Here is a 60,552-nt window from a genome sequence, read left to right on the forward strand (position 1 = left end):
GACAGGTCTGGCTGGAAGCATTAACAATTTATGTGGAAACCTGACCCCAGCTGGACCTTGCGCCTGCCATCTGGACTGTTCTGGCCTTGTGGCCTCTAGGGCCGGTGGGCAGATGTCCCTTCAGCAGTATCCTGGGAGCCCCAAGTCTGTGTTTCATAGGAGAGGGGTCCTCTCGTGGATTAGGGATCTAAAGTCAGGAACCAGCAGCTCAGAACACAGGACTGAGAGCCCCCCCCCTACTCTGAGTGTAAGAACCTTAGAGGCTTAAGGGCTTATGCCCCTTGTCATCTGGCATCCTTCTATTCCTCTCCCAGGGCAGAGATGCTCATACTTGATTTAGGACGACTGAAGCTTGGCTGTGATTCCCGAAGTGGCCAGTGGGGGACAGCCATCCGCTTGGCGGGAGCCTGAGCCTGAGGCTCTAGGGCAGCTTTGAAGGGCAGTGAAAGAACCCCCATTAACAAGGTCAGAGAGATGCAGCTGGGGGAGTGGGGAAGGGCTCTGGAATCTGACATCAGTGAGTAGAGGTTTCCTAGTTTCGGGGTGACTGAGGAGCTTTAGGGAGAACTGAAAGGAGGTTTGTGGGTTTCAAGTGGTGGGTAATGATGGCCATCACAATACAATCATTCTAGCTGGGGTAAAGATTTGGGGTGAGGCCATGGGAGAAAAGGCTAGACAGGCAGTTGGGACCAGATTCAGAATGATCTTTGATGCTGTGCTAAGGTGTTTTATCTTTAACCTGCAGGCGATAGGAGTCACTGTGGGTTCCTGAGTAACATAATGACATAATGCAAAATTTGGTCAGATGAATTGGCCACCACAGGCAGGCTGGGCAGGAGGGAAGGAGAGAGATTGAATGTAGGAAAACCAGAGAGGAGGTTCTTGCCATTTTCTCCTATTTTCTAGGCATTAGGTAATGAGATGGAGCAGCGAGGTGGCAGGGGTGGTGGGGGATATGGACAGGAAGGAATAAATTAGGGCTGGGAGGGGACTGGGTCGTGTGTAGATAGAGGAGAATGGAGAGGGGGAGGAGTTAGCTACAACTAGGCTGGGTGTCTGGCAGACAAGAGAAGGCGGAATGTGGGTCCGCTCACAGAAAGTGGGAGGTGAATGAGTTTTGTTTTCTTCAGGGCTGGGGAGTCTTGGAAAAGTCCCTTCCCTTCCCTGAGTAGGGGTTGGACTGGATGGCCTTGAAAGTCCCTCTTATTTCAGGGGGTGCCATAAATCTGAGTTGTTTGGAGACGTTGAGGGTCTGTGTGTGAGAACTCTCTGGAGGTGGTCTCTGTGCAGGGTCCCTTTGGAGTGGCTGTGCGTGCATGTCAGCATTTGGGGTGCATCTGTCTGTTTGTGGGCTCGTGGGTGTTGGTGTGCCTGCACGTGCTCTGTAGCTCCGCTTTGTGTGAGTGTGTGTGAGAGAGCGCGTGAGCGTGGGTGTGCACGTGATGGGCGTCTGTGGGTCTGTCTGGGCTGGTGGTGGTGGAGGTGGGGTGGTGGAAGGAGGCACTGCTGTGGGCTTCCTGAGGCTCACACACTCCTCTTGCTCTCACTGTTCAGAAATAGCATCTGGACCAAAGGCCCATGAATATTTCACAACGATAATTCTGTGACCTGGACAGCCTGCTTCTGATTTACCAGCATCCTCCCTCCCCTGCCCAGGCCCCAGCAGCCCCTCCCCCGTCAGAACTCATGCCTGCCTGGCCGGCTAGTCCCACTCATTAGCCTCTTCAAAGCCAGCCTGACACAGGCCCATGGGCCCCCAGACTCTAAGCTCCCTGCTCTAGCTAGTTGCTCTCACAGTCCCCCACTCACCCACATCCTTGTCCCAAGTCACCTGCCTCAGACCTCAGATGTTGGCTCCTCTCCATTTCTGCCCCCTTTTTGGCATCCTCTCACTTGTCTGGTCGGAGTCACAGAATCTCAGTGCCCCTTCTCCTTGCACCCTGGAATCTAGGTCTCCTCTCTTTCCCTTGCCACCTCCAAAGTTAGATTCTTAATCCTAAATTTAAGCCATCAAAGTTCTTCCCAGTTGCTTCTGTCTGATGAGACTCAGCCCTAATCTCCATCCTAAGTCCTCCTTAGCCCAGGCTCTTCTCTTTCTCCAGTCTCTCCTCCACATACTGGAAAGATGAAGCTTCTGGTCATACCTCAAGCCAGCAAGGTACCCCAACTTGGGATTCTTATCCCTCTGATCACCTTGGTCTCCCCTCTAACTGCTTCTCTGACTTGGTCCGCTCCTGGTGACTTCTGCCTCACAGAAAAGAGATCATTTGTCTACAGGATTGCTGTGAACAGCTTTGCAGGCTGTTCACTGTACAAAGGCACTTGTGAGCTGTGCCCAGGGGGCAAATGTGAGCTGAAATCTAGTCTTAGACTCTGCTTGAGAAGGTGTTTGCTCCGGTTCCTCTGAGGAAGAGATGCCTTTTTCAGATTTGGCCAAAGCCATGTTTGGGCTGGCTGTGACCAAAAATGTCTGTTACTCCTCCTGCCACTCTTCTTACCTGAAGGGCCTTCGAGAGAGCCATTAGCCGGGTGGAGGCCTTCTCCAGGCTTAGCTCCTCAGGCGCCCACTTGTGTCTGCAGCTTCTGGACAGACGAGGAGGCGAGGTGCTGTCAGATGTCACCAGCCTGCCTGGGACTCCAGGGTCATGCCCCCTTCCCGCAGGCTCCGGCTTCTTGTCACAGGGGGAACGGCAGCCCACTTGCTCCAACCAGCAAGGAGTGCTCTGATGGCATGGCGTCACTCCCCTTGAGCCAACCCTCCTGGCACTGAAACCAGAGGCATCCAAACCCTCCTGCCACTTTTGAGGTCCTGAACCAACAAATCTTACAAAAGAAGATAAAATAATAGAATTTTTTAATAAATTTTTTTTTTCCCAAACAACTTCTGTTGATCTTCACCACACAGGGGCCACGGTGGAGAAGAAAGTTCTCTCCAGGCACCCTAAAAAGTGTCCAGGGTAGACTTAGGAGAAAAGCATTCCTCCAGTCGGGAGGTTGAGGGGGCGAGGATCAGCAGGGGCCTAGGGGCAGCCTGGCCCTGCCTGAGGCCTCCCTCCAAGGGGTTTCTGGGTGCGGCTCCCTCCCGGGGAGCTTCCCAAGGCTCTGCTGGTGGACGATGCTCTGCAGACAAAAGCCCCTCTCAAGTCCACTGTGGGCACTGGGAGAGGCGGTCAGCTGCTGCCCGGGGTGTGGCCCACCCCATCCTTGGGCTGGGAAAGAGTTAACGGCCGGATTTGCGGACAAGAGGGCTGAGCCACCAGAGGCGCCCTTCTGGGGCTGCCATAAGCCAGCCAGGAGGCAGGGAGAGGTGGCCTAGTCCAAGGGACGGAAAAGAAGGCCGCAAGGCCAGGGGCGGGGTTGGGCCAGAGCTGCACCTCGCGGGGAGGAGGCCGCGGGGAAGGGGGCACACTGGCCTCTTCAGTCTGAGCACCGCAGTCAGAGGTGGTGGGGCGCCAGGAGCAGGAGGCAGAGCAGAGGAGTGGGGAGCCCGGCGGACAGCGCAGGGCCGCGGGAGTCCGGGGGCGCCTGGCAGGCCGCGCCGGGGCACGTCTGCTCTCCCCGCTGGTCCTCTCCCCCGTAGCCCCCCCAGTAGTCGTCCTCTGTGGGCGCGTCCCCGCCCTGGCGCCCCCGCGGGTCTTCGGCGGGCAGGTCTCGATAGAGGGTGGAGGGGTCGGCGGGGGGAGCCCCGGCCTCGGCCACCCCGTACAGGTGGTTGGAGGAGCTGTTGCCGCGGGCGCGGCTGCCCGGCCGGGTGGGCGCCGCCGGCGGACACGCCTGGAAGTCGGCCTCGCGGAGGGCGCGCAGGTCTCGGCCCTGGCGCTCAGGCGGGGTGGCGCAGGTCACGTCGGAGCTGGACACGCGCGCGCGCTGGAACCAGGCCCAGAGCGGCCGCGCGCGGCAGTCGCACGCCCAGGGGTTGGCGTTGAGCCGCAGGAACTCGAGCGCGGGCAGGTCGGCGAGCGCCTCGCCAGGCAGGGAGGCCAGGCTGTTGTTGAACAGGTAGAGGATGGTGAGGCGGCTCAGGCCGCGGAAGGCCGCGCGGTGCACGCCCTGCAGCCGGTTCCCGTGCAGCAGCAGCCGGTCCAGGCTGCCCAGGCCGCGGAACACGTGCTCCGTGAGCAGCCGCAGGCGGTTCCCGTGGAGGAAGAGGTGGCTCAGGTTGGCCAGGTCCGCGAACAGGTCATCCTGGGGGCGGGGGGTGGGGTGGGAGGAGGGGGAAAGAGAAGAGAATGGCCCTGAGAGGCAGGTGGGGATTTCTCCCCGGGCCTGGGGGAGGGAAGGATCTGCGAGCGTCGTGGTAGAATAGAAAGGGTTTGACCTTTTCATTTAGAGCCCTGGGTTGGAATCCTGCCTCCTCCAACTATTTAGAGGTTAATGTGGGAAAAGCAGTACAGCTGAGATCAGCAGTTCTTAGACTTGAGGGTGCATCAGAATCCCCTGCAGATCCCTGAGCACTGGCCCCAGAGTTTCTGAGTCAGCAGGTCTGGCGCGGGGCCTGTGAATCTGCTGGTGCTGAGGATGCTTCTGGTCAGAGGACCACCCTTGGAGGAGACCCTCTGGTTTGGTTAAACATGCAGACTGGGGAGCCAGACTTCCTGATCTAGCCATTGACTTGTGCCACTTAGGGCAAGTCACAGTGTCTCTGTGACTCAGTTTCTTCATTTATAAAATTTGGAGATTAAATGAAGCAATATGGATTAAGATGCTTCGAACAAAATTTCCATGTTAGGCATTGGATGAGTTAGTCACTATTGTTAACTTGGCCAAGCCAGTAACCTCGCTAAGCCTGTTTCCTCATTTGTAAAATGGGGATGAGTACCTCCTCCTGGGTTTGTTCTGAGGATTAAGGAATACAATCCATATAAAGATCACACGGGTGAAGTGCTGGGCATGGTGCGTGGCACATTGGGATTCAGTCCAGTGATGAAGCCCACAGGCTCAGGAATCCAGGCTGCAGTCAAGTTCAAACCCAGCTTGCCCTCTTCCCAGCTGTATTACTTTGAGCAAGTTAAGTAGCCTCATTGAGCCTCAGTTTCCTGAGTATGTGTAACTCAGAAACCCCCCCCTCAGCAGACTGGGCCGGGGGTTCATGAGATCATGCTGTAAGGATTCAGTACTCCATGGGCATATGAATGAATGTTGGTTATGATGACAGCCATGGGTCGGTTTGAATTAGGTCCCATCATTTTCTTCCAACAGAGGAGCTTCTTGGGGCCCAAAAGTTCTGCCACTAGACTGGAATATTAAGGGGACCAAGTGTCAGCTCCATCCCCTAGACCAAGAGCAGCAGGGGAGGGGAAGGAAGCCTATTGTCTGATGCCCTGCATAACTGCCCCCTTACAGGGGCTGTCCCAGTGCCCAGGGCTGAGGCAGCCCTGAATCAGGCCATGTTAGGGCTGGAAAGACCTCGGACTGTGGTTCAGAATTAACAGGGGTGGGGTGGGGTAGGAGGGTGGGTATGCTCCACAGTGGGAGGGGCAGGGGGCTTGACTGCATTGTAACCAGCTCAGGATTGGTGATTAGTGCTTCCAGGTCCACCAGCCCAGCCTACTTTTTACAAGGGCGCTGAGACCCAGAGAGACTAAGGGCTTGTCAGAGAGAGGACCAGTCCTGAGGTCCTCCCCTCTGTGCAGGACATCACTGTGGTCAGCCTGCCCAGGAGGGTCTTGGAGACATGAGCATCCTCTGTGCCAGCTCACCCTAGGGACCTGCTTCCTGGCTGTGGCTCCCCCACCCATTCCTGTCAGGGGAGGTGATCTCCCACCCACCCAGGAGCCTGGTCACAGGCTCTCAGGTGGGGGGAGGGCGTTGACTCCCAACCCACACCCACAGCCTCCACCTTCCTGTGCTCCTGCGTGTTCTCGCCCCCTCCCATCTGGCTTCCGCCCTCTCTGCTACAGGAACTGAGCCTGCCAAGAACCCTCCTCTTGGCCACATTGAGATCCATCCCCTCAACCTTCTTGGCTGCCTCTGACACCAGCACTGTCCGCCCCCTGCTGCCTCAGCCCCAGGCCCAGCTCAGGGCTCTAGTGGGCTTTCTGTACCTCTGTGGCCCAGCTTGGCCCAACTGGGCCTCATGCCCTTGTCTTTCTGTTGCTGGCCCACCCAGGCCGTGGACTCTGAATCCCTTGTACACAAACACCTAGTTAGGATTTTTTTTTTTATGGAGTGTCAGGAAGAGTAGGACACTCCCAGAGATACCCGGCCCAGAGGATCAATATGGGGTTTGGGGGCACAGAGGGAGCAGAGTAATCTGCAATTCAGGGACTTGAAGAGGTCAGGAAAGGTTCAGAGACCCTGGAGAATTCAGGCACCTTTGGCTGGCACTGCCCAGTTTTTGGGCTACAGAATTCCTTGACTCCACCTTCCTCTCCTTCCCTATTTTCTGCCTGCAGAAGTCCTGCCCCTCCCCTCTGAGCCTCAACCTGGGGGTCCATTCCCCCCACCCCCACCCAAGCTGTTGCCAAATCCTGCTGCCACTTCCTAGGCTGCAACTCTCAAATCCGGTCCTTCCTCTCTCCAGTTGAAACCGTTCTCTGTGCATTAATAAGCTCTTGACTATCACAGCCCTTGCCCTCCCCCCCCACCCTCCCCATCTCCCCCTCCCACTGGGCTGAGAGCTCTGCTAAAGTCATCCACTTCCATTTCAAAACCACATTTCCCTCACCTCCCCCTGGCCGGTTCACAGCTCTCTGCATCCATTTGGAATCTCATCGCTGCAGCCCTGCCCCCCTCCCCCCTCCCCCGACAGCATCCTGTTCTTAACCTTGTCTCCTTCCAGCCTTCCCCTCTCCAGTCTGGCACTAGCTGCTGGCTGTGTGACCTTGGGCAGCTCCAGGCACCTCTCTGAGCCTGTTTTTTCATCTGTGAAACAAGGGACTTGAGAGAGTTGATCATTAAGATCCATCCTCATCTGATATTTATGAATAAGTGAGTCCTGGAATGTGCCTCATTCATTCAACAAAGCTGTTTTGGGTGTCTCCTCTGTCCAGGCACTCGCAGTGCTCACAAATTTATGCCAGGTACCATTGTCATTGTTCATGTCACCGTTGTCAAGCAGCTGACTTACTGAGCCCTCACCATGTGCCAAACTCCATGCTGCAAAGATCCCATGTAGTAACTTAACCATCACAACCCTATGGGACAGATATTATTGTTCCCCTTTCAGAGATTAGAAGAAGGAGGCTCCGAGAGGGCAGGTGACTTGCCTGTGGTCCAGCAGCTATGTGTAGTGGGGTGTGGATGTGACGTCTAGAGACAGAGCTCCCTCTTGCGGAAGGCACTCTGGAGTCAGACCTGGGCTGTGCCCCTTAGCTGGGTGACCTTGGACTGGTGCCTTAATGTCACTGAGCCTCACTGTCCTCAGCTGTTAAAAGGGGGAAATGATGCTTCCTCTGAACCAGACATTGTGCTGAGTCCTTCTTAAGTAGCATCTCCTTTAATCCTCACAACAAACCCCCCAAGGTAAAGTTTGCTTTCTTCATTTTATGGATGGGTCCTTTGAGGCTCAGAGTAGTTAAGTAACTTGCCCAAAGCCACAGAGCAAGTCAGAAGTAGGCCTGCGATTCAGACTCAGATCTGCCCTAGTGCAATGAGTGCTCTTACACACCATGCAGGCTGTAGTGATTAAAAAGAATATGGTGTCTGTCATCTGGTTCCACTCCAGTAGGAAATATGCTCCAGAAGAGCAGGGACACTGTTTTTGTTTACTCCATAATTTCTGGCACCCAGAACACTGCCTGGCATGTAGTAGGTGCTTAATAAATATCCAATGATGAATGAACCCACTTGGCACAGAGCCTGGGATACAGCAGACAGTCTGTGAGAACCTCACTCCACCCATTTCCATTTCCACCTTCCTCATCCTGGAAGTGAGGCAAAAGGGAAGTCCTCCTGCTTCCTCCAAAGCTCCCTCGCGCGGCAGCCTGGGCTCCTTCTTGGGCCACACCTGCATTCTGTGGATCTCACCCCAGCCCGCATGTTTTTCTCACATGCCTGTGGCATCTCCCAGCCTAGTTCTGCCAGGCAGTTCCCAGGCAGAGGCTGGCTCTTTCTTCCTCCTCTATACAGGGCCAGGTGTGAAGATGCTGCCTTTCCATGGTGCCCTACACCATTCGTGCCAGGTGTGTGTGGAATGGAAGACCCTGGCACCCCCGGGTCACCTCTGCCCAGCCCTTTGCTGACCCCAGGTGCTGGCTGCTGTTCATGGCCTGAGAGCCAGTGGAGGGTCGGGTCATAATGACATGATTTATTCAGCACTGAATTATGCTTTACAGACATGAACTCACTTGCTTTTTACAACCGTTCTTTATAGAGGGTATTCTTTTTATTATTCCAGTTTTAAAGATGAGGAAACTGAGGTTCAGAGAGGGGAGGCAGCTTTTGCCTAAAGTTAAATAGGAAGAAAATACCAGGGCAGGGATTCAAACCCAGGCCCTCTAACCTCAGATTTCTCATTCTGAACAACTAACGAGTGTTGATAAGGAGGTCAGGGTCTCAGGAATACTGGCTGTGCTACTGGCGGTAATAATGATGACAATGATGATAGCAGCCTTTGGCAGCCCTGTGCTAAATTCTAATCCTTACAACACTTCTTAGATAAGTATTACTATTAAATACTATCATAATTACAATTTTATAGGTAAGGAATGGAGTTCAAGAGAGGTTAAGTAATTTGTCCAAAGTCATATAGGAGCCAGGATCTAAACTTTGGTCTGGCACACTCCAAAGTGTGTGTTTTCAAACATGAGCCCACACTGCTATATTTTCAAGTCCCGCCTCTCTGCACCCAGACAGACTCTGGTGTAGGGTTCTGAATGGTGAGAATGGCCTGAAATATCATCATACATGCAGCCTCAAGCCCCACCAGCTCGTCCTGGTTGTGTGGCCTCAGAACTCCCATTCTATGTCCCAACTGTCAGGCTCCACATGCTGGTGGGAACACGTAAGACCCCAGTCACATGGACAAAGGTTTAAGAGACTTTATGGTTAGAGGCCTTATATGTACCAAGTCTTTGAGACCCTTGGCCTTAGCTTCCTTATCTGGAAGGAGGTGCAAACAGTCTCCCGATAGGGTTGTAGAAATGAGATGAGGTCGCTGAATACACTTTGTAAACCACAGGGTCCTAGACAAATGTAGGAAGAAGAGGGAGTATTCAGGGACCTACCGATGGTCTCAGAGTGATCCTTGAAGTTGACCCAGGTCTCTAGGATGGAGTCCAAGATGGGCCACTTCACAGAGACCAATGTTAAATGAGGCTTGCTTCCTTTTTTAATCATATTTTAACAAGCATTTATATAGTGCTTAGCATGTGCCAAGCACTATTCTAAGTGCTTTACGAATTATTCATGGGATTAACGCTTATAAAATCCCTAGGAGATGGGTGCTCTTGCTATCCCCACTTTACAGATGGAAAACTAAGGCCCAGGAAGGTTAAAAAATGTCACACACTTGTAAATGGCAGAGTGGACGGATACCTGTGAAGTCCTTAGCACAGTGTGGGACACACATGGTCATGCCATGAGAATAGCCACGCCATCTTTTTCCAATGCACTGTGTATTTTTCTCCCTGTCTCTCTCCCCCACTAGAATGCTATCTCTGGGAAGCCAGGGCGTTTTGTCTGTTGGGTTCACTGCTATATTCTCAGCACCTAGCACCTGGTGGGTGATTGGTAAATGTTTGTAAAATTATTATTATTGTTGTTGCTACGATTATCAACAGCAACGCTGACCAGATTTCCAAATCAGCACCTTGGTGACCAGTTAGGCACCAGCCCCGGGGGAGGGAGGAGGAAGTGCCTTGCAGGTTGATGTGGGCACCAGGGTGTGGGCAGGGAGGATTTGGTTATCCTTGTCCCCTTCCAGCCAGAGGTGATGGAGCTGAGGGAGGATTTTCTCCCAGAGCGGTTTGGAGGGTGTGTGATTGCTTCCTGGGGAAATAGAATGGGAGGATTTGACTGTCAAACAGTCAGCATAACAACAACAATAAACAATATTTAGATCAATGACGATAACAATAAATAGCAATTACTGTTATTCCTTCCGTTTCCAGACCATCCATTTTCCAGCTACTTCATAGCTCTTTGCCCTTTTTTTTGCCCTCTTGCCTTGCACTGAGATGAAGGTTTGGGGGATGGGACTCTAGAAAGGGTAGGGCCTCCCCTTGTCCGGTTACCCAGCGTTACCCAGCGAGGTGGAGAGGGGCGGAACCCTCTTTGGGACAAGCAGCAGTGGCCCTGTGCTCTTGCTCCGCCTCCCTCCACGTGGGAGGGCGTGGGGGACGGTGCCGGGAGCAGCCACAGAGGCCTGGGCTGCGTGTCTGGGGAAAGGCAGAGTCCCCTGAAGGCAAACGAGGGGAAAGGAGAGACCACAGAAAGAGACACATACATACACCCAGACAGACATGGGGGAGTGTGTGCAGTGGGCGTGCGAAGGGAGACAGACAGAAGAGGCAGAAGAAGACAGATGGGGGAGGCAAGTTAGTGAGAGAGGCAGAGAGGACAGAAAGGGATAGACAGACAGACAGGCAGAGGCAGAGGGAGACAGACGGGGGGGTTGGGGAATTATGAGGGAGGCCGCGAGCCACCCAAACCTGTGGACACAGACAGACAGACAGACAGAGGAAATGGAATAAAGAAGAGCCCCTGGAGAACGAGAGAGTGACAGAAACTTAGAAAAGGGCCAGAGAGAGAGAGATGCCGAGACAGTCAGAGAGGTGTCTGCCTGTGTTTAGGGACAGAGAGGCCCAGGCGCAGGGAGTGTCAGGGCGTGGCCGGCTCACCTGGAGGTGGAGCAGGCTGTTCTCCTGGAGGTAGAGGTACTGCAGGCTGACCAGGCCGCGGAAGATGTGGCCGGGCAGGCTGCTGAGCTGGCAGCGGTACAGATGCAGCGACTGCAGCCGCTCCAGGCCCTGGAAGGTGTCGGGCTCCAGGGAGCGCAGATGCCGGTTGTCGCCGAGGTCCAGCTCCTCGAGGGCCTGCAGGTGGCGGAAAGTGCCTGGGTGGATGGTGGAGAGGTTGTTGGAGAAGAGCCACAGGGTGAGCAGGTTGGGCCCGAAGGTGCCAGGCCGCAGCGTACGGATGAGGTTATTCTGCAGGAAGAGTCTCTGTGTGCTGAGTGGCAGGGACAGCGGCACGGAGGAGAAGTTGTTGGCTTGGCAGCTCACGGTGGGTGGGGACGAGTAGCAGGTACAGAGCATGGGGCAGCTGGGGGCCGCCGGGGGCAGGGCCAGGAGCATCAGCAGCAGGCAGGCTGAGGCGGGACCTGCCGGGAGAGGAGGGAAAGCTGTGCTGGGGTCCTGGAGGCTGCAGCCAGGAGCCTGCTGGCCCACCCCTAGGCTGGGAGTCAGGGGCTCCTCCATCAGGGGTTCTGGGTGCAGCCGCAGAGTTGCAGGAAGCCCTGGGCTCTTCCACTATTTGAGGCTCTTGGTATTGGCAAAATAAAGAAATGTCAAGAGGACATGGTAGGAAGCGCTGTGATCATTCAAAATCTTTTGACAAGAGGTCATCTTTTTTCATTCCTGTTTTCACGGTGGAAAACAGGAATGAAAACAGTTTGACCATGTTAACTGTCAGGGCTTCTCAGCCTGGGTGTTGAGCTGGGCCAGCAGTTCTTTGTTATGGAGGGCAGTCCTATATAATGTCCTGTTTAGGGTGTTAAGCAGCATCCCTGTCCTCTACCCACTAGATGCCAGCAACACCTCCCCCTGGTTATGATACCCAAAATGTCTCCAGACATCGCCACTCTCCTGGGGAGTGAAATCGCCTCACTTGGGAACGGCTGGGAGTAAACTGAGGGGCCTTGCGAATCTAAGGCCCGTGAAGAATGACCCCTGGCCACCCTGGAGCCTGGCCTTGTCGAGCCCACTGGTGACCACAGCCCTCCTCCCTCACCTTCCTGAACCCTTCACCTGGGGAGAACCAGAGCCTCTCCGGGCTGGAAGGGCCCTTAGGGCCCAAGGGTCAGTGGGTTTCCAACTGGGGCCACCAGCCATCTGCACCAAAATCAGCTGGGGGTCCTGGAAAGAATGCAGCTTCCTTGGCTCTGCCCAGGCAGAATCACAATGCCTGGGGGATAGCCTGGGAACCTGCACTATACACTCAGGTTCTTCTCATTCAAAGTCTCTAAACATTTTCTTTTTTCAAGTTAACTTTTGCATGTTGGATAGGGTCCAGCCATCCTATGATACACAGGCAAAAGCAGGCCCAGGGGGGCCCAAGGGCCTGGGGGCTAAAGAGTCATGACTAGGCCCCATATCCCTGTGTCATATAGCAAGGGGTGCAGGGCCCCTCATTCATCCCTGTCCCCTGGCCTACTTGCCCTCACAGCAGCTGAAAAAGCTCTGGGCTGGAAATAGCTTGACCTCTACCCCTTTATCCTGATGTCCAGATGACTCTTGAGATTTTTGTCTGGCAGGTTTGCCTGGGGAGGAGAGTCAACGCTGGGCTGTCGTTTTCCTGGGCACCCATCAGCTGAGAACCCTCTACTTCAAGAAGTGTAGTAGGTCTGTGAAGGTGACTGTGGGAAGTGGGGGAAACTGGCCCTTGACCCGAAGGACCTGAGATCCTGGGGCTCTCTGGGCTTCAGAGACTCCAGGGAGAAATCAACAGATCCCTGACTTTAGGGGATGCTTCCAGTTCTAGAGTTTGCTGTGTGTGAATGCTTTTGTGCGTGTGTGTGTGATTTTGGGTGAGGGTGTAAGCTGGGTGTTCACTGTATGAAGTGCTGCGGAACCTGGTGTGTGCGCATGGCTGTCACAGGTCCAGAGTGTGGCGTGGACATCATGGATGCTCCCCCCCACAGGCGCAGGGCAGGGGACCCTGTGCCCGATGTGCATGGTGCTCCCACTCCTCAAGTTTGGGCACCGCGCCAACTGGGCCCCGACCCCTCCCCGTGCGAGAGCGTGCTGGCTGTCCTCCGCATGTGTGTGAGTGCGCCCCGTGCGTGTGTAGGCTGGGTGTGATGTAATACTCAGTGACACAGCGGCTGCTGTTCCGTTCCTTCGCACCACCTCCGCGTTTCTCGGCCCTTCTCACCCCTCCCCCGTGCGGCGTTTCACGATTACTTTCTCCTCCTGAGTTTTTCAGAGCCACGTGGGGTGGATGAGCATGTCTCTCACCCCTCATCCCAACTAGGCAGAAGTGGGGTGCAGGGGCATGGTAGGGGACCCAGCGTGGGTTTCATGAGGACTGAGGTTTGGGGCTTAGAACAGATTTCAGAGCTGGAAAATGTCTTCCAGATTTATCTGGTTCAAGCACGTGTTCTACTGAGGTGATACTGGGTCTCAGAGAGGGCAAGCAACTTGCCTGAGGTCATACAGCAAAGTGGCTGGCAAGGCAAGAACCAGAAAGGAGTTTCCTGGTGCCTGGCCAGGGCAATTCCCTTCCTGGCAGAGTCATCCTCTTTGCTTGCTTCCCCAAGGACTTGACACCAGAGGAAGTCAAATCCTTTTCTGAGCCCGTAATCCCACCCCTTATCCACAAGCTCACCAGAGTGTGAGCTCTGAAGGTCCAACCCTCTGGAGGATTGTGGAGCTCTTCCCCCGGCCTCCAGGGCTGACTTGTACCCTGGGCGAGATAGAAGAGCAAGCAACCCTGGAGAGCTCAGTCTGAGCCACACCCCTGGTGCCCCCATCTCTTCCAACCCCTAGAGGCTGAGCTTGGCAGGGGCTGGCAAGGGCCCTCTTTCATCTCTTACCCCCAACTGCCTGCCCCCCTACTTGCCCACTTTGGGGAGCTCCCCACTTTCCCCACACCCCCTCCCTCTTACGCACCCCAAGTCCAAGGTGGTGTTCGCTGAAGGCTGTTTGAGGAGGGGCCCAGAGCAGGGGCCCTCCATGACAGCTGCTGCTGCGTAACAGTGACTCTGTTGCCATTTCTGGCCCTCGCTGCTGCCGTGCAGAGCAGCTGTAACCCAAGGAGCCTCATCCATAATTCAGGCTGCGGCTCTCACTGGAGGAGAGGAGGAGGGGAAGGTGGGGGGCTCTGGGTTTCTCTGCCCCCAGGGCTGGCTGGAGAGCTCCTGGGCAGAGGCAGTGGGGGCTGGGAGCTGCGCCTTCCTCCTCCGCCCCCCATGCCTGACCTTCCTGCCTAGCATGCACCCTTTCCCTTCTCGCCCTGGTCTCCTCCCCACCTCTGGCCTCTGGTGGCTCCTCACCATCACTCCTTCCCGCCAGGCCGGGGTCTTCTCTTCCCCCAGGACCACAGCTTCACTCCTGGCTCCCATTTTGTGTATCCCTGGTGAAGGCTGGGCAAGATGCAGTGTCAGAGCTGGAAGGGGGAATCCCTCAGTGGCCATCGAGAACAAACCCCTTATTTCACAGGTAACTCCACTGAGGGCCAGAGAGGGGAAGGGACAATTTCTGAGTGAGCAGCCCAGCCTCCTGACCCGAATTTCTGCCAGTCTGCCTTCAGTATCTTTCTCAAAGCATTCCTTTCATTCCGGCTACTATCTAGGCTGAGGAAAGCCCTTTCTGACAGCCTCCCCTACCCTCTCTGCTCACCCATCCTCTCTTTCCTCTTCCTTTTTTTCTAAAGTCAGCAGGTGATGGTTAGCGTTGCACAGGGGTGTACAGCAGGATGGGAGAAAGGTTATTAAGCACCTACTGTGTGCCAGGTATTGTGTTTGTACATGTCTTTATGCATAGAATACAACAGAGCCCCCCTAAGATCAATATTATGGCTGCTAATTTGCAAAGGGGAAGGGAGGCGCACAAACATGAAATGAGTTGCAGCTAGTACAAGGTGGAACCAAGAAGGGACAAGCTCATGTCAGAAGGGACCCTCTGACTTTTCTTTGGGAGACCCCAGATCATCCACGGAAAGCACCCCTGAGGCGTGAGGGTTGCAGCCTTTGAGGTAAAAGGAGGATGGAAATTGCACCTAGGGGCTCAGGGCTGGGTCAGCCATGAGGCCAGGTTTATTTGGCTGTTCAGGGTCAAGGCAAGGAACCCAGGCTCTGCAACTTTCTCCTCCTGGGCTCCAGGTTAAGGCTGCTCAAGGGGACCGCCTATTTGGGAGCCCAGAGGGGATGGCCAATATCTGGAGGATGTGACCATAACTGACTGGGTACACAAGCAGAGAGAGGCCAGAATGTGGTACTGGTCCCAGAAGGCTGAGGTACCCAGGGCCAAAATGTATTCATTCACTGAGGGACCACTGTCAGGGACTCCACTACCACCCTGGGGTATCCAAGCTCAGAAACAAAGTTCTCACCTCAGGAGCCATCCCTTAATCCAGGGGCCTATGTGAAACAAGGATTTTGAAGAGGAGGGAGATGGACCTGAGGTAGGTGGCAGAAGCCAGGGTGCCTAACTCCCGGGGCAGAGTGGCCCCAGGGAAAGGTGCCCCTGGAAAGGGAATCATGGCCTTTGGCTCTGAAGGAGGCAAGGAGTCCCAGCGCAGAGGCAATAGCTCCACACCCAAAAGGCTGGGGAATGTCTGGGACCTGCTGGGCAGGTGCTAAGGGGGCAGGGGCTGAGGAGCAGAATGGAGGTGGTGGCGATGCCAGTGACGCAGGGGCCTGGGGTGGCACTGATGCAGGCGACCGAGGTTTAGAGCTTCTGCAAACAGCTTCTCACTCTGCCAGAATGTAACACCCCAAAATAAGCAGCCACCGTGGTGGCGGTGGCAGGATCCGACGACGGGGCCCGGAGATATAAATGGCAGCACGGAGCCAGCCAGGGTGCCCACCCTTGGAGGCTGCCATCCCACTGGAATGTCCTCCCCCTGCCCCGCCTCACTGCCGCCCCCACAGCCCTGAGCTCAGAGCAAGCCCCTCCCGCTCCAGGCTGGCCCACCGACCACTCCCTAAGAGAAGGGATGTGACAGGCAGGTTCCTTGGGGATGGAGGGCTTCCCACGTGGAAGTGGTTACCAGAAGCCTCTTTGTCTCATCCCAGGGCACCCCCACCCCCTTCCCTCTTTCTCATCTGTGTTCTTCTTCCTCCCCTTTTTTCCTTTCCAGCCTCCACCCCTATCCCGGTCATCCCCCAGCCCCTCTCCCACCCAGGGTTCTCTGTCCCCAGCCCTAGCGCTCGTCCGGGATCCTCGTCCGCAGTTCCTGACCCCCTTCTCTATCCGTCTTAGGTTTCGGGTTTGTGATCTTCATGCTCGCCTTTCCTTCCCGGTCCCCGGGGTCCCATTCTCTTTCCTGCTACCATCTCTCAGAGATTCAGGGTTCCTGTCTCTAGTGTTCTCCCCACCCTTCCCTGAATCTGGTCTCCCCTCCCCTTGTCTCCCCCTCTGTTCTCGCCTGGGTCCCCCTTCCCTCCAGGCTTCTACCGTCCTCGTCCTACCTTTATTCCTCCCCTTCCTTCCTCTCTCCCGCCCTCCCCTAACCACTTTCTCCTCCTTGGGCTGCCCCTTCCTCCCCCGTCCGTCTGACCCCGTTCCCCACTCCACCCCCAATCTCTGGTCCACACCCCAGGCATTCAATCCCCGGAACGATCCCCTTTCTAGCGCCCTCTCCTTGTCCTACGGGGGAGAACCATTTGGATTTCCCTCTGCGCCCCCTCTTCTCCGAGACAGCCCACTACCCACATCCCATCCTCCCAGGTGACTGCAAAGTGCTGAGGCACGGGGAGCGAGGAGTTGCTGAGTCGGCGCTTCCCCAGCCGGCCCGAGTCCTCAGCGTCCCCCCGAGCAGGTGGAGCCCGGGCCGGTCCACCTACCCCCTGCGTCCCCCTCTCGGTCACGAGCTCGCCGCGCATCTCGCAGGCTCCGAGCCGGGCGCACTCCTCCAGCCCGCAGCCTGGGGCGGGGGCGGGGCCCGGGGCTAAGATTTTCCCCTTCGCAGGCTAACCCCCCTCGCGCCGGGCGCCGCTCCCCAGGATGCCCTCCGCCCTCCGGCGGGCTGGGGTCCTTACCTTGCAGCAGGGGCCTGAGCCCGGGCAGCATCTTGTCTCGACGCTCGGGGGAGGGGGCGGCAGGGGGAGGCGCTCCCACTCGCTCCCTGAGCCCCCCAGACGGATGGCGGGGACTCCGCGGGGCCCCGGGAGTCCCCGGGATGGGTGGCCGGGCCGCGGCGCTCTACCCTGCGCCCCCCGGGCTGCGGGCCTCGGGAGCAGCCATCGGCCCCGACGGGACGGGGCGGGGCGCGACGCGACGGGGCGGGGAGGGCTGGAGCTAGCCGTCTACGACGCGTGCCGGCGCCCCCAGCAGCGCAGGCTGCACGCCGGTCCGTTAGTCCGTCCGACGGCGAGACCCGGCTGCTCGCCGAGGGAGACTGGGGACGGCGAAGAAGCTCTTCCCAACCACCCCCACTCCTTCCCGCACTCGCTGGCTCCTCCCTCGCTTCCCAGCTTGCCTACTTAACCCTTTCCTGGCCACTAGGAGGAGGTAGCGGCTCTCTAGCCCCCTCCATCTCGGCCCCCTTCCCTCCTGGTGGGCACCCGGAGGACTGTGTTCGATCGCCTTCTATTTCTCAGGAAATGCCTTCCCGAGGGGGTGTGGTAGTGTATGGGAGTCCCGTGGACGTGTCCGGTTCCCCCTCCCAACTTTCCCGGAGCAGATGGGTCCTCGGGTCACCTCCCCCTCCTCGCCGCGTCCGCGGTGTCAATGTCCAGGTCTCCAGTGTCTCTCCTGGGAGCGCTCCAAGATTGCACTTCCCCTTCCGTTCCCAGACCCTAAGCCCAGAGTGCGTGTGAATATGATAGCACATGCAAGAGTTTGGGTGTGCAAGAGCGAGTGCATATGAGCGTGCAGGCGCTCGCTTGTGCAGGTGTGACTGAGTGCCTGCACGCTACCTCTTATATAGGCCCAGGGAAGCGGGCGGCGAGTGAGTGTGCGAACTGGTGAGCCGCTGAGTGCCCGCCAGCGCGTGTGTCTGCACTGGAGGTGTGCGAGTTTGGCGCTAGCGCTTGGGAATGGGTGGCGAGGGTACATGTGCCTGGTTGTGTGTTTGTCCCTTAATGAATCTGCGAGAGGGTGCAAGTTTGGGTGCGCGTGCGAGTGTGCATTTTTATGTGCAGGTGTGATGCGTCCTAAAGGGGATATCTAACCCCCTAGGGGGCGGGGACGGAATAGGAGAGGACTCCGGTGGGGAGAAGACCATTCGCTTCACGCGAGCTTCTCCTACTTCCTTTTAAAGTGAGAGATGCCTTCTGATCTTGTTAGCGGTGCCTAGTGCCCCTCGTAGCCGCGTTCGGGGCGATACCAGCCAACCCGTGACTTAAGAGTCTCTTTACAGAGGCTCTCTTGACCCGGCGCCCGCATCTGGCCCTCCGCAGGCGTCCCTGAGCGGGGTAGGCGCGGGCCCTGCCGGGAGTCACTTTGGGGGTCCAGTGGCTCAGGCGGGTTTGGGGCTACTGGGGCGGCGAGGGCGGCTTGTGCGGCGGGTGCTGGACCATCTGCGCGCAGCCCCACCCAGCGGGAGGGAACACGGGAGCCCCGGGTGGCCGTTCCTGGGAGCCAAGCAGAGCCCACCCCCCACCTCCCCGCCTAGCTCTCTGCTCCTTTCTCTCTATCGGTGCCGGAGTCCAAAGCAGCACCTGGCATACAGTCGGCGTTTATAAATGCTGGTCTCATTTTCCCATTCATTCTCTGCTTCCTTCGTTCTCATTCGATTCTCTCACTTTCTCCCCCGACTCTTTCTCCTGTATTATGGTCTCCCTCGGTTCTCTCGCTCCTTGCGTTCCTGCCTGCTTCCCCTTCCCCTCCTTACTCTCTTCCTGTCATTTCCTCCCCGTATGCATCCGTCTCTTTCTGCACTCTCTTCTCTGTCTCCCTCATTGTCTCTCCGTGTCCCGGTCGCTTCCCGTCTGTCCTCGTGGCTCCCTGCCTCTCCGTCTCTCCATCTCTGTCTCTGTCTCCCGGTGCTCCCCGCCCGCTTGCACCTCGACACACGGGCGCCCCCTGCCGGCCTCACCCTCAGCCCTTCACGGGCTCCCAGGCACCTAACCCCTTCCGCCCCTCGCGTGTTCACCCGAGGTAGGAGCGGAAGGGGCGTCTCTGTGGCTCGCGTCCCCCTCCCATCCCAAGGCAGGAACAGGCTCCTGCGTTTCCCAGGACCCACCCTGCGCTGGGCCCGCGCCCGGAAGGAGGGCAGGGAGCGGGCGGTGGGGAGGGAGTGTTGGGGGTTGCAGGGTGGGATTTGGCGTCCTTCCCCGGAATGAGCCGCGGCACAATCTGTCGCTGGGTTTGTTTGCCGAGCTGCCTCCGGAGCGCGGTGGGGCCGGCTCCCCGGGAGCGAAATATCACAAGATGCGGAGACAGACGCTGAGGGGCGGGTGGGCGGCGCGCTGACTCAGGTGTGCTGTCATCGGTTCCCTGGGCCCTCACTCTTCGGGAGGAGTGGGGGGACCCAGGGTCCCCAACACGGGTGGGCACCCAAACCTTGGAGGGGAGCCCCCATCCCGGAGTGCACCGCAGGGAAGGGGGTGTCCCTGCTAGTAATCTTCCATGCCTCTCCTTCAGGCCTGGGAGCCCTAGAGGACACCCTCAACCTGAGGGTGCCTCAGACCTTCACAAACCCCTCTGCGCTTACCCCGCTATACAGGCGTCTGCTGAATCACCATGTTCCCTGACTAGACTGCCAGCCTTCTGAAGGCAGGAAACTCCTCTCGTGCATCTCCCAGTTCCCCGCAAGTGCTCAATGAACCCTTTTGGATGGATGGATGGTGGGCGGCTGGTGTCTTTCAAGTGCATTTGACCTTTCTTGTCAGGCATTCTGACCCCTTATGCCTCTCCCTGTGCACATTTTCTGTTCCCCCACACACTGATCCCCCATCCAGACAGTCAGGGAGTTGGAAACGGCTGCCTCTGGCGTCTGGAGACCAGAGTTCTCTCCATAACCTTAAGCAAGTTACTCTTCTTTCTGGGGCCTCAGTGTTCTAATCTGTAAACTGGGAATATACCACCACTGGTAAGGCTTCAGGAAATCTCAAGCCACTTGAGGTATGAGAAAGGGCGTACTAAAATAAAGTTCTCTGACCAGTGTCTGTGGTGGTAGCTGTGTAACAGAGGGCCAACAGAGGGCTGTGCCACAGGGCAGCTAGGTCCACCCCTGGCTGAACATTTGGCCAGGCTCTGGGGGGACTGAGTCTTCAGGACTTGCCACGGAGCTGGCCCGCCCTCCGGTGGCTGTAGGTGGATCTGCAGCTGCAAGGGATTCCAAGGATCTCTGGAAATGGGGATGACAGGGTGATTTTCCTAGAGAAGGGGGCAGATCTGTTGTGCGGAGAAGAGTGGCCTTTGGGAAAGAGGTCATATAGAAGAAGCAGGACATTGGCACAAACTAGATGAGTCTCAACTTCTCTATGGGTTTCCACAGCACCCCTACTCTCAGTGTGATGTCTGGGGCCCCTTTCTGTCTGGTGGACCCCATCTAGTGAGTCCAAGAACTTCCGTGGCTCTTTTCTCCATCATTTTGGCAAGTTAACTCTGTAGGACACTTGGCAGAGTATGGGGTGGGGAGCTGGCTCAGTGGTCAAGGGCACAGGCTTTGACAGGTTTATGCCCTGGCTCAGTTAGCTTGTTGGCCTTGAGCAAGGTGTTTAACTCTTCTAAGCCCCAGTTTTCTCATCCATAAAATGGGAGAGGGTGATTCTAGTTCCTCAGTCATAGGGTTGTTTGAGGAGTAAATGAGATACAGCAAGAGAGAACCTAACCAACCTGACGCTCTGCTCAACAAACACTAATAACATTATTATCAACTTTCCCTTTTATCCTAACAACAACCTGCAGAAATAGATGTTGCGGCCTAGCGGCAGAAGGCAAAGTTATGACCTGAGGTCTCCTAAGTACTGAGAGGCAGAGCTGGGTCTGGGGGTCAGTTCTTAGTAGCAACTTCTGGCCCTGTGTGCATGTCTGATGCCTTTGCTGGCTGGCCTCCACGTCCCACCTTCCCCTGACACTGATGAGGGCCACAGAGGGTGAGACGGGTAGTTGAGACCTGAATTAGGAGTCTTGAGTTCTACTGTGGACCCTGCTATCCAAATGGCTGTGCAACCTGGGGCAGAGCTCTCTCTTCCCTGGGCTTCAGGCTCCCCATCACTGGAAGGCCTGTCTTGGACCCGATGCTCTTGAAAGTTATTCTTCTCCCATTTTCTTCTACCTACCTTTCTGCCAGTGTGTGCACCCTTACCCAAAAGGTGGCTGAGGGGCACTGTTTGAATGGGAGGTGGTTGGAGCTTGGACATGTGGGTAGAATACTCCCATGCATGTACGTGCAGCCCCTTGTTTAGGTTAGAGCTGTGGTTGGAAAGAGAAGAGAAGTCTGCATTACCGTATAGAACTCCAAGGAGTAGGGTCATTCTAAATTTGAGTCCAGGTCTGCGTGAATCTTTCATTCTTTCATAAAACTCCATGCCAGTCTTGATCAAAAGTTTTAGTTTTGGTTCTCAGGAAATCTGTCAGTTAGAAATCTGGGTCTCCTTGTGTCTGCTGGAGTTCTCTTCCTGGCGGAGAGAGCCTCCCTTTCTCGCTACGCTGTGAACCTGCTGAGTGCAGGGTCTGTGTTTTCTTTGACTTTGTTTATTGTTTATTTTGTGCACCTAACAGAGCCTTGGGCCAGAGTAGGCCCTTAGCAAAGGCTGCTGACCTGTTGGACACATGGTGTAATCACAGTGCAAGGTGCTGCCAGTCATGGTGATGCCCAGCTGAGGGCACAAGTCTGGGGTGGAAGGTGGGTGTGGGCAAGTATTGAGAAACCCCGCCTGGGGCTGGCTGTTAGATGAGCTTCCTTAGACTCTGTTAGTCTGGGAACCCATATTATGGGGTGATAAACTCCAGTGGTTCCCCTTTCCCTGTTGTGCTAATTCTCCAAATATTCTCCAACCTCCTTGGAGACACTGGGTGAGGAATCGTGCTCATGGCATCCTTTACTGTGTGACCCTCTATGGGCAGCACTTTTTTCATTTATATAGTGAATGGACAGACAGAACAATCCCTTTCCCCTGGAATTCTGTGGGCTGAAGCCACTGAATTTGCATGGAAGAGTGAGTACATGTGTGAGGAGTATTGTGGGAGGCAAGGCAAAGAGCCACAAGCTCTACCATGGGGGACATGGACCCCCGCCCTATTCCCACCGCCGCTGTGCAGATCAGCCTCTGCTATGGGACTGAGCACAGAAGCCCACTGACAGATTTCCCTGTCTCTCAGCCCACTTTCCTCAATTAATCTCAAAACTAAGCTTCCCAAGGTATTGTTTTGATCGTGCGCCTTCCTGCTAAGAAGCCTCCAGTGGCCAAATCTGACTGGCAAATGATTAGTATCTATGGACTCCAAAGTGCTCGAATTGATAAGAAAAGCCTCAAGACTTTAACAGATAAACAGGTGAAGGATGTGGATGCCCAAGAGGATAAGCAGAGAGTCAACAAATACGTGGAGAAAGTTCAACCTATTAGTGATCAAAGAGATGGAAATGAAAGCAGTCTCAGGATAGTGTTTCCTACTTATTAAATTAGCAGAATTTACAAACACCATCACCCAGGGCTGGCAAGGTTGGATGAAGCCTGTATTCTTACATCTCTGGAAGCAGAGTGCAAAACTCTGGAAAACAATCTAGTAAAATGTAACAAGAGCCTCGAAAATATTTTACCCTTTGACCCATTAATCTCACTTCTGGGAACTGATCTTTAGAACATAATTCAATAGACAAAAAAAGCTCCAGGCAGGCCACTGGTATTATCTTCCTACATTTCTCCGGGCAGTGAGATGGTTAAGAAAGCCATGGCTAATCTAGTCAATGCAATATCATGCAGCCACAAAAATGATAATTGCAAGGAATATGCAGAAGCATGAGACTGTTTATAACATCATGTTTGTTGAGAAAAAGTATGATACAAGATTTGCATGAACACTGACTGCAACCGTGCGTAGTAAGTATTCATGTTGACAGAGTCTGGAGGGGAAAAGGAAAAAAATGAAAACAATTTTAAAGTTGGGAGAATCAGTGGTTTTCCTGTTTGTCTAAGAATCTTCTTTGTTAATATTGTTGAAATATTTTCGCAATGGAATGAATTCTATAAAAACAAAACTTTTATTGCTTATGGAATGAAGTAAAAACCTTTAGCCTGTGCATGCTGCAAAAATTATGGTGATCACATTTGTTAGGTGTTTAATAATTATAATGATCATGCTTATTAGCTATTTACCACACTGCAGCCAGTAAGGTGAGTGAGTCGGGCATGCGATTTCATCGAATCTTCACAACAACCCAGTGAGTAAAAACTAATATAATCCCCATTTGGTAGATTAGGAATCTGAGATCCCATGAAGTTATCCCACCTGCCTAACTTTTACATGTTAAGAGGCAGAACTGGGCTTTAGCTTCAGGTTGTCTGATGCCAAACTTGTGCCCAATTCCCTAATTGGCTTTGTATGTCAATGTTTAAAGAATTTTAGTCATTAACGTGTCATCATCACGACTTTGGGGATAACTGTGGCTCATGCATCATGTACTCTGATTTCCTTAATCTTTAAATTTAGATCAACTCACTTTTTAAACATGTGAATGCCCACTCTGGCATTATCCTAAGCAAGAGTCCCCTTGGAATCATCTGTTAAATGCACTGGTTATATTTTTCAATGTACAAAAAAAAAAAAAAAAGAGCGTTAATTGCATAAAAATAATCTAAGGTCATGTTCTATACTTCTTTTTAAGGAAATACTGAACTGTCTTATGCTACAGTCTGCCCCAATCTCCTGTTCCAGTTTATTCTCATAATAGCCCCTGTCCTTTCAGCTACAGCCAGTGGGTCCAGAGGTCTGAGCCAATCCAGCCAGACGTCCCCAGCTGGGTGCGTTCAGACTTAACGGCGTCCCCTCCCTGGCCCCATGCTCTGTGCTTTCCCAGGGCTTGCTTGAGCCAAGTCTAGGTCAAAGCCATTAGTGTTCAAGTTTCAGAAAGTTTCCCACTACAATAATTAGTTCCCATTTATTAAGCTCCTACTGTGTGCCCAGGCACTACACTAGCACATTTATATGTATATCATCTCTATTGGCTCTTTTGCCATCATCTCTGGGCCAACACATATACATTAAACAATTCTTTTTATTTTATTGTGAGGACACAACGTGAGGTTTACCTTCTTGACAGATTTTTAAGGGTACAATGCAGTATTACTATCCAGAGGCACTGTGTTATACAGCAGATCTCAAGCACGTATTCATCTTACATAACTGAAACTTCACCATTGGCTCCTTAAAATGACCCTGTGAAATGGATATGATTTTTAATTTCTTATTTATGTGTTTGGAAACTGTGACCCACAGGGGTTTAAGGCATTTGCTCAAGTCACCCACTGGGTAACAGCCTGGATTCAAGTCTAATACTATTTGATGCCAAAATGCTTTATTTTACTACTCTGATCCTCGGGCGTATTAATGATGGGGTTTAATGATGGGGGCCAACTCTTCCTTCCTCCATATCTTCTAAAGTGGGCCTACAAATTTTTTGCCTCTCCAGGTGGGAAAAAAGAGGCATTCACTCACTAAGGGTGGGAGCATTAATCAGTACAACCACTCAGGAAGGCCATTTGACAACAGCTATTAATTTGAGAACGCACATGCTTATTGACCCCAAAATCCACATTTTAGGAAACCACCCTGCAGTTTTTCTTAAATACCTCCACCAAGACTACTGTCAGTTGATAGTGCAGCCTCATGTATGGTGGCGCATGATGCAGTACACACAGGTGTAATAGTCGCAACCTAAATATCATCAATTGGGGACTGGTTACCTGAATTTCAGTATATCCATACACGGTCCTCAGAAAGAATGAATATGAAAACAAACATTGTTCTTATATGGAACAAGATCTAAGATACTAAGTGGAAACAAAGTGCAGAACACTGTAATAGTATATTACCATTTGTGTCAAAACTCCCTGGGATGAAATATAGATAATTATACAGGCACATACTGATAAATGCATAGATTATCTCTGGAAGGACACCGATCAGGTAACAGAGGCTGCCCAGAATTTTGTAATGGAAGGACTCTGGCTGAGATGAGAGGGAAGGGCTGGCGGTTCTGTGGTGTTTGTCCAGCCAGCAGACTGTACTGGAGTCTCAGGTACTTGCAAGGGTTTGTGGATGTGAGTAAGAGATCTCCCCACCTGTGAGCCCACAGCGGCCCCGCCTATGCATGGCCCCAGATCCTGGGAGACTTTTTTTGTACTATGTAACCTTTTGTGCCGTTTGTTTTTTAAAAACCTGTGTATATATTACCTCTTAAATAATTAAAAATTAAAAATTAAAAATAGAGGAATTTCCTGCCCGAGGCAAGACCTACCTAAGAAATGGGGAATAGCCAGGCTGCAGGTGGAGCTTTGGGTTCATGACCCAGACTGGAGGCATTGAGATGTTGGGGCCTCAAGGCCTCTTCCACCTGTGTGTGCAGCGCTAGGGACCCTCTCTCTTCAGTGGAAGATTTTTATCCTCTCCCTTCTCTGACCAGCAGCTGGTAATGGCTTCAGAGGCAGGCTTTCCGTCGAGGTATTTTTCAGTAGCTTCGCTGAGCCCAAGTTACTTCACCTCTGTGGGACTCTTATTTCCTTGTTTCTAAGATGGGGATAATATGTACTTCACAGGTGACAGAGCGTCAAGGAGCTGGTGTCAGTGGTGCAGAAGTAGGACAGGACAACAGGAGGTCAACAGCACACAGTGGGGCTGGAAGGAAGGCCCCTCCTCAGGTACAGTACCGGGGTGGCAGGGGCAAGTTACAGAAAACTCAGTCCCAACTGGCTTCAACATATGCTTGTCTGTCTTCAGGAGGAGAAAGCAGGTCTTCCCCAGCCACGGGTTAGAAGCCTTCCCCTTCTTTCTGGGATATCTTAGGTCAGACTCCTCTTGTGACAAATAATTATCACCTGGAGGATAATGGATGCGGACTGACTTAAGTTGGGTTCCCCAGTCAGTCTCTGGTAAGGAGTGTGATACCACCACGATTATCTTGGACTCTTCTGGGCCGCCCTGCTGATGGGATCAAGTCCTGAGTCACATTATTGCTGAACTGGGGGTGGGGGGGCAGAGATGCTTGCAGGGAGGGGTCAACCACAATGGCCACCCTAGGTCCAGGAAGCAGTGTATTAGCTGGACATTAAACATAGCTGAAGAAAGACCAACCATCAGTCATCTGTTTAGTAAGTTATTAAATGAGTACTGGGTGCTACGCCTGGGGTGAGGGGCTGGAAATGCAGCAGTGACTGGCCGCTCTCTGCCAAGTCCTTGCGTGCCTCCCCTTTCCCACGCCTTTTGCGACCGCCCTGCTTAACCCTGTACATGATACTCCCACCTGACACTGACATCTTCCCACATCAGGCCTTACTTTTTAACTTTTTCTCAGGACTCAGAACCTTCCAACATGCTATGTGAATTATTTGTTTATTAGGTTTATTGTTGATTGTTTGTCTCTTCCTACTAGCATGTAAACTCCATGAGAATGGGGAGTTTTGTTTTTCTATTCACTGATGTATCTGCAGCCCCTGGCACCCAGCAGTCACTCAATAAATGGCTGTAGAAGAAATGACTAGAGGTTGCTGTCTCCATTGTGTGCTGGGGAGTGTTTGCACGGAGGAGTGGTAGGGGGAGGACTCACAGGCCCAGTAATTGCAAACCCAAATATGTAATTATAAGCAGGATAAGTTCTGTGATGGAGTATGAGGCACATTTGGAGTATGAGAGCATCAGTACCATACTGGTGCGGGTCCTGGGAATCTGGGACAGCGTCCTTCAGGAAGTGAGCGTGAAGAAGTGAGGGAGAGAGAAGCTTCCAGCAAGAGCCAGGCTGAGCACAGAGGTCCCAGACTGGAGAAGGGAGGCCAGGAGCCCAGCAGCCTGTCTAAGGTTTCAGGTCACTTTAATAAAGGGAGAGAACAGCTCCTCCCAGGGCCTTGGAGCTCAGCAGTGATGCACAGACAGCCGACAGCAGGGGTAGCAAGTGGCTCTCCCCTGCCTCAGTGCCCATGCTCTCCGGCCTGTGTACACTGGCAGTGATGGAGCGGGCAGGGCTGGTGCTACACGGCTCCAGAGCAAGGGTTTCCAAACCCCATGTGCTGCCCTTGGAGGGAGCACAGTGCAATTTAATTCCTCTTTTCTGGGTGAGGAGGAGACTCAGGGGAGGAGGGACTTATTCAAGGACACACAGGGAGAGTGTCCCAGAGCTGGAGGGACTCTTGTAGACAAGGGCTGGACATCACAGGCTTGGAAAAAGATAATGGTTTCCTTTAACTCCCAGGCTTCAACCCTGTAGACTTAGTGGGGCAGAGCCCTCCCAAATATACCCCGAGAAGGCTTCTGTGCACCCATACCCATTATTGCTCTCTCCGGCTGATGCTCACTGCCCCTTCCCACCAGTGCTTCTGTCCTGGATGGGCAGGGAAGGGCTCTCTTCTCTCTGACACTGAAGCTCCCTAGTAAAAGTCCCAAGGCAGTCTTGTTCTTTCCATTTTCTTGGGGTCTCCTCTCTTGAGGAATCCAGACAAGGAACTCAGTGCTGGGTCAGCAATCAGCCCAGGTGGTGTGTCCCTCTGAAGAGCACTGTCCAGCCAGGGCTCCCCTCGGGGTTACTCTCCGGCCACCCTAGGCACTCTTCCAGGTGTGAACCTGCCTTAGCCCTGCCTCCTGTTTGCTGGGTTTAAAACCAGAGTCTCTCGTAGCCTGGCCTTCCTGGGCCCCAATCCCAGAGAACTGCAGGTGCACAATGCCGGTGATGTATGCCACCCTGGGACATCTAGCTCCTCCGTGGACCCAGTCCATCAGCACCAGCGTGTATGAACCAAGCTACGCATGGAGCTCAGTGGGGGTCAACTCACCTCTGCTGCCCTTTCTGGTCAGTGTGCCCGCCCTGCTTCTGGGAGCCCTGTTGTCAGCTTTCTTCCATCCCCTGCTTACTTTGGGCCTCCTTGTTTCCAAATTTGACGTCAGACACCTCCTTTGCACCTTAGGATGGCTTGAAGACCGATGCTATCGGCGGGCGAGTGGTAGGATGAGGTAGGTAGGCAACAACTAGCCCAAGCTCAGTGCTCAGAGGCCTGTTCTCGGGCCTGTTCTGGGGGTTCTGTGGCTGACTTGTCATCTGGTGGCAGAGTGAGACTGCACAGAAGGGACTCTCAGCCTGCTCTTCTGGAAACTCTTCTGGCCATGAGTCTGAGCATCACCGCCCCACCCCTGCCCCTCTCACCTTCTCAGGTGCTGGGCTGGAGCCTAATCACTTAATTTGTCGATGGCACCTCTTTGGTGTCATTTCCCCTGAGCCCAGATACCTATCAGGTGTGGGCTGATGGACAGCTGATAACAGCTTTGGGGCTCTCTGCTACTCACTGGGGACTCTGAAACCAAATGCTTCCCGAAGGACTCTGCCGGCATCCCTTCTGGCTGGTGGGGCAGGTGTTTAGGAGAGTTTGGGGAAGCGTTCTGTTTGGCAAATTGTGGAGAACCGTGTAAAGGCAGGGATGCTTCTTCTCTCCACCAGGAAGCGGCATCCATGCCCGTGTTCAGGTCAGAAGGATAGAGACTGAGGCTCAGAAGGGGACACAGGGACATGAGTGCTCGTTGGTGCCAAGGCCCCACAGGTACGTCTGTGTCTTACATGAGAGGAAAGGGAACTTTGCTTATTGGGATCTGTGCAGAAGCTTGGGCCACTTGTGTCCAGCAGTCTTAAGACCTTCAGGAGCTCTCCCCAGGGAGGACGCCCCTCTGCTCAGGGAGCGAGAACCTCCAGTCCCTGAAGGCTCAGCTCTCCGAGATGGAGACAGCCTTACTGGGCCTGTTCCCACCAGGAGAGGGCAGCTGAGTGGTGTTTGAGATGTGGGAAAGTGAGAGGAAAACAGAGACAGCTCCAGTTCTCAGCAGTTCCCAAGGGAATGGGCTGTGGAAGTAGGAAACCGTTAAGCTACTTGGCATCTTAAAACCAAGAGTGATTCAACGTCAGACACTGTTAACGCACCTTCTGATGCCTTACTTGGAAGGAGCTTTGTTTAAGTCCCAGGTTCAGGTGACTCTGAACAGGAACTTGTTTTTTCAAATCCCAGAGAAGTAGGATTAAAGAAGGATGTTCTCTCTCCTTGAAAAGCTGGTTTTGGGATGAATTCAAGGATGACTGACTGTATGGAATGGGGAGCAAATTCAAGAAGGGATGAGGCACAGGGCAGAGTTTTCCCGAGTGGTCCTTGAACTGCATCAGAGTCATCAGGTTTCTCTGGGGGTGGGACCCAGGAATCTGCATTTCATTTTAAATGAAGGTCTACCATACACACAGCAAAGGGCTAGGACCTTACATGCATAGTCCACAGAACTTTAACATGTGAGTGGAGCTGTGTGTAATCCACCACTTTTTTGATTTTTACCCCTAACAACTGACTTTGTGTGTTCTTGGGCTTTACACAAATAGAATTGTCTATTATATACTCTTTTGTGGCTGGTTTCTTCTGCTCAACACTCAACATCATGTCTGTGAAATTAGTCTGTGTTGTGTGTACCAGTGGTTTGTTGTTTTGATTGCAGAGCAGCGTTCCCTTGTATGAAGAGAAGACAATGTGCTCATCCATATCACTATTGATGGGCATTTGAGCAGGTTCTAGTTTTTGACTGTGTATGAATAGAACTACAATGAACATTCTTATACATGTCTTTCGGCGAACATATGCACTCATTTCTCTTGGGTAAATATCTAGGGTAGTATTGCCTGATCTTAGGGTACAAGTGGTGCCGTGTAATGGGCTCGTTTGGCTAGGCTGGATCCCTTTTCTAGTATGTTTCTGGGTAGGGTGGGCCACTAGGGAGATTCCTGAGAGGATTTGGAGAGTGGAAGGGCAGCAGCAGCCACTCCGTAGCTCACACATGTTGTGGCCGATCTGCTGACACGGATCTTGTTGGCCGGAAGGAGCAGCTGGTTCCCCGCTTGGTGTTTCCTCCTGGGCCAGGTGTGTATGCGAGAGATCCTGGCTTCTGCAAAATACCCACATCATCAATGAGAAGCAATAAAAATTGACAATTGTTTCAGGGATTCAGTCCATCCTTGTGGGGTTCCAGCTGGGGCTTATGGGGTCCAGCTCGTTCTTGATGTCCTCTGCTTGACACCCACCGTCTGTCCCCAGTATGACACCCAAAGACAGCAGCCTTCCAAGACTGTTTAACCAGCTCCCACACTGAGTAAGCCCATCTCCCCACGACAAATCCTTATGTATAGCGGTTCGCTTCCCTGGCTGAACCTGGCTCATGCCATCCGTGTTTGTTTAACCCACTTAGCAACTGCCAAGCACATTTCCACAGTGATTGTTTCTACTCACTCCCTCCTGTTGTTCTGGGTCCCCACCACGCCTTGAGATTGTCATCCTTTTCCATTTTATCTGATCGGGTGAGTGGGTATCTGTATTTTAGAACAAGATCTCCTTGGGATTCTTAGGAAGGATAAAAGATAAGAAACTGGCTTGGGGAGAGAACTTGGCACTTGAAGGAAGCCCGTTTGATTTTGAATCATACCTTTGCCACTTACTGGCTGTATGATCTTATAATCTTAGTTGACTTTTTAGCTCTCTGGGCTTCAGCTTTTTCATCTATAACATGAATTATTAATCATTGCTAACAAGTATAGAGTGCTTACTAGATGCCGGACACTGTTCTAAGCACTTTATGTGTATTAACTTATTGAGTTATCTTGACAAATGAGGTGGGTGCTATTATTATCTCCGGTTTAGAGATGGGGATGCTGACCCGCAGGGATTCACACCCAGGCAGTCTGGCTGCCCTGTTTCCCACTGCCTGCCGTCCCCTCCATTATAAGGCGGTGAGAAGAGGAAGTGACAACATGGAAGTCAAGGCTTTGCGAAGGGCAGTACAGCTAGGATGTATTGATTCTTCTTCAGTGGATCTCCGTGGAAGTTGCCTTTCAGTTCTGTCAAATAAGCAGAAATTAATCTAAACAAACAAGCAAACAAAAAAGCCAGGACCAGGGTAAATGTAGTGAGAAAGGAAGGATCTCTCTAGGATCCAAATAAACCCAGTGCTCCACAGAGGAGAGGGCCACCATATGACTTGGGGCCTTCCATATACTGGCCCCCCGGCAGGTAGACGGCTTTGGAGGCTTCACCCACATGTCAATCCATCAACTCCCATCACTCTGACTTTGTACGGAACAAAGAACCTTTTGGTATTGATTTCCTTTCCCAAAAGTCTATCTTCCCTGAAAGAGATTGTGCTGACCAGTCAACCTCAGCATTCCTGTCTGCTGGGTGGTTTTTCATTTCTCAGTGTAAATTAATAAATTGCATTTTGGGTTTATCAATCAGTCTCTCTCTTATGAATTTTTTTAGTGTAGGTCATTTCCCCCATTCCTTAACACAACAACTAAACTCCCAGGGAGAGGCTGGGGAGGCTATATCATCAAGGTTATATAAGAGAGATGTCCGAAGAATGGTATGAAAAGGTATGCTGTGAGATCAAAGAGAACAGAGAGAGGACTTCTGGGTGGATGAAGGGAGCATCAAGGAAGGCTTCCTGGAGGAGGAACTATAGCATAAAAGGGTGGTTAGAACACAGGCTCTAAGCAGGCTCCCTGGATTAGGAGTCTGTCTCTTCCCACTTACTGTGTCCCACTTACTGACTGTGTGACTGGCCAAGTTACTTCATTTCTCTAGGCCTCATGTCGCTCATCTCTAAAGTGGGCATACTGACAGTGGCCACCTTATGGGGTGGCTGTAAGGAGGAAGTGATTATATATAGAACAGATAAAGCTCTTAACATATGCCTGGCCCATAAGCAATACTCAGTAAATGGTCATCATTACTGTTGCCATTAGTCATACCCCAAATGATGTTTTTTACTGAGGAGCCTTCTAGGAGAAGTTCACATGTGGAACTTGCCTTTCAGTTCTGATCCCCAGAGGTAACTTTGTCTTAAAGGGAGCACCAGCGGGGCCCGCGTTTGCTTTAAGACTTAGAGGGTAGGAAGCTCCTTGCAGTATGTGGCTCTTTCCTTGAGTGTGGTCACAGCCTGACCTGTGGTTTTACAGCCTGCGAGGGGAGCTGCCTGTACAATCTATAAGAACCCATCAGCCTCAAGAGTTTCTGTGGTTTCTGAGTCACTGTCAGGCCATTTCAGCTTCCAAGCAGAAACTCCCAGGGCGTTTACACCATCTAGGCCTTTCTGCCCTCCTCTGTGTAGGGTAGAGGAGGGCAGCATCTGGAGGCAGCCTGCTCTACCCCACAGTCTTTGCAGGGAGGCCCAGCATGGCAGCCAACGAAGGCTGAGGGTGGTCAGCTCATGCTTCACAGCTTTCCCAAAGGGAGAGATGCTCAGGATTGCCCAGCTTACGTGCTCCAGACGCAGGAGCGCTCGCTTCCAGGCAGGTGCTCTGCCCACGGATGTGATGGGGCCTTCTCTAGTTTCACCATGAACTTGATTCTGGCCAATGCAGGGAGAAAGGGTAGGGAGGGACAGCTGGGCACACTAGAGGGGCGTCGGGGGTCTTATCGTAGGTGTGCTCTCCTGGCAGGTGGAGGTCCCACCTCTCCCCAGTTTTCCCCACTTCTCCCACTTAGTTCCCAAACTCTCTGTCCCCCACCTGTGAGCATAATGGAAGTGGTTCCAGTTTCTTCCTGCTTTCCTTGGTCTTTCTCCATAACAAAACTGGAGTGTCCTGCTGGCCCCACATATTTTCTTTCTCTCTTTTCTTTTTTTTTTTCTTTAATCTTTGGGGAGCTGTACATCTAAACAATCCTGTTTTTCACTCAGGAATTCTGTCTCCTCCCCCTGGATCCATTTCCTCTTCATCGATGTGCATGTGGCCGGGTGTGGTGGCTGGGTAACCAAGGCTGGGAGACACAGACCCGTGGCTGGGTGGGGAGGAAATGCTTCTCTCCTGTTCTAATCCATGATGTCTTCTGGAAGGGGCACCTACACCTGTCCTATGACTAATAATTGATACCCCTTATCAACCCAATTCCAGAGCTCATCTCTGTCCAGTGCTTGGAGGACCCCTTCAGAGAGGCTGGGGAGCCCTGGACCCCACTCTCCAGGAGTCCTGTAAGGGCATCAGCCTTAGGCAGAGCATCTGGTTTATATGCCAGCCCTGCCACTTAGTACTGGTGTGATCTTGGGGGAGTTACCTAATCCCACTGGGCCTCAGTTGGCTCAGATAGCAGATGCTAATAGCAACATCTATCCTCAAAGGATTGTTGTGAGATCCAGTGAAAGAATGAGCAAGCACTTAGAATAGTGGCTGTTAGACGGTCATCCCTCAATGAATACCAGATACTGTTGACTCTTTATTTGTCTCAGGGGAGGGTATGCCTCATTGTTGACAGCCTTCTGCAGCCTGGCCCTAAGCTTTGGAGACTCAGAAGTGTCAGTATACTCAGGGCTCTGTTTTGGCAAAGTGTAGGCAGGAAGTCAAGTTATCAATAAACGGTTGCTTGATGCACATGGAATCAGAGCTGGTAGAGAGCAAATGAGAAGCAGGAGGCTCATAAGGCTGAGTGGGTGGGGCCCAGGGCTCCCATTTCTATCACAGGGACTGACTTGGAAGCTCCCTGTGGCTGACCAGGCAGCTCGCTGGAAGAGAGGCTGATCTGGCCGTGGCACCTGCTGACTCCGGCACCCTCCAGGGTTGGCCGGATGACCTGACCCAGTGGAACAGCCGCCTCTCCCCGGCGCCTCTTCGGGCATCCTTCTGGGGTCACCCTTGCTTAGAGAAAGGTCTTCCCAGAGCAAGGAGGCTCCATCTTCATTCAGGGCTATGGAATGGCTCCCCACCCTTGTCAGAACCGCTTTGAACGCACCGGGGACACCCTGAAGAGTCCAGCTGTAGGATCCTGCTCCCTCCTGTCCACTCAGCTCATGAACAGACCTCCTTCCCACGGCCCCCAGGGCAATCGACCAGGCCCCTGCCTGCTGTGGACAGGCCCAGTCAAGTGGGGGAGGTCCCCTGGGTGACGTAAGGTGCGTTTGGATGCCCCCTAGAGATCAGTCTTCTGGGATGAACTTCTGAAACAGATGACTGAGCTCAACCATTACATAGTGCTCTCCTTTCTCATTCATTTATTCTTTAGGTTAGGAGCACTTTGCAATCTTTCTCAAATATGATTTCATGATTTCCTCTTTGTTTACCAGAAATTAATTTTTGATACCAAACATAACTGCTATTTATTAATTAACTAGTACACTAATTGGGTGATTTTCTCACAGTACCTTTAATCCAATGTAGCAACCTGATTCCAATTTTACAGAGAACTGAAGCTCAGAGAGATCAGCAAGGTCAGTCACTGGTCTCATATCAGTGCGTGGTTTCCTTCCTTCTCCTCCCTCTGTTCCTCCCTCCCTTCTTTGCTTCCTTCTTTCCTTTTTTCTTCTTCTTTTTCTTGGCATTGCCTCAAGATGATTAGCATTTTTCTCCCCAGTTGAAATGAAAGAGAAAATGTTTGCATTCACCATTTGATTCCAGAACAACCTCACTCTAGACCATAGCTGGGAAAACCAGCTATGATTTGTATGAGCCCAGATACTGAAAGGACACAAAGTTTACTTGTTTTGTTGGTTTGTTTGGCATATCAGAAATCAAAGCCCTTTCTTTATATGAACGGCTCACAGCTTATCCACATAGAAAAAGTTGGACAGGGGTAAAGGGCAGGAAAGGGTATGCGGACCCTGCCCAGAAAGTGGCCATTGGGGGTGGAGGGTAGGTCCTGGCTGAGGTTATTCGGAGGAGGAGGCTTGAGCAGACAAGTCGGTGCAGAGGTGGGGGGCTGTACTGGAATGGGTCCTGCTGAGGACTAGCCACTGCATGTGTAGGGGGATGGCATCATGCTGCTCATTCATACTGCCCTGTTTGGAAAACCACTCTTTCCTGACCTAAATAAATATACCCACCTCCTCACCCCTTTGCCATGAAAGCATCCCCCTGGCGGATCCTGGCTATCCAGACATACTGGTAATGGGAAGGAAAAGCACCCCACCCCCCACCCAGCACCAGGACTTGAGTGGGGTGCAAGAGAACCAGTTCTATACTCCCTCCTCCCTTCAAAGCAATCAGGCCCCATGGTTCATATCCCCAGAGCCTGGACTGGCCCTCACCAGCCAGTAGACTGGATGTCTTGCCTTTAAGGAATTTTGAGCAGTTAAGTAGCGTCACCAAATAGGAACTGTGGAAATTAACTCTTGCAACAGAACAGCAGTGGTTTGGAAGCAGGTAACATCTGGGTGAGAGACGATGAGTGTGTTAACAGGGCAGTGGCCGCAGATGGATAGGAGAGACACTGAGGGGTACAATCAATAGGACATGACTGATACGGGCTGAAGTCCAAATGCCTTTCCTTAGCCGGCTGCTCCAGTCTCAGTGTTGCATGCCCCTCACCAGGCTCTGTTCTCGCTGGTTCCTGAATGGTCTTGCTCTGTAAGGCTCCGTGCCTCTGAATATACTGTGCTGGCTTCTGCCTGGGAGAGCATCCCTTCACTCCAGAAACTTTGGGTTTCTTTGTCTCTCCAACTAGAGACTGAGTTCCTTGAGGGCAGGTGCTGAATGTCTTCTCCCTGAATGCCAGCCCCTGGCACAAAGTGTGGTGTGCCACATGTATTTGTTGAGTGAATCAAAAAACTAAAAAAGATGCAGGGTGAAGGGGAAACAAGGAAGCCAAGACAAAGGAATGAAGGCAGGGGGTGTGCCCTCTGACCTCATTGTAATCACTCTGTTCTCTGAAGTTTCCCATTAATCCTCACCAGAGCGAGGCCTGAGAGCGCGCTGCCTAGCGTCTGCCTCTACTAGCTGCTGGAACTCGAACCAAATACAACGGGAACGGCTCAGAGAATATTCTGATCCTCTGTCCCAGCAATTTCAGTAAGACTGTCGTGTTACTGGAGACTGTGCCCTCTGCAGACATGGATGCAGGTGTTGGGTAGAGGGAACTGAGAACCAAGGGAGAGACGAGAAAGGATGGCCAGAGCTCAGATGGCCTGTCCCGGGTCCCGAGCTCCAGTCCTGGATGCACAGATAACCCGCAGGCTGGCCTTTCTGGCTGTTCCTGCAGATTTACATTCAAAAATCTCCCTCTTTGCTTTGACTTTCTCTGTTCCTTCCTTGCTACTTCCACACTCACTGATCCCCAGGTCCTCAGGAGACCAAAATGTAAGCCAGAGCAGGAGATAGGGCTTGAATTAATTTCAGGGTTTCTGTGTCTTGCAGTAAAATAGAAAATCTTGCATCAGAAGTCTTGTTTGTCCTGGGCTGCTATATTTGCCACCAATTAATAAAAAAAAACAAACACTTTGTTTTTCTAATGTCCACATATCTGATGTTATGATGGGAGTGTTCAGAGCACAGGTTTGAGAGTCAGGCAGACATTGCCACTTTGTAGAGTGACCTTGGACATGTTCCTTTGAAGTCTCCTCTCAAAGCTGCTTCTCTGGCTCTGTTACATACCTGGAAGTCAGAGAACCCTGTACTGTCTGCAGTCTGCCTACCACCTACCATACCTGTAGGGACTTCATAACCCATCTTACGTTTCTTTTGTGACAATTACTGTCATTAAGCTACTACAGTCCTCGTTTTACAGGCGGGCAGCCAAAGAACTTGCCTGGGGGCATGTGATTACTGAGTACTTGGTACCCAGATAGCGAGTACCTGGTAGGAGCCGAGCTTCCACCAACCCATGTTGCTGGGTGGTCCCACTTCCTTGAGCATCTGTGTTTTGGTAGAGATCTGGAAAACTCTCCCTGGTCTGGGTTTTCCCACTGTCCTAACCTCCATTTCTTCCTCATTAAAAAAGAAGGGTGGGCTTGGAATAGTTTGAGCTATTCCCTGGGGGAACCTGGGAGGCTGGCATGGGAGTCTGCAGACTGCACTGAATATGCAAGAAGTTCTCCCCTGAATTCAGCTTTTGACAGGGAAATAACCACACAGGCCAAGGAAGCCATCCGCTCACTTGCTCTGGGATGGAATGATAGCAGTGCAGCCAGTTTGGGTGGCTGTTCACACTGATCACAAGCTCTGATGGGTAATTATATATGTCTTTGATTAATAAAAAATGGAGCAATGAATGAATACTTAATCAACAAAGCCTGGTGGGTAGACTCTGTGGGAGTTGTATAAAATTTCTGGACATGAGAGACTCCATTTCTTTTTTTGTATCCTGCTTGTTATTTTTTATTTTTACTAAGGAATATTTCATATAATATAATAGTTTCAGGTGTACGATATAGTGATCTGACATTTCTATATGTTACAAATTGCTTACACTGTGTTGTTACCGTCTGTTACAACCCTAAGTCATTATGATATTATTGACTATATTCCGTATGCTGTACTTTTCAAGTAACTTACTTATTTTATCCCTGGAAGTTTGTACGCCTTGATCCCCTTCACCTAGTTTGCCCATCCCCCAACCCACTTCCTCTCTAGGAGCCACAAGTCTGTTCTTTGTATTTATGAATTTGTTTCCAGGTTATTGTTTGTTCATTTGCTTTGTTTTTTTACATCCCACATATAAGTGAAATCATATGGTATTTGTCTTTGTCTGACTTGTTTCACTAAGCATAATACCCTCTAGGTCCATCCATGTTGTTGCAAATGATAAGATTTGCTCCTTTTTATGACTGTGTAATATTCCAATGTGTATATGTACCACATCTTCATCCATTCATCTTCACTGGACACCTCAGTTACTTCCATATCTTGGCTATAGTAAATAATACTGCAGTAAACATGGGTATGCTGTATCTTTTTGAATTAGTGTTTTTGTTTTCTACAGGTAAAAACCCAGAAGTGGAATACTAGATCATATGGTATCTCTATTTTTAATTTTTTGAGGAACCTCCGTAATGCTTTCCACAGTGGCTGCACAGGTTTACATTCCCACCAACATTGCACAGGGTTCTCTTTTCTCCATATCCTCACCAACACTTGTTATTTCTTGTCTTTTGGAACCAGCCAGTCTGACTAGTGTGAGGTGGTAGCTCAATGTGGTTTTGATTTGCATTTCCCTTATGACTAGTGATGTTGAGGAGAGACTCCATTTTGAAGCTCTGTTTTCCTTTCTAGTTAATGAACTTTTGGACTGGGCAAAGAGACCTTTTGAACTGGTCCAGAAGCAGAGTGTGTTTTTGTTTTTTTTTAATAAGTGCTCCTAATGGCATAGGGAAGGGGCACGGGACAAGCATCATGATTAACTTTTCCTGCCTATGAGGAAAAATGCTGAGATAAAAATAGCATAGTAAGAACAGGAGGGACCACACCTTAGGGCTAAGATTCCATTTTAAAAACCAGGGAGTGAGGAGGTAAGATTCCTAACATATTTTATGGTAATCAGCCAATAACCTACCCTATCTTAAGGCAGGGCAAGCAGTTCTAAATGATATGTCCCCACTGCTTGAGGGTAACCATTATCTCAGAGAAGAACAGGATCAAGAAATTCCTTGTGTTAAGTTTCTCTTACAGAATTACCTAGAAGACAGACTATGGGTGGTGACAATGTCTCTCACTGAACATAGACATCATGAGACCACATGTCAGGCCTATGCCCTCCCCTCCCCTTCACCCCATTCTTGAAAGCCTTAAAAGACAGAGTCCTAAGCCCTTAAGCGTGCCTTCTCTCTGAGGTTGCCCACACTCCCATCTGAGTGTGTACTATCTTACATCAAATACATTTTCCTTACATAAACCAGTCACACTTGTCTCTGAACTCTTTTCCATGATAAAGACAAGAACTCTCCAACTTCCACCTCCAGTGGTGAATGTCTGTCATTTTGCTGTTTCATTCAGCTTTCTAAGCTTAAGCACAGGTCTCCTCTCTTTGCGTCCTACTTCAGACATAGGGAGGGCTGAGATCTCTGTTTTGGGCTTGTAGGTTCCCAACGCCTGGCTGACCTGGACAGAACTGCAGTGTGAGTTGCACTCTTTAGTAGCCTGCTTGAAAATCTCCTTTATTTGCTTTTGGGAAGTTCTCAGAACATAATCTCACTTCGCCCAGTGCGCCGCGGCTCCCCCAAATCCTGGGAAGGTGTTCCCATGCTATGCAGATCTAAGCGGACACCGGACGGCAGGTGACCCCGGCTTCAGAAGTTGGCCAGGAATCTGCCCTGTGTCAAGCAGTTCGATGAGCTTCCCTTTTCTCCCTCTGTTCTTCCTTGCTCTCTGCTGCCTGCACGGCTGCTGCCATTCACTGCTACTCTCATTTTAATGAATTCCTTCCTTACCTACACTTGTTGGACCTGTTCGATAATTTTTTGTTGAGCAGAGTCAAGAACCCTCCCCTGTCCAGGCTGAGATTTCACCTAGAGTGCAGGGAGAGACCTCCCAGACGCAGCTGCCCCACAGGGCAACTGGCACCTGAACAGAGACCATTAAAAAGAATCGTCAGTATGGACTTTACGGAGATAGAGTACTTCATGAAGGCATACCGGGCATACCGGGTCTAGGTTCATTTGCGAGCACCCATAAATTAGCGGAGCAAAGTGTCAACTGAACAGCCCAGCCTGTTGGTGCCTGCCAATAATTCTTTTTTCTCCTTTTCCTCCATCCAAGTTGTGTAATTGCTCCCACTTCCTCTTCCTCATGTAAACCCCTTGCCTCCCTGTGCAGGTGGGACACTTTTTTTTGGGTTGCTGCCAGTACCTGTGCTCCCCAAATTGCAAGTAAAACCCCCAAATAAAGGCCTTTGTTTCTTTCAGTTTGGCTCGCTGCTTCTCAGCAGACAGCGCTTTCAGAATCTGGGCACGTGGCAGGGAGTTGTCAAAGGGGTCCTTGGGGGTGAAAGGGCAGGGCACCTCCCCAGGGAGTGGTCTCTGGAAAGCTGGCCAGTCCTGGCCCTTGGCTTCCTGCTTCTATGCATGGCGTCTGCTGGCAGCCCGGGGAGCCTACGACCAGAAAAGAGGGTGGAGCTGGTGGGCAAATGAGGAAAAATGTGTTCTGCGCCCACCCAAGTGGTTAAGGTAAACACATGGCACGGGGGGCAGTGTGGCCCCATGTTTGCAGGTGCCTCTTTCCTCGGTGTGCTGAGTTTGTCATCTTGGTGGGTCTGCCTCGGCACGCGACAGTATGGAAGCAGACCTGGTTAGGGGACAGGGAGGCGAGGATGCTGGGAGCCTGAACCAGAATCTCTAGAGACAAAATCAGACTCCGGGGCAGAGGCACAGAAGGAGAGGAGAGCCCAGGGGGCTGCGGAAAAGGGCGCGGGAGACGGTGAGTGAGGGAGAAATAGGAAGTGAGGCAGAGTGAGAGGGGCTGGGCCTCCCTGGATGCTGCATTTATCTCGGCCCTTCCGGCCAGCTGGGGACGTGGTTAGGAGGGGAGGCTAGAGGCGCGAATCCCAGCAGCTCAGGGCGCCGAGCCTGCCGGTAGGACGCGGGGCAGGGCTGTGGGGCAGGGGCAATGGGGCAGGGACAAGGGGCCCTGGTGGCAGAGGGACAGCAGGCAGAGTGGCAGGGGAAGATGGGTCATGGGGACAGAGGGTGGCAGATGGCAGTAGAGCAGGGGGCTGCCGTCCGGGCCGGGTGGGTGGGTGGTGAGGTGGGCTGACTCCTGGGGTACCTCCCGGGGTGGTGCTAGAGGGGAGTCAGGCGTGCAGGGTTGGCTTCTGGGCGCTTTCCTGGAAGATGGTGAGGGGCGGAGGGGCAGCAGAGGGCAGGTTCTGGGAGGCCTAGCCAGGGTCAGGGAGGATCATGGGGAGTCGGATACTTCTGGCAAATGACTGGCCACTTTGTGACTGACTTCATCTTGGGGCAGTTTACAAAATCCCCTGGTGCTTTCACTTCACTGTCAGAAAACTGAAGACAGGGTAAAAGTAACTCTGCTGGGTTGTTGTGAGGATGCATATGAAGTCCCCCCACTCCTGTGCCTGGTTCATAGCGGCTGCTACTATTTTAGTGCCCTGTGCCTGTTCCCCACCTGCTGCCCTGGGATGGAGAGGCTTTTTGCAGCTGTTTCTAACAGCCGGCCTCTTCCTCTACCTACAACGAATGCTTTGTCCACCTCTGCCTTTCCCACAAGCAGCCTCTGCCTTATTCTACAGGATCCAGAGCATTGCCCACTGACGGTTTTTGCCTAAGCCTGAAACACCCAGAACCAGAGAGCAACCAGAACAGAAGGGCCTGCCAGAGGAACATTCCAGGTTCTTAAGCGCCAGGTCTTGCTGGCCCTGTGGTCAGCCCAGGAGGCCCCTAGTGGGATTCGAGGACTGGCTCCTTATCGGACCATGTCGGGTCAGGGCCTGCCCCTTCGCGTGGCCACGCTGTTGACAGGGCTGCTGGAATGCCTTGGCTTCGCGGGCGTCCTCTTCGGCTGGGCGTCGCTGGTGTTTGTCTTCAAAACTGAGCATTACTTTGAAGAGTTATGTGACCTGAATGTGGGGCCATTGGGCAATGCCACCGGACAGGCAGGTACGGAGTGATGACTTCCTTTGGGAAGCTGAGTCTGGTTCCCAGGCAGCAGGAAGTGGTAGGCAGGATTCTACCCTCTGCCCTCCCTGCCAGCCTTCCTATGGTGAGAGGAGAGACTGTCAGCCCGGCCCCAACCCAGCCTTGTCTAGCAGGCGCCTGGGGAAGGAAGTATGAGCTCCTGGGGGATGATAAGGAGCAGTCATATTTCACCTCACCTAAGGGAGAGCTTTCCATCACGGGGCAGGCTGTCCAGGATGGCAGAGGCTGCCCTAGTGGGGAGCCAGGCTGGGTACCCACCTGGCAGGAAGCCTGGGATGGATGGGAAGTGGGCCCATCCAGCTTGGGCCCTGAAATCTCCCTTTCTTTCCTCCAGACTGTAAAGCTCAGGACGAGAGGTTCTCACTCATCTTTACCCTGGCGTCCTTCATGAACAACTTCATGACCTTTCCCACCGGCTACGTCTTTGACCGTTTCAAGACCACTGTGGCCCGCCTCGTAGCCATGTAAGTCCCCAGGGCCCAGCCTGGGCTGAGGTAGCAGGAGGAATTCTGGCAGCAGCCTCACATGGTGTGGTGGGGTGGGGCGGGGGAACTCAGGTTAGGTGACTGAGCAGTCCTGCCAGCCCCGGCCCCAGCCCCGGCCCCAGCCCCAGCAGTTGTTAGGAGCAGCCCAGGATGTGGACTCTTTGTAGGTCTTCTTTCCTCACCCTAACTTCCCTTTCCTCAACTCCTTCCTCTGCTCCATGTTAACGTGTGTTCCATACGACGTGCTGAGTTAAGCAGAATCCAGGCCTAGGTCCTGGGAGGACTGGATCAGGGTTACTAATTTAGCAAAACTTAAAATTGTCCCTTTGCCTTCACCCTGGGGATTCATGTCCATGTAGCAGACATGACACCAGGTCACTCAGGATTAATTGTCATTCTCCTCACCCATCACTAATCAAAGCCTTAGTTAGGAAGGTCACCCGGGTATTTCCAGTGGTGGGATTTCAGGTCCCTTCTGAGCAGAGGGGAGATGGTGAGGTTTCCCATGCACATGAGTCACAGAGGATAAGGGCCATGAATTTGCTTGCACAACTGCCACTGCAGCTGGCCAGGTTCAGCGATAAGCTGTCCTGCCAGGGGCTGATAGGGCCCAGAGCAGGTGTCTCCTGGAAGATATGTGTGAGATTAGTTGTCAGATACAGGGACTGCTGGGCTAGGAAATAGCCGAAGAGTAAAGCAAGTCCCTGCTCTTAAACCTTTGGTTGTAAGCCTTTATCTCAGCCCTTGGCTCCTATCTCTTCCTCTTCCTGCTCCTTCCTCGGGCCCCTCCCTCTTCTCCAGGCTTAGTATGATAAGAAAAACTTCCTTCCTGTGTTTCTTCTTCACTGTTATGCAGAACACCTCATTCCCACACTACTGGTCACCAAATGTAGTGGGGGTTCCCACACCAAGCAATTCTGTGACACCAGGTGATTGTCCAACAATCTAATGCAATCTTGACACTACCTCCTAGAGATATGGTCACATCCCACAGGTTAAGGGCTCAGCCCCACCAGGCTGGCCCCAACCCCTACTTCAGATGCCAACTGCAAGTGGTAGGGCATCAGGTTACCCACAAATTCTGTCAGACTTGGCTACAAACTGGAGGTTCCCATGGCCTCCCCCCACTTTGGTTCAATTAACATGCTAGAACAGCTTGCAGAACTCGTGGAAACACTTGAGTGATTACTAGTTTATGGAAGGCTGTGAGAAAGGGTACAGATGAGCAGCCAGATGAAGAGACCCACAGGGTGAGGTCTGGGAGGGTCTCGAGCCCAGGAGGAGCTTCTGTCCCAGGGGAGGTGGGGTGTGTCTACCTCCTGGCCCATGGATGTGATCACCCACCTGGAAGCTCTCCGAAAGCCCTGCTTTTGGGATTTCACACAGGTTTCCTCACACAGGCATGAGCAGCAATCAGGTGATTCCAGCTCTTCTCCCTTCTCTGGAGAAGTCGGGGGATGGCAGGGCTGAAAATTCCAAGCTTCTTGGTGTGTCTGGTGACCAAGTCCCATCCAGTAAGCACCCAGGAGCCCACCAGGAGTTGCCTCATTAGTACGAAAGACACTCTTAGAGCTTTTATCATTTAGGAATTTATAAGAGTTTAGGAGCCTGTGTTAAGGACAGAGGACAAGGACCAAATACATGTTTCTTATTATAAACCACGATATCACAGTCCACTCCCCGGTCTTCAAACACAGATCTCTTAGAGCAAATGAATCACGAAGGTCAAAAGATACTGGTCCTTAACTGAAACATGTTCAGTAATTGATAACCATCCAGTCCATCATCATATCATATGAAAATGTCTCCCAGGGCCACGTAGGATTGCAGGCTTCCATTCAACTGTCAGGTTTCCAAAGCAGGGGTGACCTCAGCAATATATGGCTTCACCCTGGAAGGCATCTGGTATAATCGAGCTAAGAGACAATATCATCCCCTGCACTGAGCCTCTCTAGAGGTATTAAAGTAATATTGAATTTCCCTCATTACATAACCCGCTTATTCATTCCCTTGCCTTAGCCACTGTCTTTCCTTCTCTCATTTATACCCAAACTCTTCTGCCTTTAAAGGCACGTGAACATTAGGTTTGGCCACTGGGCTGGTCTAGGTGGTCGGCAGTGACGCTAGTCTAGTGAGTGCCTCCACCTCAGTCTACTCCCTAAAGAATTGTCCCTACCAGCACTCGGGCTTCAATTCCACACCTTGTGGCCTCAGGCAGTCTTACTGGTACCAGTATGTCCAACTAATGTGGCTTGAAGGCAGGTTTACATGCCTTCTGTTTTACTAGGTAAGGGAAGCGATCCCCAGTCAGATAGAGTCTGTCCCCATAGCAATCAGGTAAAGAGAGGCAAGCATTTCACAGAAAGTCTGTGCAAACATACCAATTCTCCTATAAATTTTCCCCATAATTCCCTCCCTCAACCCTGAGGTTCCTAACTGTAGCTGCCTCAGGACATCATCAGCAGGTTTTGGTTTTACGATAGTAGGTAGGGAAAGTGTGCCTGGTATGACACAATATCTATTCTCATAAAACCTTCAGGTAAAAGAGGCACAAGTTTGAACATTCCAACTTTTGATAATCTTACCGGCTCTTACATTTTGGTTCTTTCAATCTAATCTAGTTTGTGTTAGGGCTTCACCAGTGGGTTTTAGCACCACAGTGCGTGGGTCCCCTCTATCAAGGAGTCCTGGAAACCTCTTCTCCACCCCCTGACCATTCTACCCACTTTTGTGCACAAGGTGAGGGGTACCAGAGAGGGGTAGAGTCAGGGGACCTTGGTCCCTTGGTCAATCTTTAACTTGATCAGTCTGCCTACCCATTGCCCCAATTGATGGCGGGTCAGGTTTCTTGTTGTAATCTCTGCCTTCAGGCTTTCAAATTTTTTCCAAGCTGGGATGCATGGACTGGACTTGCTTGGGGGCCCTTTAATGCTGGGGGACCAGCAGGGGGCCCATTTGGCCCACCCAACCTTTGGTAGTGCTGTATTAATACCTTTGTTTTAATCCCATCAGTGTCTGTTTTATTTACTCCATTATCCTTATAACCACCTAAAGATTTCCACGCTGCTGGGACGGGTCCCGTGACTGTCCTCTTTCTTTTTCTTCTTTGTTGCACTCCTATCAATGTTTGCTTTACTCGCCTTATTCCTTAATAACCATTTAAAAGTTATTACCCTGTGAAGAGAATCTCTTGATTCTCTGCCTTTCCCCATTCTCTTGTTGATTAACCTAATATATTTATTAGCATCTGTAAGACCCACGAGGGGAATCTGAACAGCAAATTTAAGAAGGTTTACCAAACTGTTTTTCAGTTTTGCAGCAGTAAGATTAAACTTGTTGTACAGGTGAAAGGGGCCCTTTAACCACAGCATTCACCACGACCCGGGTAACAGGCGTACTGAGCCAGTGAACATCCTGGCCATCACAAAGCCATCCCCACATGGCTTGCATCCAATGTGCATCAGCTGCTCCATCTGGGTTGTTCCATTTATAGGGGCACATGGACCTCATGGCTTTTATCCAGTCCACCAAGCTGGCTGTTCCCTCAGGCATAGCCTTCTGTGTGTCTGGGTCACGTACAGCCATCCATGATTGTTCCATAGTGGCTGTGGGTCCTGACCCACACACGCTCTTCCACTAAGCAGTGTTCAGAACCAGACACAGAAGCCAAAGCACTTAACTGTCATCGTCCTTTCCAATAAAGGTTCTTCAGGAAGCACAGCAACTCCTCAAGCTGTATCCCCCCAGGTGGGGCTCAGTAGTGTCCCGGTTTTGCCCGTCTCTGACATGAACCACCTTCTTGGTGACCAGAGGGCTTAGAAGCACTTTCTGCTATCCTTGTGTAATTTTTGCCCTGGGGTGTGGTTTTGAGGTTAGTGGCCAAAGCTCAGAGTGACCAAAATCAGAACCTGGTCTCCCATCAAGGTCTGACCTCACACTCCTAATTTCATTTTAGAGAAATTTTAATTTTAATTTCATTTCAAATAAATTTCATTTATTATAGATAACAATAACAAGAGATTGTGTATTTCACCTTTTTCTTATCAGTTTGCATTTCCATGTTTCCAGTGAGCCGCTCTCCAGGGGCTGGGTCGGCCTCAAAATCCCACTGATAGCATTTACTTTAGTGCCTGATTTCAGCACAGCTGCTGCTGCACACCAGGGGTGACCACGTGGCCATCCAGGGGTCAGCGGGTCCTCATCTCCCTCTACACCTCTCCTGTGTTTCACATAGAACACTTCACTTCTGATATTTCTGATCACCAAAATGTGTGTGTGTGTGTGTGTGTGTGTGTGTGTTTCCACCCCACACTGGGTGGGTCTCCTACATTAAACTCTATTCTGACACTGTCAACCAAGAGAGAGTGACAGATCCTACAGATTAAAGGCTTAGTCCCGTGAGGTTGACCCCCACTTCAGGAGCCAGTTGTAAGTGGTAGGTCCCAGATTACCCACAAATTCTGTCCAATGTGGCCACAAATCAGAGGTTCCAATGACCTCCTCCCCTTTGGATTGGAATATTTGCTAGAACAGCTCACAGGACTCAGGGAAACATGTCTACCAGTTTATGAAAGGCTATGATAAAGGGTACAGATGAAAATCCAGATGAAGAGATGCATAGGGAGAGGCTTGGGAGGGTCCTGAGCACGGAGCTCCTGTCCCTGGGGAGTTGGGGGCTCGCCCCCTCTTGGTGCATGGATGTGGTCACCCATCTGGAAATTCTCCAAAGTTCCTAGTACTGGGATTTTAGGCATAATCGATCATTAACCAGTTCCAGACCTTCTACCCTCTCCGGAGAAGTCGGGGGAGGGCAGGGCCAAAAATTCCAAGCTTCTGATCATGGCTTGCTCCTTTTGGTGGCTGAACCCCATCCAGGAACCATCAAGGGACCCCCAGAGTCACCTCATTAGAACAAACTATGCCTTTAGAGCTGTTATCACTTGGGAATGTACAGGCATTTCAGGAACCCTATGTCAGGGACTGAGAACAAGAATCAAATACATATTTCTTAATGTGAGTCAGAACACCACACAAGGGCCCTGCTTTTATTACTGCAGGCCTTACAAGACCCCCAAACTGCCAAGAGCTCCTCATAACCTTGGGATCAGGGCCCTGAAGTCATAGCAACCTGAACTTTAAATGGGGTCTACATCAGTCCAATCATTTCCTTTTATAGGCAAGGCTGTTGAGGCCAGAGAAGGGCAGTGCCTTGCCTAAGGTCACTCAGCGAGGAGGAATTAGAACTCAAGGCTTTGATCTGTAGACCGGGCATTAACCTCTTTCTCCAAGGGACTGGCCTCCTGGGACTCCCAGATGGGAGGGCTGTGGCCCTACCCACTCTTCCCCTCTGGGTTGCTCTTCCTGAGGACATCCTCTCTGGTTCTGTATTTCAGAGTTCTCTACACCAGTGCCACGCTCACCATTGCCTTCACCTCTGCAGGTGAGTGCTGTTAGGTGGGAGCAGCACAGGCCCAGGGGTTCCTGGTGGATGTGGGGGTGCAGAAGGCCATGGGCAGGAGGCACTGATCCCCATAGTTTTCCAAACATCCACAGGCCTTGGGCTTCAAAGAATCCTTGAGGGCATTGTTGCTGGTCTGTGAGAACAGTTCAGTTGACTGAGAAGTGCAAACACTAAGGGCAATGGAGGCGTTGCTTCCAAGAACAGAAGTCATTTACAAAATTACACCCTTCCTTTTGTACATGTTATCATGTCCTCTCTCTTTTTAAACAAAATAATGTGAAAGACAGTTGGCTTTTGAGGATATCCTTCCTTAGTAGGGTGGAGTTTGACAACCCTACTGTGCTTAAATTTTCTTGTCAATTTTTACTGGTCTATAAATATACACAATTCCCAAAGTTTGGAAATCCCAGTCTGGTTCATTTCCTCTTTTCCCCACTGTGTAGAAGAGAAAACTGGCAGGAGAGAGGGCCCTTGCAAAGACTTGCCAAAGCTGCGGAGTGAGTTGGTGGGAAGTGGGCTTGGGGGCCCCGGGGCTGGCGGGTCCTTCCCTGTGCTGGCCCAGAGATTCCGGCCACTACTCCTCCCTGGGGTCAGATCACATGGCTCGATTTTTGGGTGAGGAAGTAGAAGTACATAACTTGTGTGTGTGTCATACCTGTGCTGAAGCCTGACATGTCATGGGGTCATCTCCATCTGTGCTCAGCAAACACCAGCTGAGTGTCTTTGCCCAAACAGATCTCATGAGATAGCTGGGCACCTCAAGCCAGTTGTTTAAAACTACTCCCCTCATCAAACTGGCTTCCTCTTATCTAAAAGCCTGTAAGTGGCTTTCAAGTGGCTGAATGTGTGTGGCTGGGTATGTTTGGCTCACATTTGTGGATCATTTGAGGCACTATTTTCCCTTCTATAAAGTAGGGCTTTTTGTTTTGGGGAAAAGCTTTGACACCACACTGACCCTATTGTGAAAGAAATGTCATCCACCTTCAGTGCATTAGCAGAGATGTGCCTTTTATAAAGGCAGAAATCAAATGGTAGATGGTATAGATTCTCTAAAATTAGCAGCTTGCAGTGCCTCTCAAGGTATAGAAAATAGTTACTTCAGAGGATATTAGGAAGCACGTACATGGTACGTTAACAAACATTGAATCACCTGGTGGAAAAGTTATTCCCTTTTCTTCTTTCAGTCCTCTGATTGCATGAACAAAAATCTTGATGTGGGGCTGGTGTGATTTTCAGACTTTGAATATTGTGAGGACCACAGCATTCAGTTACAATTCAGTAACATGGTTTTCCTTTCATTGTATTTATTTTTATAGTTACTGTCTATTCACAACAAGCAATACAAGTGGCTTTTCAGCTTACAGTAGTGTTACAAATTTTCCTTTAAAAATAATAGCTTTCCTTTGGGTAAAAGTGAGTCAACCTACAGAAAACATTTTAGCAAATATAGGACAGGTATGGGTTATGGCTAAAATCATGAAGGAGGACAGAGTCTGTGGTTTGGGAAAGACTGAGTGATTAGGGGCTCCTCACACGTGCCGCTTCAGTTGTTCTGCTGTTACCCACCACTTCTCAGACCTATCGTAATGATTTTTTGGACGGTGGTCTTTTCAAGGGCAGGAAGTATCCTTAACTCGTCCCGCATGTCCAATGCCAAGCACCGTGCCTGGCTCAAGGTTTTGTGAACCAAGGAAAGATGATCCATGGCCATTTTCTCACTCAGTTTCCCAGTGCCCTAGGAGGTAGGAAGAGCAGGGACTGTCATTCCTGTTTAGCAGATGACATGACTGAGTCAGATCCAGAATTCAGCTCCAAGTTATGTGGTGAATTAGAGGCTGGACCCAGGCTTCTCTCTCCCACAAGGATGAATAGGGGGGACTCTTTGGGGTTTAGTGAAGGTAGAAAGCAGACGTTCACTTTGGATCCTGCCTCCATGTGGAGACCACCAGGTCTGCCACAGACTGAGGGCTGTCTTTGGTGGGCTCAGGAGACCTATGCAGGGTCCCTCCGTGTTGACATTTGGGGAGTCTTGACCAGTACCCCCAAGACCCTTGAAGGGTGCTAGAAGGCTGGCTAGAATTGCAGCCCTGCCCCCAGGATTGTCGGGGTTTTGGAGCAGGCGGAAGCTGGAGTTTGGGGCTCCATGTTTGGGGTGCACTATGACACCCGCCCACCCGTGTCTGTGCTCCAGACTCAGCCATGCTGCTCTTCCTGGCCATGCCCATGCTCACCGTCGGAGGAATCCTGTTTCTGATCACCAACCTGCAGGTGTGATCCTACCCTAGTCCCAGGCACCTGGCAGGTGTTGGGGTGGCTGGGAGGAGGGAGAAGCACTTTCCTACATTGGGTGCCTCAAGTGGGGCTGGCCCAAGCCAGGGTGGTAGCTTCTGGAGTGGAGGGTGGGTCTGGGTGTAATGAGGGCCTGGCACGTATGGGTGCCCAGGGGACAGTTATTTCATGAACACAGAAGTGATCTGGCTGGTCATATGTTTTCCAGATTGGGAACCTGTTTGGCCAGCACCGCTCGACCATCATCACCCTCTACAATGGAGCATTTGACTCTTCTTCGGCTGTCTTCCTGATCATTAAGGTAAAAAACACAATAGCCAACAATGATTGAACGCTTATATATGCCAGACACTCTTCTTGTGAACTGTGCATGATTTCTCTCCACCAGCTCTCCTGCAGTAGTAATTGTGACACTTGAACTTGAACCCAGGCCTGTCTGGTTCTACAGCCTGAGCATGGAATTATTAAGCTCCTTCTTTATACTTACCCAGGATTTTTGAGTAGAGGCTGGGAAGGCATGGCTACAATGTGTTTGGGTCAGTGTTGGGCAGAGATTGGGAGCATTTTAGAGTGGGATGTCTGTGCCTGTGGGCTTTTTGTTTGGACAAGGAGGTGGGAGATGACTAGTGGGGGCAGTGGGAACAGATACAGACACAGGCCTCTCTACCTTTCCGAAAGGCTGATGTTGGGGATTCGAGGGATGGCTATTGCCAGTGCTATTAGTGGCCCACCAAACAACCATTCCACCTTGTTCGTTATGAATAAATTCATCTGGGCAGTGATGTACCCTCCCCAGGGGATGAATCCTGATTGATCTAAACCAATGGTGGCAACCCCTTTCCCCCTTATTACTGATGGGTAGAGGTGGTCCTATTATCCAGACTTTGTTAATGAGATGAAGGGGGTTGTACACTGGAAGATTTTACAGGAAGTTTGTCTTCCCTGGTGGAATATGGGAGTAGCAAAAAGAAAGCCTCCCTCCTTGGTCCCCCTTTCCACCCTTCTTTGAACATTGTGGTGGTAGGATGTGATAGCTGGAGTTGTGGCAGCTGTGCTGAGATTATGAGGTAAGAAGCTGGAGCACAAAAGCTAGCACACTAAGGATGACTGAGGAAAAGGAATGAGAGTGTGGGTCCTTGATCCCCCAAGCTCCAAGCTTGGGACTTCTCTCTAGGCTTTGTGTTAGGTCAGAGGCAGCTGGCACAGCCTGTGGGCCATAGCAGAGGAGAAGACTGTCACCCAGGTATGAGACCAGCTTAGTCCCTTGGCTTGGAGGGTCACCCAGAGACTGAGCCCTGGGGCACTTACTCAAGCCTTTCTACCCCTAGTACAAGAGCCACTTTTCAGGTTCTGCCTCCTTCTAGTGGATGTGCTTCCCGCTCTCTCCTCCCTCTTTCGAGTTGGAAGGAGGGAGAATGTCAGAGCAGGAGCTGCTGCTCTTAGTTTGACCTGACCTTGCTGCTGCTTACTCCGATCTTGAGAGATTCATTGTGCCTCTCTAGGTCTCACACTCTGTGAAACAAGGAGGTTGGGCTTGATGAACAGCTTTTAGACTGGTTATTGAGGATCCCTGAGGTGGCTGTCCTGGCAGCCACCATTCTATTTTCTGTTTCAGTGAATTTGGCCACTCTAGGGAACTTATATAAGTGGCATTATGCAGTATCTGTCTTTTGGGGACTGGCTTATCTCACTTACCATAATGTCCTCAAGGTTCGTCCATGTTGTAGCATGTGTCGGAATTCCCTTCCTTTTTAAGGGTGAATAATAGTCCATTGTATGTATCAGCCACATGGTGTTTCTCCCATCATCTGTGGGTGGGCAGTTGGGTTGCTTCTACCTTTCAGATGTTGTGAATATTGCTGCTATGAATATGGGTGTTACCCTGACATTCCCCCTCCCTTTTCTGCAGCTCCTTTATGAACAAGGCATCAGCCTCAGGGCCTCCTTCAGCTTCCTCTCTGTCTGCAGTGCCTGGCATGTTGGGCGTACTTTCCTCCTGATGCCCCGGGGACACATCCCCTATCCACTGCCTGCCAAGTACAGCTATGGGTAAGGACCATGAGCTGGTGATTACGGGCCGGGGCCCTTACCTGATCTGGGGCAGGAAGTTGAGGGTGGGACAGACATGGTTGTGGATGGGCAGAGGAGACCTGTCCCAGGGCAGGAGGACGAGACCAGCAGTGTACCAGTCAGCTATTTCTGCACAGCAAACTACCCCTGACTGCAGTGGCATTTGTTATCTTGTTGAGTCTTTGGATGGCTGCCTAGTTCTACTGATCAAAGACAGATTTGGATGAACTTGAGAGTGCTCACCCATGTCTCTAATCATCTGGTGGGCTAGCTGGGGGCTGACTGGTCTAGGATGGCCTCACTCACACAGGGTTTGTCTGGCAGTCATTTGTGGTGACAAGGATGACTGGGTCACATGACTCTCATCTTCCATCAGGCTAGCTCGGGCTTGTGTGTGTGTGCTGGTTCCGAGAGAGAGTGCAGAAATGTGCAAGATTTCTTGAGGGGTAGGGCTGGAGTTGGCACGTCTCTTGTGCTGCATTCTCTTGTCTGCAGCAGCTCACAAGGCCAGCCTGGATTCAGAGCAGCAGAGTCCCAATACCAAGGGTGGAGAACAGAGGAGGTGAAGAAATGTGACCGTTTTTGGCAGTCAGCACTGCAGGCAGTAGCGAGACAGCTTTCCTCTGCTATTGACTTACTGTTTGCCAGACTTCATGTTCTCTCTGATTCCATCTCATGGTAATCCTCTCAGAGAGGTGTCCTTCTCTCCATTTTCCAAATGAGAAAAACAAGGTGCAGATGAATTAAGTTGAGCCATGTTTCTGCGGCTAGGAGAACACACCTAGAGCTGGGATGTGAACCCAGGCATGTCCCTTCTCTTCCCATGCTTCCCAAACTTCGCTGCATATTGGAATCACTAGGAGATCTCTAAAACACGTGGAAGCCTGGCTCCTATGCCCAGACACTCCAATTCAGCTGATCTGGGCACCAGGATTATTAAAGATGATCCTATGTGCAGTGACATGTGGCATCCCCTGCACTGTTTCCTCCAGCCTGAATCTCAGGCTCAGCTTACGGCCCTTGGGGTGGGTGGATGGGGCTTCTGTTTCCATAGCCTGTGCTCTGGAAATGGCACCAGACAGGAAAGCAGGGAAGTAACTGAGGCGGGAGCACTGGAGCTACAGTCGAAGGAAGGTAAGCCCTGCTGGCTGGGGCCTCCCTTCCCCCTGGAACCTGGCCTTTCTCTGCATTACCTGGTTCCTCACCTTGTTTGTGTGGCGGTTCCGAGAGCGAGTGCAGCATCGGGGAGAGGGAGGCAGGGAAAAGCCTGGAGGGGCTTCTCAAACCCCTCATGTTATAGAGGCCCCAGAGAGAGGCAAGACTTGGGTCTCTTTCCTCCTTTCTGTCCCTCTTTGCTCTCTCATCTCATCCTGCTCCCAGCCTCTAAAGTCAGCCTTCCATCAATCCCCCCTCTGAGTCCCAAATCTGCCTCGTTTGTCTGCATTTCTGCAGGTGTCTGGGGCCTGCCCTTCCTCACTGTCCCCTCTCCATGGCCCCTCTGTCTCTTTTGGGTCTTTGGTTACAAACATCACAAGCCACTGCTGGCTAACACAGAAACGAGAATAGGTCTCTGGGCAGCTCACAGGGTCAAGGGGAGAATGAACTTGCCAGTCTCCAGGCAGAGTAGAACCGAGACACCCCAGAGATTGCAGTCTAAGGACTCAGCCAGTCTCTTCTTCAGGAAGAGCAATCAAGTTGGTCAACCCAGGTGAGGAGAGAACCCTTAATTCACAGTCCCATCTGGATGGTGAAGAATCAGGCAGGGCAGGATTTCCAGAAGATGCTCAAGATCCTGGTCCTGAAGGAAAATGAGGGCATGTGGAGCAACCGAAACAATACCTGACTATTTGGGAGGATCCTTCAAAGCTGTAGGGCCAGGAAGACAAAGGCACGGAGGTGGGGGTGCGCCAGCTGTAGACAGCTAGGAGAGCAGGCCACATGAGTTCTGGGAGGCGAGAACAGTGGGTGGCCGTGCTCCTTAGACTGTCCCAGTAAGGCCTCTACATTCTCGTCCATCCCTTCCTCTACTTCCCTTGTAATTCATCCCAGATCCTCCTGTTCCCATCAGAGACCCTGGGACCAGAGCAGGAGCAGAAAGCCCGCTCTTTCTGGAGCTACGCTTTCTCTCGGCGCTTTGCCTGGCACCTGGTGTGGCTGTCTGTGATACAGCTGTGGCACTTTCTCTTCATCGGCACCCTTAACTCCCGGCTGACCAACTTGGCCAGGGGGGATATGGTGCTAGGTAGGTGGTGGGGCCAGGAGGCAGCCAACCTGCGCAGCCCAGCTGGGGACTTGGAATCTCCAGGGGTGTGCGTGCTGAGCTCAGCAATGCTCAGAGGAAGGGCTCGGAAGGAAGGGCTGCGTGGGAGTGTGGGGAGGAGGGTTGCGTGGGGCATGGGCAGGGTGGGAGAGCCCTCTCCTTTAAGGCAGTTCTGGGAATGTCTCATCCCCCGACCACTCCTTGCCCACTGCAGTCAGCACCTACACAAATGCCTTTGCCATCACTCAGTTCTCCGGAGTTCTGTGTGCCCCCTGGAATGGCCTACTCATGGACCGCCTTAAACACAAGTATCAGAAGAAAGCGAGAAGGACTGGTAAGACCTGGGCTGCAGAGCATCAGGGAACCAGCAGTGGAGAGAACTTCATTTAGTTTCATGCCTATCTTCTCTTTTATTCTTAATCCTTTTCTAATTGCATTTTCCCATCTGTCCATCCATCCATCCATTCATCCATCCATCCGTCCATCCATCCAACCACTAGTTACTGAGAGCCAATTATATGCCAGCCACAGTTCCAGATTCAACCACGGGCGAGACAGATAGGTCTTGTTCTCAAACTGTTCTCAGCCTGAAGGATGGGTAAGAAGTGAGGAGAGGAGGGCATGGGCCTGAGAAAGTGGCCCAGGAGTCAGGATGCTGAAGGCGAGAGTGAAACGCTGGGGAGTCCCAGAAAATGAGCCAGGCTGCAAAGACACAGAGGATGGGGGGAAGGGGCTGGGAGAGAGTGTGGGGTGAAGGGGAAACCGGCACACCATGCTGGGGAGCTCGGGCAGGGTCCTTGGACATGAATGGAGGAACGTAGGGTGCTGAGATATTTTAAGCTGTGGCAGTTGGGGGTGGGGATGGACAAAAGTAGAGTAACATTTCTCCTACCTCCCAGTATCCCTTCTCCCCTCTCCCGGAGTCTTTTAAAACAAATCTCAGGCATCATATCATTGCATCGGTAAATACTTCAGTTTGTATCCCTAATAAATAAGTCCCCTTCTCCTTAAACATCAACATAATATCATCATCACATCTTAAAAATCAACAATTTATTAATATCATCTAATATGCATCCTGCTCAAATTTCCCTAATTGTCTCAAATATGTGTTTACAGTTGGTTTTCCAAATTAGCATCCACCAGAGACCACACACAGTGTATTTGGTTGAGGTGCCTTTTGTATCTTTTTAAATCTATGTGTCTTTACCCCCATATTTCTTATTGTCATTTATTTATCTTGTCATTTATTTGTTGAAGAAACTGGGTCATTCATCTTGTCAAATCTCCCACATCTTGGATTTGGGATCGTTTTGGTGTCATTTAAAAGTGTTTCTTTGATTGGGTCTTTCCTGTAAACAGGCAGAAGGGAGGCTCAGTTTAATATTTTTTGGCAAGAATAATTCAGAGGTGGAGCCGTGGGCTTCCTGTGGGCTCCTATCAGCAGGACCCTGGTATCAGTTGTCCCCATTCTTAGGATGTTAAGATTGATCAGTGGGTTCAGACATTGTCAGTCTGATCCACCCATTTGGAGGTTTCCCATCAGCTGCATGACTAATGATTTCAGCAGCAGTTGGTGATCACTGCCTGGACCCATTATTTTATTAGGGCTGCAAAAGGGTGATTTTCTATTTCTGTCTTTCCTTATGCTTTTTATAGCTAGAGTCCCTCGAAAGAGAAAAGCTGTCCCCCATTAACAACTTCGTACCCTGAAATAAATGTTGGTTTTTCCCCTGTTTGCCAGCCTCAGAATTTGATGGGTTTCAACCCATTTTCCATCATGATTCTTCTTTGTGTTCAAATTGTCCCATCTTTGGCCTTTGGGAATGTTACCAATCCAGTATCTGTGTCCTTTAGATACAATCCCATTAGTTTAGAGTGTGTCTACTTTCTAGCACAATGAGACGTCCAGGTCCTATTCACTAGGAATGTTTGCTGCCCCAGATCTGAAAGCAGCCATTTCTCCCAGTAGCCCTGGGTCCCTTTAAATGGGAAATGGTATATAAGACTGCAATCTGGATGCTATTTAGGCCTCAGATAGAGGTAAGATATACATAATTTGTCAGAAGAAAAATGACATCATGGATATTCAATACTGACATTTTAATTCAAATTTAACTTCCTTTATTTTACATTTGTGTCTTTTTCCCTCTGAAAACCATGGTTCCTAACAATACTATGTACACATACTATATGTATACATATATACATACACTACACACTATATATACATGCAATGTACTATATACATATACATATATGCAGTATTTATAAATATGTTTTATGCATAATTACTGGTTTAGCAATATCAATACTATTAACAACAGAACAGTAGTTAAATGCTGTTGCCTCTTCCTCCCTCCCTCCCTTCTTCTCTCGCCCTTAGCATATCTTTCCCAAGAGATGTACAAACAACTGTGCTCTAAGAGTCACCAACTTGACATGAAGTTATGTTCATTGATTTTATTTTGTTTCTGATTTTTTGGGATTGCTTTGTTTCCTTCCTTTTATTCATTTTTATTGATACACAGTCTTGTATTAGTTTCAAGCATACAACGCAGTGGTTCAGCAGTTACCCATATCAATAACTCCTCATCCCCACTAGTACAGTTACTACCTGTCAACATAGATGTTACAGAATCACCGGCTGTATTCTCCATGCTGTGCACTATCCCCGTGACCAACCTACATCTCTTTATCCCTCTCACCTAATATTTTTACTTATTTTTAATTACTTTTACTATTATTTTTATCTTTTAAGCATTTATACATCAAAGCTTTACATTTTTCCAAAGCCCAAACTGTGAAACCATATATATTCCAGGAAGTGTAGTTTTTCTCTCTGTTTTCTGGACCCCATTCCTTCTTCCCTTTAGGTAATTATTTCTATTGTTAAAAAAAAATAATAGACATTACATACAATATATAATGTATTCATACTTTTATGAATGATTGTATTATGGTATGATACTGTTATGTTGTATATGTGTACACACAAGCGTATATATTTTTCATCTCTCCCCTCCTTAGATAGAGGTAGCATAGCGCCTGCTCTGTCCTGTGGTTTTCTGTGTGCCTCTCCCTCAGAAGGGCCCTCTCCTGTTCTGCCAGCCTTGGCCTGGTTGGTATGTGGCTGCCTCACTGGTGTTCATACAGCGTCCCCTGTTGGTGGCTGTTTGAATTGCTTCCAGTCTTTGCTGTCACCGCAGTGCTACCCAGAGTATCAGGCGATGGGTTGGGGGGCTGGAGCAGATGGCCCCTTAGAGGCTATTGTCATAGCTGCGAGTTGGTGGTGGCCCACAGTGAGATGAGTGGGCAGGGACGGAGAGGAGTGGGTCCATTTGATTGATGATATTGGGGTGCATTACCAATATTTATTGATGGATTGGACACTGGTGTGTGGGAGAAAGAGGATTCCAGAGTGATCCTCAGGTTTCTGCCTGGACTCTTGGGCAGATGGCGGCTCCTCCCTTTCCCCGTGTGCTCGCCTCCAGGCAGCCTCTCCTCCCCTTCGACCCAGGGTCCTCGGTCTCGGCAGCGGTCCTGTGCTCCATGGTGCCCTCGCTGGCCCTGACATCTCTGCTGTGCTTGGGCTTCTCTGTCTGTGCCTCCATCCCCGTCCTCTCCCTCCAGTACGTCACCTTCATCCTGCAGGTGATCAGCCGCTCCTTCCTGTACGGGGGCAATGCTGCCTTCCTCACCTTCGCGTAAGTGGGCTTGGGGCACGTTCTGTAGTGGGGGACACACTGGGGCAGAGGGAAGCGTGCTGGAGGAGAGAGATTGGGAGGTGAGGGTGGACCTGGAGGTAGTCAGGTGAGGAAGACATGGCCTGGGAGCTGGTGGAAGGGTGGTGCCTGGAGGGGGAGGCTGGTGGGCAGGATAGAGTGTTCATGGTCTAGAGTTCAGTGCCCTTCCCTGCCTCTCTAGCTGCCTGGAAAACTCCTATTCACCCTCCAAGACCCACTTCTGTTCCAGCTGTCCAGGGAAGAGTTAGAAAGTGTCTTCCCTTCTTTTTGCCCTTGGCACTCTATTCAGGGCCAGCTGATGTGCATCGTCTGATAGCACAAGCAACAGCTGGCACATGTGGTCTGTTATGTGTCTGTCTTTTCCTTGATTCCAACCTGGGGCACGGCCTGTGTCTGGGTCCCTGCTGTTTTCCCAGGCCTGCACAATGCTCTCTCTGCGTTCTGTGGTTCAAAAGCCTGAGCGAAGGGGAAGGGGAAGGGGCTGGTGGGTGTGGGTCAGTGAAGGCAGGCCTAGGACAGCGTTGTCAGGACCAAGTGCCTAACAAAGATCCCCCAAGGCCAGGGCCCTACTTGGAGAATGAGTCCCTGCTCACTGGAAATGTCTGTCTCTCCCCAGTTTCCCTTCGAAGCACTTCGGGAAGTTGTTTGGACTAGTGATGGCCTTGTCAGCCATGGTGTCTCTGCTCCAGTTTCCCCTCTTCATCCTCATCAAAGGCCCCCTCCAGAATAACCGGTTCTATGTGAGTACTGTGCGGAGGGGCGTGGCCCTGGCCTTAGACCTGCAAGGACGCCCACGTCAGGGCCATACTGCGGGGCCCCAGCAGGGGGCGTCCCAAATCCAGCTGAGGTGGTGTCTGCAGGAACATTTCTGGACTTGGGTCCATCCTTGGTCTGACTTTCAGACTGGGGTCAATGGAATCCCCTGCCTTGCGGTGGGGTACCTGAAACCACCAGGTTAACATGGCATGGCTTCCCAGAAAGTTCATGTTACAAGCAATTTGGAGAGAAACTATTTTTTATTTTATGTGTGGAAACAAATAGACATATTCTGGAGGAGAATGCAAAATACTCACATTTCAGATGAAAACCTAAGACGTCAGAGATCTTTCCTGTTTTGGTGCGTGCGGGCCCACCCTGGCCTTGGCCTTGGGGAAGCAACACGCAGTGGTTCCCACAGCTGGTTCGAGGGTCAGGGGCTCTGTACTCTCACCTTACACTTCCACAGGAGGGATCTCCCGGGCCCAGCCTGGGTGGTGGGCATGACTCTCCAGCTTTCTGCAGGTGGAAGAAACAGGTTCACAGATGTGGGTTATGTGACACATATCCAGAAGCCCCCAGCTGAACAAGCAGCCTTTCGACTTTGGGTTCAGTGTTTTGACCACTGCACAGCTGTGAGCCTCATTTAGAAAAGATCAGTCAAGGGTAGAACAGGCCTTGAAATCAGTCACTACAGGAAAAAAGAAGGACTGAACTTCAAAATTAAGGAGGATTACTTGTGTTATCAGCTGGCTGTAACGTAATATTCAGAAGATGGGTTCTAGCCGGTGCCTCCACCACCTTCCCGTGTGACTGTGACCAGGTCATGGACTGCGCTCCAGGCCTGTTTGTGTCTGCATCCATGAGATGGGCATAAACTCTTCCCCTGCCCACTGCACAGGGCAGAAGGAGGAAGACTAAGTCCTTCCTCCAGGGGCCACAGTGTCTGAGCACACAGCCCGAGATGACCGAGACAGCACTCTGCCTCCTGTGCTGCTGCTGGTGGTGCGCCAGCCCCGCACTTCACCTCGCCCCTCCCTCCCCCTTCCAGGTGAACTTGTCGCTGGTGCTGGGCACTCTTCTGACGCTCGTCCACCCCTTCCTGGTGTACCGGGACTGCCAGAGGAAGGAAGGCCCTGTTGTGACCACCTAGTTCAGAAGCCCTTGCTTTTTCAGCCCAGAGGAGGCTTTCTGCTAATCTTTCTCAGCCTTTGAGGATCCCATGTCCAAAAAAGACTTTGCCCACCCAGGCTACGCGTACTATGTATCCATTGCTTTTTCTTAAAAGAAAACGGACATATTTTTTTTTATTTTTTTTTATTGAAGGGTAGTTGACAACAGCATTGCATTACATTAGTTTCAGGTGTACAACACAGCGACTCAACATTTATACACATGATATTTCTAGGTACCAGGTATCACCATACCAAGTTGTTACAATATTTTGACTATATTCCTTATGCTATACATTACATCCCGGTTACTTATTTATTTTACAATTGGAAGTGTGTTTATATATATATATATATATATATATATATATATATATATAGTGAGGGCATCTCTCATATTTATTGATCAAATAGTTGTTAACCACAACAAATCTCTGTATAGGGGGGTCAATACTCATTGCACAGTCATTAATCCACCCCAAGCCCAATTTTTGTCAGTCTCCAATCTTCTGATGCATAACGAACAAATTCTTACATGGAGTACAAATTCTTACGTAGTGAATAAGTTACATGGTGAACAGTGCAAGGGCAGTCATCACAGAAGCTTTCGGTGAAAACGGACATATTTAACTGTCAGCTGACACTCTGATCAGCAAGAAAAGAATCCCAGTGGCCAAGCTGATGTATGTCATACAGGCCCGAAGTGCATGTAAGTTCTCCTTAGTTTCAGAGCAGGAAGCACTTGGCGGACTTGGCCTGACCGGCGTGATGTGATGGGGGAGGAGGTGTGTCACCTACATCTTTAGGCCTTTTGGTCCTGAAGCTGGGGACCCTGCACTGCAAGTAAATTTCTAGGTGAGGAGTGAGGTCTTCACGGTCTCAGCTATACTTCCCGGCCTTCAGTGGTGGCCCCCAGTGCTCCCTCCAGGCACGGCCTTGGCTACAGAAGGGCGGTGAGCCTCGGGAGCGAG

General features: G+C 51.3%; 2 protein-coding genes across 4 annotated transcripts; one reads left to right on the top strand and one right to left on the bottom strand.

Annotated features, from left to right (window-relative positions):
- Positions 1-2,854: 2,854 nt before the first annotated feature.
- On the bottom strand, positions 2,855-17,290 carry RTN4RL2 (reticulon 4 receptor like 2). Its single transcript, XM_036880450.2, has 3 exons — positions 16,865-17,290; positions 10,782-11,263; positions 2,855-4,185 (listed from the first exon to the last, which is right to left on the bottom strand). Exons 1-3 carry the CDS (start codon positions 16,893-16,895, stop codon positions 3,436-3,438), a joined length of 1,263 nt encoding a protein of 420 aa, XP_036736345.1. The 5' UTR covers positions 16,896-17,290; the 3' UTR covers positions 2,855-3,435.
- An 11,120-nt stretch (positions 17,291-28,410) lies between these two features.
- SLC43A3 (solute carrier family 43 member 3) lies at positions 28,411-59,706 on the top strand. Of its 3 annotated transcripts, none has more exons than XM_057507064.1 (12): positions 28,411-28,513; positions 41,677-41,806; positions 47,221-47,267; positions 49,480-49,556; positions 49,786-49,878; positions 51,487-51,626; positions 52,702-52,781; positions 53,716-53,889; positions 54,122-54,241; positions 57,428-57,614; positions 58,270-58,393; positions 59,461-59,706. In XM_057507064.1, the coding sequence occupies exons 1-12, from the start codon at positions 28,483-28,485 to the stop codon at positions 59,560-59,562; spliced, it is 1,305 nt and encodes a 434-aa protein (XP_057363047.1). In that variant the 5' UTR covers positions 28,411-28,482; the 3' UTR covers positions 59,563-59,706. The 3 variants fall into 3 exon arrangements, with proteins under 3 accessions (XP_057363047.1, XP_036736385.2, XP_036736384.2); XM_036880490.2 differs by lacking the exon at positions 28,411-28,513 and adding an exon at positions 39,698-39,857; XM_036880489.2 differs by lacking the exon at positions 28,411-28,513 and adding an exon at positions 40,801-41,303.
- The last annotated feature ends 846 nt before the right edge of the window (positions 59,707-60,552 follow it).

The sequence above is a fragment of the Manis pentadactyla genome, chromosome 9, assembly GCF_030020395.1.
Source record: "Manis pentadactyla isolate mManPen7 chromosome 9, mManPen7.hap1, whole genome shotgun sequence".
NCBI classification, from domain to species: Eukaryota; Metazoa; Chordata; class Mammalia; order Pholidota; family Manidae; genus Manis; species Manis pentadactyla.

Bases quoted from the DNA above. Each gene is read 5' to 3' on its own strand.
- RTN4RL2 (XM_036880450.2), bottom strand. From the start codon at position 16,895: ATGCTGCCCGGGCTCAGGCCCCTGCTGCAAG. The intron at 11,264-16,864 runs GTAAGGACCCCA...CTCTCCCGGCAG, and splicing joins GCTCAGGCCCCTGCTGCAAG to GTCCCGCCTCAGCCTGCCTG. The intron at 4,186-10,781 runs GTGAGCCGGCCA...CCCCGCCCCCAG, and splicing joins ACAGCCTGCTCCACCTCCAG to GATGACCTGTTCGCGGACCT.
- SLC43A3 (XM_036880489.2), top strand. From the start codon at position 41,120: ATGTCGGGTCAGGGCCTGCCCCTTCGCGTGGCCACGCTGTTGACAGGG. The intron at 41,304-41,676 runs GTACGGAGTGAT...TCTTTCCTCCAG, and splicing joins CAATGCCACCGGACAGGCAG to ACTGTAAAGCTCAGGACGAG. The intron at 47,268-49,479 runs GTGAGTGCTGTT...TCTGTGCTCCAG, and splicing joins CATTGCCTTCACCTCTGCAG to ACTCAGCCATGCTGCTCTTC.